General features: G+C 45.2%; 2 protein-coding genes across 5 annotated transcripts; both read left to right on the forward strand.

Annotated features, from left to right (window-relative positions):
- Positions 1-4,301: 4,301 nt before the first annotated feature.
- On the forward strand, positions 4,302-30,459 carry IFNAR2 (interferon alpha and beta receptor subunit 2). Of its 2 annotated transcripts, none has more exons than XM_060150848.1 (9): positions 4,302-4,507; positions 10,506-10,597; positions 12,078-12,119; positions 13,548-13,671; positions 15,021-15,193; positions 17,201-17,361; positions 18,975-19,143; positions 24,530-24,660; positions 29,021-30,459. In XM_060150848.1, the coding sequence occupies exons 2-9, from the start codon at positions 10,543-10,545 to the stop codon at positions 29,726-29,728; spliced, it is 1,563 nt and encodes a 520-aa protein (XP_060006831.1). In that variant the 5' UTR covers positions 4,302-4,507; positions 10,506-10,542; the 3' UTR covers positions 29,729-30,459. The 2 variants fall into 2 exon arrangements, with proteins under 2 accessions (XP_060006831.1, XP_060006832.1); XM_060150849.1 differs by lacking the exon at positions 29,021-30,459 and adding an exon at positions 27,056-27,097 and having other exon boundaries at positions 4,377-4,507.
- A 766-nt stretch (positions 30,460-31,225) lies between these two features.
- On the forward strand, positions 31,226-53,616 carry IL10RB (interleukin 10 receptor subunit beta). 3 transcript variants are annotated; one of them, XM_060150850.1, is made up of 7 exons: positions 31,236-31,410; positions 32,677-32,800; positions 35,945-36,102; positions 37,344-37,510; positions 41,324-41,471; positions 46,072-46,229; positions 52,758-53,616. In XM_060150850.1, exons 1-7 carry the CDS (start codon positions 31,362-31,364, stop codon positions 53,037-53,039), a joined length of 1,086 nt encoding a protein of 361 aa, XP_060006833.1. In that variant the 5' UTR covers positions 31,236-31,361; the 3' UTR covers positions 53,040-53,616. The 3 variants fall into 3 exon arrangements, with proteins under 3 accessions (XP_060006835.1, XP_060006833.1, XP_060006834.1); XM_060150851.1 differs by having other exon boundaries at positions 31,237-31,410; positions 37,410-37,510; XM_060150852.1 differs by lacking the exons at positions 46,072-46,229; positions 52,758-53,616 and adding an exon at positions 42,343-42,637 and having other exon boundaries at positions 31,226-31,410.
- Positions 53,617-71,206: the final 17,590 nt, after the last annotated feature.

Here is a 71,206-nt window from a genome sequence, read left to right on the forward strand (position 1 = left end):
TGTCATGCTAGAAAAAGCAGAAGTATGGAAATAGTAAAAAGATCAGTGGTTGCCAGGGGCTAAGGAGGAGAAAATGAGGAACAAACAGATGCAGCACAGGGCATTTTTAGAAACTAACTCTGTGTGATACTGTAATGGTGAGTACATGACATTATACATTTGTTAAAACGCATAGAATGTACAGCATGAAGAGTGAACCCTAATGTAAACCAGGCACTTTAGTTAATAACAATATATCCACTCAGCAATTGGACCAGTGATGAGCGAATGGCTCAGCAATTGTAACAAATGTACCACACTATTACAAGATATTAATAGAGGAAACTGGAGGGAGGGGTAAGATGGGAACTCTCTGTACTTTCCACGCAATTTTTCTATAAATCTAAAACTGCCTTTAAAAATTAAGTCTATTAGGGCTTCCCTGGTGGCGCGGTGGTTGAGAGTTCGCCTGCCGATGCAGGGGACACGGGTTCGTGTCCCAGTCCGGGAAGATCCCACATGCCGCAGAGTGGCTGGGCCCGTGAGCCATGACCACTGAGCCTGCGCGTCCGGAGCCTGTGCTCCGCAACGGGAGAGGCCACAATGGTGAGAGGCCCGCGTACCACAAAAAAAGAAAAAGAAAATTAAGTCTATTAATTAAAAATTAAAAATACTCAATGACCCATGAATACCCATGGCCCACCCTGGCTCCCACCCCTTTCCTCTGCTCACTGTCACAACAAAACTTCTTCAAAGTTGTTTCCTCTCCTTTCTCACCTCCCATCTTTGTTCCTAACCCTCTCTCCTTGTGTTGGTTTCCAACTGCTGCTATAAGAAATTAGTACAATCTCAGCCACTTAAAACAAATTTATTATCTTACAGTTTTTGAGGTCAGCCCTAAAATCAAGATGACAGCAGGGCTGTGTCTTCTGGAGACTGTAGGGGAAGGTCCATGTCCTTGCCTTTTCTAGCTTCTGCAGGCCACCAGCACCCACTGGCTCACGGCTCCTATCCTCCGTCTTCAAGGACAGCATCTTCCAATGTCTGGCCTCTCCTTCTGTTCTCACATCTTTCTCTGACTCTGATCCTCCTGCCTCCCTTCTAAATAGGCCTCATTATTACCCTGAGCCCACCCAAATAATCCAAGATAATCTGCGCTTCTCAAGGTCTTTAATCACATCTGCAAAGTCCCTTTTACCACATAAGTAAACATAGTCACAGATTCTGGGGGTCATGATGTAGACATCTTTGGGAGCCATTATTCAGCCTCTTCTCTAACTGGGCTCCACTGAGACAGCTCTTATCAAGAGATTACCGATAGGGCTTCCCTGGTGGTGCAGAGTTTGAGAGTCCGCCTGCCGATGCAGGGGACACGGGTTCATGCCCCTGTCCAGGAAGATCCCACATGCCGCGGAGCAGCTGGGCCCGTGAGCCATGGCCGCTGAGCCTGCGCGTCCGGAGCCTGTGCTCCGCAACGGGAGAGGCCACAACAGTGAGAGGCCCGCGTACAGCAAAAAAAAAAAAAAAAAGATTACCGGCAGCCTCTGAGTGGCAAAGCCCTGGTCACCAGTTAGTCTTACTTAATCCCTCAACACATTCAACAGAAGTGATCAAGAAATTCTCTTCTCTCAGCTTCCATGACATCTAGTCTCTTGGTTTCCTCCCAACCACACTGACCATGTATGACTTTTTTTGCTTGTTTTTTTTTTTGCCTTGCTTCCCTCCTGGCCATCTAAACATTGGTGAGACCCAGGGGCCCAGTGCTCATCTGTCTTCTCCATCTGTTCTTTAGGTGACCCCACACAATTGATTATTTAACATTTTAGCTCTATGCTGATGATGCGCAAATGTATAATTCCAGCTCATACCTTTCCACAAAGACCCAAAATTGTATTACCTCGCTGCTTCCTTCTTGGTACATCGTCAATAAAACTTTACTCTTAAACAATCACAAACTTACAGAAAAGTTGAACTACAGTACAGAGCCCTTTATCTCTGAACCATTTTCTGGTGCCTCCGTCACCCCTAAATACTTTTGTGTTTATTTCCTACAAACAAGAACACACTTCTATATAAACTACAATACAGCCTCACAATCAGGAACTCAACTTTGATACATGAATACCATCTAATCCTCTGACCCTCTTCAAGTGTCACTGGTCATGCCCTCTCTGATTAAAAGGATCCGTCTCTCTAGAAGGTCTGTGTCTTTATTCCTGTCTTATATATAAGCATGGACTAGCTAGTGAATGCTAGTCCATGCTCAGCCTCCAGGAGTAAGTCAAGCACGGTTTGTTTTCCTGTTTTCTGAGGCTTCTGCTCCTTGTCTACTGCTTCTCTGCATTTGCCCGTCTCTCCAGTTTTGGGGGCTGCAGTTTGCCCTGTGACCTCCATTCACTAATGAATCTAAGAAGAGTTGATTTTACCATTGGTTCAGCTTTTCTCTTGTGAAGAGTGGAGTGACAAATACTAAACTCTTTACATCTTGGGGTGGACAGCATTTTGTTTTTGTTTTTGTTTTTTAACTTTCGGCTATGTTGGGTCTTTGTTGCTGCACGTGGGTTTTCTCTAGTTGCAGAGAGCGGGCACTACTCTTTGTTGAGGTGCACAGGCTTCTCATTGCGGTGGTTTCTCTTGCTGCGGAGCATGGGCTCTAGGCGCGTGGGCTTCAGTAGTTGTGGCATGTGGGCTCAGTAGTCGTGGCACACAGGCTCTAGAGCACAGGCTCAGTAGTTGTGGCACACGGGCTTAGTTGCTCCACGGCATGTGGGATCTTCCTGGACCAGGGCTGGAACCCATGTCCCCTGCATTGGCAGGTGGATTCTTAACCTCTGTGCCACCAGGGAAGTCCAGCATTTGTTTTTAAGCGAATCTTTTCCCTGATTGTATAAGTAAAAAATTTTACCTAGAAAATTTAGAAAGTAAAAAGAAAAAAATAATCATATATAATCACCCAATCTTCAATTAGTCATAGTTAACATTTTGATATATTTTTAGTTGTAATATATGCATATGTCTTTATAAAAAGGTACATGCAATTTTGAATTGGCTTTCCTCCACTTTCAGAGACTATTTCTGCATCTTCTCTTAAACTGCTGCTGAAAATATTTTCAATGTTGAATGTCTTTTGTGAGGACCAAGGCCCCGTGATGAGTTCCCGTCGGGTTTTATGGGGCTGGTGGGAACTCTGTTCCTCTTGAATGAAGAGTAAGGGTAACATGTGAAGCAGTCTGACATCCTCTTATGATCGTCTCTGTGCCTTTCGTACAGAGGGGCAACAGCCAATGTTAGTTAATTTGATGGATGAAAATGTTCTTTTTTAACATCTACAAAAAGTGTGAAATATCCTACTCCTTCCTTGTCAGAAAACTGAAAGTGAAACTGAATTCTCAATTAGAATTACCTAGATGGTTAGTTGTTTTTTCTTTTTCTTCTCCTCCTTCAAAAGGATTTTAACATGTACATTTCAGTAGCTTTAATGTTTAAAATATACATACATTTGGGCCTTCCCTGGTGGTCCAGTGGTTACGAATCCGCCCTTCCATTTCTGGGGGCACGGTTCCAACCATGGTTGGGGAACTAGCATCCTGCATCTGGCATGCCCCTGGGCACGGCCAAAACATAAATAGAAATAATTTTTTTTAATTTACATACATTTTACTGAAAGCTACCTCATGTTCTATTTTGGAAATTGATGGGATATAAATGATAAGTAAACAAAATAATGAGGGACTGTCTTTCCTCTCTACCTACCCCCAAAGACGTTGATCGGTGGAGGACTGGGCAACCAGGAGCACAGAGGAAAGACCCACAGAGAAGGGGGAGGGAGCCAATATTTACCATGTTTACAAAGTTCTGCTTGAGCCTGGAACTATACCAAGCTTTTACGACTCAATGATAGCTATTTTTATCCCTGTTTTATTGATTGGAGAATTATGATCTGAGCAATTTGTGGAACTAGTAAAGAGGGGGTGGTGCAGGAGAGAGACCGTTCGGTCTTTCGTTCATTCATTCATTCAACACATTTTTATTGAGTAGATTAAATGTGCTAGGTATTGTTCTAAGTGACAGGCACTGTTCCAGCCCTGCTGTAAACACAACAGCCAAAATCCTTTCTCTCTTCCCCAGTGGAGCTTACATGGAAGAGGGGTGGCGGCGGAAGGCGCCGTCTTAATAAATCTGGGTAAATTACCAAGATCTGGTGTCCCCGCCCCGCCCGGGCCCGAGCTCTCCGCTGGGGGCCGGCGCTCGGCGCGCGCACCCGCACTAAAGACTTGCTCCACCTCTCGGGGAGGAGACCCCGAGGACCTATCCGGGGCATCCTCGGAGCGGAGGTTGAGGGCCACCACTCCGCCACTTCTCTCGCCTTTGCCCTACGACAGCCGTCACTGCCGAAGGGGCCGCCAGCCGCGCGCATCCTGGTCGCGAGCGCCGACCAGGGGTGCGGAGGGGTGGCGGCGGAACCCGGCTGCGGAGGGTGCGCCCGAGGCTGGCACCCCGAGGTCAACGGCGAGGCCAAACAGCCGAGGTAACGTGGGGCTACTGGGGTGGCGGGGACAGGGGGCGGGGACCGGGCGAACGCCGCCTCCCCGCAGCCGCTTCCCGGAATCCCTCTCCAGATTCCTGTCTCTCCCGCGACCCGGACTCCACGGGCTCCCGCGGACGCTCCGGGCCGGGGTGGGGGGGGGTTTGCCTCCGCCCTTCTCCCGGGGGCCGCCCCCTGCCCACGCCCCCCGCGACCCGGCGGGTCGTTGGAGTGGGTCCACTGACGGGCCCCCGCGGCCGCGCTGCCCTCGGCCCTGGCCGGCCGTCCCGCGCTCATCGCCCCTCCTGGGAGCCGTCTTCACGCGCCCAGCCCTGCGGCTCCACCACCTGCCACACCGAGGGTGCGGGCCGCTGCGAGATGAGAGCCACTGTCAAGTTCAAAAGTAAAACGCCTCTCGATCCACAGCGCCTTGCAAAACTGGGTTACCGGCTCGGGTCTCCGGTCCGGGGTTTTCCGCCCGCCCTCCAAGAGAGCAAACTGACTTTAGCCATCCCTTGTTCCCGGGCGAAAGAGGGTCACGGAGGGGCCACCGGAGCTGGAGTGTCCTATGTCCTTTCAGACCCATCGCTTGGAAGCTGGAGGGAGGACGGGGCGATGGGACAGCGTCGCGGGGACAGGAGTGGGTCCCCCTCCAGGGTCGGGAAGGAATGAGGAACCGGGTGCGAGTCGACGCTCGCGTTTCAACCCTGACCAAAGAAACCAGTTAAACCCAGTTAATTGGATCCATCAACCCACTTGTGTGGCTAGCGATGGCTTTGAGAAACTCTAGATGTCCCGTCTGTCTGTCTGTCTCTCTCTTTTAATGTTTGTTTGATTTCCTTGCTTTTGTTTGGCAAAAAGTCTTAGAAACTGAGCAGAACGAGGTGGGAGGTGCAGAGGCAGGTGCAGCCAGCGAGAGGGCTGGAGTCCCCCCCTCCCCCACGTGTCACACTAACTGACCCCGGCAGCTGAGACCAACAGGCCTTCCGTCGCTTGTCCCGCATCTTGGACAGGTTTCAAAGTATCCTCCACCCTACCGTTCTGGCTTGGAGACGAAAGGGGTGGAAGCGAGGCCATAGCAAAATTTGCTCTAAAGAAAATGTTTCCTAGTAATATGCGCATCTGTGATAAGGTTTGACCAGTTTGTCGCAGGAAATGACTTGATTCCCAACCACTGCACCACCAAGGAAGTCCTAGTTCTCTTGTTTGAAAGCATGGATCGGTAAACAGGGTCGAACAGTTAGAATGCTGTGAACAGATCATATTCCAACTTCCTGATGTCTTGTAATTTTCTTTAACTTTAGAGGGATATTTTAGGGAGCTATTCTTTCTTATGGAAATCATTTAAATGTCAACAATTTCTTCAGCCTTTGCTTCAGTTTTTTTTCCAAGTAAAATTAAATTTAGACAGAAACATCTGTGTGAGTGTGTGTGTTGTGTGTGTCTATGCACAGAAAGATCTCTGGGATTCTGTTCACCTAATGTTAATGACGGAAATATCAGGATGCTGGGATTTTACTTTTATACATTATTTTTAATTTTTTTAATGAGCGTGTAGAAGTATTTTTACCAAAACAAGACATAAACTAGAAACAAATATGCCAAGATGTAAACAATGGTTGGTGCTTGGTGGTAAAAATAAAGATGATTGTTACTTTCTTCTTTGTGCTTTTTTTTGTATATATTTTTTTAATATCCAGGAGAAAAAGTATGTAGTTTTATTTGTAGAGTCTTTCTGAATCCATTCATTCGTTGATTAGCAAAGATGCGCAAGGTGTCAGGCTGTGCTGGGTAGGAGAAAAGACAGCATTCTGCTCTCTACCAGGAGAATAGGGGGCAGCAAGTTCCGTGAGGATTGTCTGTCTGTCTGTTTAGGAGGAGTTGAAATTCAGAGAAGAATCACTTTGCCCAGGTTGCATCTCTTTGAGCTGGGCCTTAAAAATGGATAGTTTTTTGTTTGGGTAGCAATGGCAAGGATTGCTGGGTGGGGAGTTGGGGAGGGGGCAGGGTGGGTGGTGATGGGAGTGTCAGAGCAGGATGTGATGTGTTGCCCAGAGCTCCGCACTTGTGTGGGACAGTAGTGGGAACACTGGAAAGGCTGGTGGCAGCCTTGAATTCAACCTAAGCCTTTGGTTTCTTGTCAGGCAGCAGTGAACTACAGGCTGGGCTGGTGGCAGAATTTGCAAGGCCCAGAGCAAAATTAAAATGCAGGGCCCCATTGGATTAAAAAGTAGGAAAAAGTACCACCAAAGGTACTAAAATATAAAGCTTTTTCTTTTCTTCAATGGTGTCTCTCAACTTGCCCTTTTTTTTTTTCTATTGAAGATCATTCTAAGTAAAAAAACATAAATGTAATTACTAGCATGAATCTTACCATTCTCCTTTATATTGTGCAAAAGCCAGATCTAAGTGCGAACGTGAGCATTTAATCCAAGTGAAGAATCACCGAATTACAACTGGCATTTCATAGCACACAAAACAGCAGACTTGAATTCAAGCTAGAAACACATTAAAAAGTCCTCCTGACTATCACGCTATCAGGTCTCACCCAGGGTTTTCTAGAGAAATCCAAAAGATTCCAAGTCAAAATTGCCACCTACCACCCATGAGCTATCCAGGCACCTCAACTTATCCCATAATATTGTATCCATTCAGAACATCCACAGAGATATCTTTGTGAGATGTGATGTCATCTCCCATCATTACTCCTCAGCAGAGGGCCTGCACGGTTGTGGACGTTCCCTAGGTGATGGGCGCACCAGGGTTGTAGAATGCCACTTTGCGTGTGACTCCCTTGTTATCTGGTCATCTGTCTTGTGGCCTCTGGTTCCTCTGTTTTGTTCTGATGGTATCACATCTTTGCCTTTGTTCTGCATCTGCAAAACCTTCCCTGTCTTCAGCAGCTGAGAAACACACACTACTACACAATTAGAAGTCCCGCTCTCCTGCGCTGGGCCAGGGGACGCCTCTTCCCTCTCTTTGTTCCTGGTGACTCATACTCCACTTCCAGTTAGGCTTCTGGTACTAGATTCTTGCTTGCTTGGAAAATCTAATTTCCCATCTTGGCATCCTGCCTGGATTTGTTCATGAAGCTCCTTAAAACTCTCCTGGACTCCAACCAGATCAGGCTTCCTGAAGCTCTCGTTACTCTCATCACTGTAGCCGGGGCCGGCTTCAGTCCCCAGGGACCCTGCATGTAGAAGAGTCCCACACTTGGTTGATTGCTCTCCTGTGGTTGTCTTGAAATTCTTAATCATTTTATCTTTGAACTTGTCTTTTGTTAGTGAAATCTGGTGGGACAATGGAACACACGGCAGGCTTGGAGTCTCAGTTCACACTTGGGTCTTACTCGCCCCTTCTCTGCAGGATGGGGACCCTGCCTGGCCTCTCTCTCTACACCCCTTGACTGTTGACACTCTTCATGGGGGCAGCAGCTGGGTTGCATCCAGTGGGAGACTCCCATGTTGCACTGATGCCCACCTGGCATGTGTACAGGGAGGGTAGGCCAGGCAGACTGGAAGCTGCCCCCGGCCTGCCTCACCCAGGGCGTGGCTAGCTGGTCCATCGCGGGTGAAGTTTCTAGGTCAGCCTTGATTCAGGTACATAGCGTGGCAAGGAGCAGAGGTTTAAAGACACTTCAGCGTCACCAGCACGCCGTGGATTGGGATAGCAGATCCTTGGAAAGGGGAGACTCAGGGTTTGATTTTCCCAAGCCCATCCCAGGCTGGTGTGCTGGGTGGCAACAGGAGAGGGTTCCCAGCATCCTTCAGGTGCAAGTGCATGTGTGCACCTGTGGGGAGTGGCACTGGCCCTGAGTATCCTGTGCATGAGAGAGTGCTTCTTGAGCTGGCTGTGTGCCTGGGGGGACCCTCTCTTCCTCCTTGCTACCTTCCTGAGTCTGGTTTGCTTCTTGAGTTTCCTACTTCAAGGCATGCTCCCATTTTCATTTTGACTCGGGGCTTGATGCTGCCTCCGTGTTTTGGGGGACTGAAGAATACCCAGTTGTTTGGATGGAGGGAGACAAAAGCTCCGAGGGAGAGAAGGAATGAGACCGATTGGGGGTTCCTTAAAATGTTTGAAGAATTCCTTTCTCACCTTGGAGGGAGGAAGACTTTCTAGCTGTAACTCAAAATGCAGGCGCTAAGAAAGAAACTACCTTTAAATCTGAAAGCATAGAACCCAGAAGTTTCTGCATGGTTTAAAAAACACAGATAAAAATAAAAAATAAAAAAAATAATTAAAAAAACACAGATAGCACAGGCAAATCAAAGGACAAGTGACAGAGAAAAGTGACAACGGCAGAGAAAAATTAAAAAAGACATGATTCATATCACAAAGGGCCAGTTTCCCTCATACTTTAAAAGCTCCTTCGAACCAATAAGAAACAAAAGCAACAGCTCAATAGAAAAATGGGCAAAGATACAGACAGATAACAAGAAAGGAAATAGCTCTTCCGTATATGAAAACATGCTCAATCTTACCCAGAATAAGAAATACAAAATGAATATTAGTCCGAAGACAACTCTGCATTTATGAATTTAATTTTTAGAAATCCAAGAGCTTGATGGTTATCACGATCATAATCACTACCCGTCCCCACAAGCACTTCCTTTGTGGGGAAGCAGAAATTCTCACACGTCACAGGCAGTTGTGTACATTGTTACAGCCACAAGTGGCGAGAGTGTGACTGTTTCGATCAAAATTACAAATGCAGGGACTTCCCTGGTGGTCCAGTGGTTAGGACTCTGCGCTTTCATTGCAGAGGGCACGGGTTCGATTCCTGGTCGGGGAACTAAGATCCCACAAGCCACACGCCGTGCGGCCAAAAACAAGCAGGAAAAATTACAGACGGCCCCTTTGTGCCAGGTCTCTTCTGTCTGCCCCTGCAAACCCAGCCTCCACCTTGCCCACCCTTTTCTGTGCCCTGGGATCCTGTCTTGTATGGGTACAGCTGCCCGCAGCCTTGTCCTGTGACTTCTGATTGGGTTCAGCCAATGGGGAGCCCCAGGTAAGAGAAGACAGTGAGGAGCGTTTATCCCTCAGCCCCCTCGCTGCACAGTCACCTAGGGTCGGCTTACATCCTAGCTCCTCACACAGGATTCTCTCCTTCCAAATTCCAGTGTTGATATCTTCCCCCTGCGCCTCAAGCCCAGGATGATAAGAACCCCTGCTGTTGTTAGTTTCAGATACTACACTCCTCCTTATGGTTGGCCTGCATCTGGCTCACACATTTGTAAATAGTCCCTTGATTAAAATCTTCCTCAAATTATCCTAACTTAAATGTGCTGTTTCCTGCTGGGACCCTGACTGATACACCCTCTGGCCTAGCAATCCTACTTCTGGAATCTTTCTCACACTTAGACTTGACATGTGCAGAATAAGGCATTTCCAAGATTATCCATTGCAGAAACAGTTGGCAGCCACTCAGATGTTCGTCGTGGGGACTGATTATATAAATCATGGTATGTCCATAGAGGAGACTATGCAACTATTTAAAAACACAAGGAAATTCTCTTCGGTGCTGATGTAGAAAGATCTCCCCAATATATTTTTAAGTAGAAAAAGCAGGAATTGGACAGGGAATGTATATGCTATCTCTGTGTAAAAAAAAAAGGGCTCGGGGGGATAAGAGTACATGTTTGTTTTTGCTTATGCATGAAGATATTCTGAAGAACTCACCAAAAAAACAAATAAAAATATTTTTCTGAAGGAAGCAAGACTTTTCACTATTTACTTTTTTGTATGTTTAAAATTTTGGAACCAAATGACTATGTTATCTGTTCAAAAGTTAAATTTAAAATTTCTACCTGCCTAGGTAGGGAATTGGTCCCAGAAGCTGAGGTAAAGCTGCTCCTGTAATGGGGTAAACGGTCCAGCTCCCAGAAGGGCCTGGAATCAGGAATCTCCTGCTGATCTTTCATTGTCTTGTCTTTGCCCGTTATCTTTGCAGTTTAATGAGACACTTCAGAATTTTGATCACCTAATATTGATTGCTTTTCAGATGTGAAAGTAAAGAAAGGACATATAAAATAACAAAGATGGTTTTGAGCCAGAATGTCTCAGCGGTTGGACCACTTAATTTGTATCCCATGGGTAAGTGTTACTTTTCTCATAGCTCCATTGCCAGGGACCCTGTTAGGGAGTAGCCAATTGATTTCCCTGCCTTGAGGATCCAGTATCAGCTGCGCAGCCGCAGCCGCATAGCACAGGGATATCAGCTCGGTGCTTTGTGACCGCCTGGAGGGGTGGGATAGGGAGGGTGGGAGGGAGGGAGACGCAAGAGGGAAGAGATATGGGAACATATGTATATGTATAACTGATTCACTTTGTTATAAAGCAGAAACTAACACACCATTGTAAAGCAATTATACCCCAATAAAGATGTTAAAAAAAAAAAGAGCCAATTGGAACGTAGATAGGAAACAAACGTTAATGGTTTGATTCACAATGGGTTTCTGCCCTACTGTTGTTTTAGGAAAACAAACAAATAATAATTAACTTAAGGCTCAATAATGAACGGGGTTAGCCTCACTGTCATTTGAAGAGTAATTTCCCTTAATACCCTCATTCTAATCCAGGGTGGAGTTTATCACTCTATTCCTACTTTGGAAAGAGACCAGATGCCTTATCTCCCTCCTCAACACAAAACCAAAAAGTCATCCCTGAACTTTGGTTTCCACACTTCATTTATTATTGATTTCTTTTTCCATAGCCCTATTCATGTGTGCCTTTTCTTTACCACTCTTTTGATTCTATTTCAGTATCACTGTGTCATCTGTTCCATAGTTTATCAGTAAGGTAGCCATGAGTTGGTCACTTCTCCCCAGACAAGTGCCATGCATTGGAGAGTATATGACAGCCTTGTTCCCCCACCTACTAAAAATGCCCCTAACCCGCCCCCCCCCCCCCGACTCGCCAAGTTGTGGTGACATCCAGGAAACACATGAGAATCCCCACTTCCCATCACCAAGACCTTTCTTCTTCCACCAACCCTGGTAAATATCTTTACCTTGGAAATCCTTTAATTAGCAACATGCTTATTCATATTCTGAGAATTGTTCCAGACAGACGACTGCTTCTCAGGACAGTCCCTCAACCAGCCAACCCTCATGACTGGGATCAGCTCCCAAACATCTTATTTTGGATCCGGTCAGGACGAAACATCCTTAGACAACGAGCTGCTGATACCAAAGTCAGCTCTCTAAGAACCGTTTACTTGGGCTTCCCTGGGGGCGCAGTGGTTGAGAGTCCGCCTGCCGATGTAGGGGACACGGGTTCGTGCCCCGGTCCGGGAAGATCCCACGTGCCGCGGAGCGGCTGGGCCCGTGAGCCATGGCCGCTGAGCCTGCGCGTCCGGAGCCTGTGCTCCGCAACGGGAGAGGCCACAACAGTGAGAGGCCCGCGTACCGCAAAAAAAGAACCGTTTACTTGAGCTTTTTTTCTTTAGCGCAAGAAAAGTCTCAATCCAATATAAATACATCTGTGAGGAAGAATCCCAGACTCAGAGTAGCAATCGTAAATTGAATCTGGTGAAAGTGTTGTTGCTTGTCTAACATGTTTTTCTTCTTCCCAGTGCACATCAGCCTCATGTTTGGTATTTCGTATGTTTTGCCTGGTAAGAGATTTTTCTTGGCTTGACAAAATTTTGTGTAAGGGTCAGAGTGTTGGAGTCACCATTTAGAAGTCAAAAGTGTGGGAAATATGATTCCTGATCCCAGATCTGTTGCCATTTTGTTTGAATCTTTTTCCTCAAATACTTTCCCCCTGGGCTTCCCTGGTGGTGCAGTGGTTGAGGGTCTGCCTGCCGATGCAGGGGACACGGGTTCGTGCCCCGGTCCGGGAAGATCCCGCATGCCGCGGAGCGGCTGGGCCCGTGAGCCATGGCCGCTGAGCCTGCGCGTCCGGAGCCTGTGCTCCGCAGCGGGAGAGGCCACGGCAGTGAGAGGCCCGCGTACCACAAAAGAAAAAAAAACTTTCCCTGTTAAAGGAGAATTTAGCCAATACTGGTTTTCACACTTGTCTCATAAAACTATTATAAGAAATTAACACTAGAGTTAATCTTTAAACCCCTTAAAAGAATATTCCCCTCTTAATATTCTCACTAATAGAAGAATGAGGAGACACAGACTGTACCAAACAAAAAATCATCCAGAAATAATTTCCCATTAATTTGCATTCTTCCACCTGTTACCTGGTACCAGATAAGGGAAAACACATTTTTTTAAACTAAATTTCTTACCTACATATAAACCTGTCCACAGAACATCACTATGCATTAAATATGTATCCAGCCTTGTGATGAGTCCTGGGGGATGAAGATTTAGAAACCACAAAGCCAAGGCCCAGGTCCTAACCACAGGAAACTTTAACCGTATAAGGCAGGGTTTGACAAGTGTAGCTGTGAAGTCTCCTTTGCTGCTTCCACTTCCCAGCTGCCTAACATTACATAACTCGACTTCTCAATTTCACAGTCTGTAAAATGGGTGTGTTCGTAGCACCTATCAATACTTCAGCATAGGCTTGGGGATGAAATGGAAGATTCAATCTGGACACACATTCTCCCTCTCCTCTCTGTGATGGGGAATTCAGAGGAGGGAGAGCTTGCCACGGGCCAAGCTACTTAGGGGGACTGGAGCAGGGGTTGAGGGTTGACTTGAGAGGATGGGGTGGCCCAGGATGACATAGGTTGTTTTGATCCAAACAGCCGCTGAGAGTCAGTGATAATTGGGTGAGCCCAAATTCTGTTCACAAGTGCTGAGTTCCTGTTTCCTAAGCTCTGTTTACAAGTGCTGAGTTCCTGTTTCCTAAGCTTGTCCACCCTGACAACGTGTTGCTTATCTATTAATCGTATTAATAGATGATCGTGTCCAGCCAAACCAGTTCCTTCTGTGTTTCCAAGATCCCAGGGCTCTTGGGAGGGCTTCTCTGCTAGAAGCGTCGGGCTCCAGATCCCAAGGGACAGTTTGAACAGTGGCCGAGGTACAACGCTGGGCTCCAAATTTCAATCTGTTTCTTTTTTTTTTTCTCCTCTTGTTCCCTTTAGATTTTTCACATGAATCTTGCACTTTAAAGATGACATTACGAAATTTGCAGTCAGTCTTATCATGGGAATTAAAAAACCATTCACTTGTACCAACCCACTATACATTATGGTACACCATCATGAGGTTGGTTTGACATTTCATTTTTCTCTTGCTAAATATATTATCTTTCTATAATGTGGGGAGTGGGGAAGAGGTGATCTTACTTGTGATAGAGCTTTTCTCTCTCTCCCCCTCTTTTGCCCCTTCTCAATTTCGGTTTTTTAATCAGAGCTTTAAAAGTCTAAAGACAAAAGACCCATCCATTTTTAATTACACTGAATACTTGAACAACGCAAAGTTATTTTTGACAAAGCTTGCATTTAGAACCAAAGCTGATTTCTACATGTCAAAGCCTCAGAAGCAAAATAATTATTGTGTCTGTTTGTCACAATTATTTCTCTAACTCAGTAAGTCTGGGTGTTGAAAAGTGCCGCATTTTCTGAGGACAGAAGTCCAAAGATCTGGTGACCATATTGATGGGTTGTGTTTACTTTCCTTTACTCAGGGAGGCATGTGGCACGTCAGAAAGCTGCGTGGTCCAGACTAAGACAGGCCCAGGTCCAAAGTCTGGCTTGGTCACTAACCCACGCAGAGTGCAGCCTCTCTGTGCTAATCTTCCTACTTAGGGGTTGCTGAGGGACTCATGACCTAATGGATGGAGCCCTCTTTGGCTCTCTTCTTCCCACGTCTAACAATCACCCTCCTAAGCCATTACTTTGATCCAGTAGCCCTTCGGGGTGTCCTTTTGTTGGCTGTTTATTTGGCTTATAGCTCTTTGCTGCTGCTGACTGACCCACTGGAGGGCCTCTTGTGGGTTTCTCTTTGGTACCTGCTAAAGTCATTAAGTTTCTCCCTGCGTTAGGCAGTCACATGTATCACCCACCTACCTTTCTGAAGCTTAAGAGAGCAGATGTCTGTGTTGTCCCCATATAGCACAGGCTGACTTAGGACTGGACCATGTGGTCCTCAGCCAGAGAGAGAGGGGTTCTCAGCGAGGGGCATTCATGATTGTCTGTAGGGGCCGGGAGATCTGGGGCCTCTGCCATGAACGCCCAACATTTGCTCGTTCTTTCATACAGCAAATATTTACTGAGCACCTACTACATGCCAGGGGTCAAACCATGAACCAAAATCCCTGCTCTCTTGGAGCAGACATTCTGAAAGTAGGCAGAGATATCAGTAAACAAAGATATAATGGGGCAGGCGGTGGCAAATGGTATGAAGAAATGTAGAGACAGGAAAGAGGGATCAAGAGAGAGGGGTGGAGGGCACAGGGTAAGGTGTGCCATTTGGAATAAGGTTGTGAGGGCAGATGACAACACAGGGACATTTGAGCAGAGCTAGACGAGAATGTGGAAGTGGGGCTTGCAGTTAATGGTTTCTTGTCCCATAAATGCTAAAGTTTTCTTTTACCATTTCTTTGCCTTTCAAAGTAAACAAGAAGATATGAAGATCGTTGGGGACTGTACAAATATCACAAGATCATTCTGTGACCTAACAGATGTGTGGGTAAACATGACAGAGATGTACATCCCCAAAGTGGTTGGATTCAGAGGGAACGCAGAGCTGGTCAGTTGTATGGGCTCTTTCTTCCTGGCAATGGACAGTGAGTCAATCTTGTTTATTATCTTCATCATCATCACCAAGATCATCGTTATGTGCTTTGCCATGAAGTTGGAAGTTCTACAGAGGTGTTTTAGATGCAGGGCTAAGGTTCACCTCCTGGCCCTGCTACTTCCAACTCTGTAACCGTGGAGTGGTGACTTTTCTTCTCTGAGCCTCCGTTTTCTTCTCCAAAAAGTGGAATGCTAACCTGTCCTTTGCATCCATGCCTGTACGAGGCAGGCATTCAGGCAGTAGTAGCTGCAGTTTTTCTTTTGAATTTATTTTTTATTGAAGTAGAGTTGATTTACAATGTTGTGTTCATTTCTGGTGTATAGAAGCTGCTACGTTTTGCGTTGTTTCACAGCCCGACAGGAAGCGGGGAATGGAGTTCGGATGGCCTGTAAGAGCTGTCACAACTCCTTGGGCCAATGTTTTCCTAATACTTCAGCCCCTGCCCCAGATCAGAGCCCAGTAGCTCTTGCACGTGTGAACGCCCAGGTGTGTGCACACGCGGGGCCCAGACTCAGAGAAGACTGGATCCCAAGAGCGGGTCTGCCCTCTCTTTCTTTCCCTACAACTGGAGTCAGCTCCCATTGGCACTTGTGTTAACAGCTACAGAGCAGCTGGCAGTGGCTCTCAGCCAGACTCCATCACTTCTTCAGTGTCCTGATCTGCAGCCTGTTTCCAAGAGAAAGATTCGACTTCAGGGTCCTGTTAAAGGCTGTGTAGGTGTATACTCTCATATATGTGCTTAGCAAAGCACGTATTCAGATGACAACTGAATCCTGCTGTGGCAAACTTAGATACTTATGAGATTCTCTGGAATTGTGGACTTGCCTGTTTGTGTATGTGTCCACAGAGAAAAGAAATAGCCCAACTTATAGAACATGGTACTCAGACCATTAAAGAATGTATATTAAAAGAGTAATGAGATCTCATTTTTCAAGACTCAAAATGGTAAATATTAAAAGTATGTAAATACCCAGATTTAGAGGAAATGCAGGGAGCGTGCTTTGACAGCCTTTCTGAAGGTATTTGGCAGTACGTATTGAAAAGCTTAACATGTGCCTGCTCTAATCCAGAATTCCTCTAATAATTTGTCCTAAAGAAATGATTACAGCCAAATGCAAAGATTGAGCTCTAAGAATTAGAGCTATAATCTATACTCATTGATGTATAGATTCTATTCAGAAAACTTAGAGCCAATCTAAATGTTCAAAAGAGTGAATTAGTTAAATCATGGGACAGCCGCTTAGTGGAATAGAAATAGCTGTGAAAAATTATGATGAAGAAGCAGGGTCAGTGACTTTCTATAAAGGGCCAGAGAAGAAACACTTTGGGCTTTGTGGGCCATGTATGGTCTCTGTCACATATCCTTCATTTGTTCACAACCCTTTCAAAAATAACAACCATTCCAAACCTGCAGGCTGTGCAGAATCTAACCCACGGGCCCTAGTTTGCCAGGTAATGATGTAGATAAACATACATTAATATGTTTATGAAATAAATTAAGTGAAAACATATACCATGCAAAACAGTGTAAGAATGACTTAATTTTAGTTTAGATGTGTGTGTGTGTGTGTACACTCGTTCAGTTTTTATATGTGTAGATATATTTACACACGTACAGCATGGACAAAAGAGGATTAACCACATTCAGAGACAATCCTATCTGTATTTTCTGATATTTCTGCAATGTTTATGTGTTATTATTATATGAGAAGAAGTCATTTTCACTCTTGTGTTTAGAATACAACCTGAACATTGGGGAAATACTGACTTTCATCCCCAAATCTGTGTTCCATTTCTTGTGGTAATAGTAAACAAATTACTTCACTTTTATTGTTCTCAGTTTTTCACCAATAAAAAGAATATATAACCCACACCTCAACGAGGGCCACGGGGAATTAAAAGACAGTTGTAAAGAGGTATGGTTGTATCATGACAGTGGTATCATTACGGTTATGCTGTTTATTGACTGACCTTGGGGTTTGTTTTGTTTTCTAAGCACTGCCTTTGGACCCACCAGAGTTTGAGATTGTTGGTTTTACAGACCACATCAGTGTCAATGTGAAATTTCAGTCTGTCGCTCCCAAGATACTAAATGAGGAAGAATTACAGTTTTACTTAGCATTAATTGAAGAACAATCAGGGGGGACCGTTAAGAAGGTAAGTGGTCAAAACAGTACTGAGTTGGCAATGAATACATTGCCAAAAAAAAAATCTGTAATGATTTGAACAATTAAAACTGAAGGGTCTAGGCTTCCGTGTGGTCTGACTTTAGGAAAGAGGTCTCCGTAGTTTCTCTATAAAGGGAAGGAGAGAGATGCTGTGGTAGCTGGAGGAAAAAGTGAGGTCGAGGGAGGGACTCTTTAAGATGGAAGAAATGACAGCATGTTCGTGTGAAGAAGGCATGTTCCGGGGCGTGCATGGCAGGGAGCAATGTCTGGGGGAGGAGATGAGAGTGGACGGAATCTCATGAGCACGAGAGGAGCAGGGACTACGCCTACGCGTCACAGTGGGAGGGAGCTTCCGGTGAAACAGGCAGCAAACGTTGCCGACTTAAAATCACACGATGGCCGCAACGACTATGCCAGGTATGCAACCCAGAGGTTCTGACTCTCCACTGTCGGTTTGCAGTTTCCCTTCGAGGACAGCCCTCTCACCATGACACTTGTGGTTTCTGTCCTTTTTCTTCCTCATTGCTTGTCTTCCAGGCATGAGCTTTTAGTTTGCTACGGGGGCGGGGTGTTCAAAAATAATTCCTCCTCCTTTAAAATATAAACTTGCAGAAAAATATTATTATAGAAGGCTGTATTTGAGCTGGTGGAAATCCTCATTTATAAAACTACTGGTAAGGATGTACTTTGAAAACTATAAAACATTATACAAAAGTTATTCTTCAGGAAAGAACCTTCAGATCATCTCTTTAATTCCAAAATGGAACAGAAGTAGCTGGGGAAGAAGAGGCAAAGTGTTTTTAAGGAGAAGACAGGGAAACTAGACATCAGCCTCAGTTCTGCCACAGATAAGCTGTGTGGCCTTGAGGAGGTTACTTAACCACTCTGAGCTGCAGTTTCCTCACCTGGAGAATGGGAATAATGCCTGCTTTGCAGACTCTTTTTTTTTTTTTTTTTTTGCGGTACGCGGGCCTCTCACCGCTGTGGCCTCTCCCGTTGCGGAGCACAGGCCCCAGACGCGCAGGCTCAGCGGCCATGGCTCACGGGCCCAGGCGCTCCGCGGCACGCGGGATCCTCCCAGACTGGGACACAAACCCGCGTCCTGCATCGGCAGGCGGACTCTCAACCACTGCGCCACCAGGGAAGCCCTGCAGACTCTTTTGATAATCAAATGAGTTAATATGTATAAAAGCAGTTTCTGAATTATAGACACGTATCATTAATGAAATAGGATAATCTTATTTTCTTATTTTTGCAAGATTATCTTACTGCAAACATGACATCATGGAGACCTTTATTCCTCATTGGGACTTTTTCCTCCTCATTTGTAAAAGGAAGTTGCTAGACTAGATTTCATGGTTTAAAAATGTATGTGTGCCTGTGTGTGTGCGTGTGCATGTATGTGTGTGTATACACGTACATGTAGTTTTGTGATAAATTGCTTGCCCCAAGTAACTGATACAATACTTTTTCTTGCCAAGCCTATGATATTTCTATCCCTGTTTAAGATTTGAAGACAAATCTCTAAAGACTCTCTTAAGGCTTGCGTCTAAATGAAATTCTCACTTAAAGTCTTACTGATGTTTTTGTTTATTTTTATAGCATAAACCCCAAATAAATGGAAACGTCACTGAAAATTTCATTTATATCATCGACAAGTTAATTCCAAAAACAAACTACTGTGTATCTGTTTATTTCGAGCCTAGACATCCGAGAAAAATAAATAGATCTCCCTTAAAATGTACCCTCTTCCAACCTGGATGGGAATCAGGTACGACAGTTTTTGAAAATTCATGTTTTGCTTTTACTCTGAGGGAAAACCTGTTTCAAGAAAAGAATCTGAAAGTCGTGGAGCAGCACAGGCATTTCTTCCAACCAAGGCACATCACCGAGATGTTTTCTGTCAGTCAGTCTCTACCATGTGGTAAAGTCACTTTTATGTTACCATACCATGGGGACAATCAGGTATCTTCCTTTTTAACGTCAGAAATCCTCCTGAAGTGGAAATGCTTTTATTTCAGGGAGTCAGGATCAAGTTCAGTTCTGTGCGCCCTTAGCCCGGCCATTATTCAAGCCAAGTGCTGGAGGAGGCTGGGTTGCCGAAGCAACTGCCTGCAGAGGTATCAAAGGGTAGAATGATGGATGTGGTCAGGTTCATATATGTGGCCTGGCTCTCAGGAAGGTTGGCTGTAGCTCATAGATGAAAGAGAAACTTGCCAGTGTGAATGAGATAGTCACTGCTGAATGCTGAAAGCCCTTCTGTGACCAAAGCATCGGAACAGTAGACAGCATGCTCCCCGAACCTTCCTTCGAATGGAGGAATTTGCAGGGAGAACAGTCCTTCAGCCTTAGGAACATCCACTGCTGATTATTCTCTCGGGAAGTCACTAGGTCTCCAACAGTTTTGCCAAAAGGGAAAATCTCCCCCGCAAAGAAGCCTTTCTGAATTTCCCAAGCCCAGTGAGCATTTCTTTAATGCTCTGATCTACCAGAGTAAACATAAAATAAGACGAGATTTATAAGGAAGTGACTGTAAGTGCTATGGCTTGTGTCTGAAGTGAGCTTCACTAACCAGTGCCTGACACATCAGGGTGCCTGGTGTTTGCTGTAACTCCAGGCCGTGTGATTTTGTTCTCTAGTATTCCTCAGAATCAAGTGTTACACAGGCTAATTTTAAAGGAATGATACACAGGCCAATTTTATTTCATGACTTTAGCTTCAATAATTTATATAATGTCAGTTACCTATGGGCACACCTAAAACTGCATATAGATTCTTCATGCCTACAAAAATGTAAACCCCAAACAAATGAACATATCTGTGTTCTAATACCAATTCTCAACATCAGCCGAGTGTCCAGAGATTCGATTCATTTCTGATACTACAGGGAGTTAGCGCATGCCCCACAGGTTAAGGGGCTCAGTCCCACAAGGCTGCCTTCGCTACAGATGCCAGCAAGTCCTACAAGTCCTACAACTTGCCATACAAGTCCTAGGTCCCCAGGCTACCCACACTTCTGTCCAACCTGGCGACAGATTCAGAGTTTCCCAGATTTAATAGTTCGCTAGAATGACTCATAGAACTCAGGAAAACACTATGCTTACTCTTACCATTTTATTATAGAAAATACAAATGAGCAGCCAGATGAAGAGGTACATAGTCTGGAAGGCTGCAAGGGCAGGAGCTTCTGTTCTTGCAGAGACGGGATACACCACCCTCCCTATACTTTGATATGTTCACCAACCAGAATTTCCCCAAGCCTCACTGTCCAGAGTTTTTATTGGGTTCATTATGTAGGCATGGTTAATTAAATCATCGGCCATTTGTGATTAACTCAATCTCCAGCCCCTCTCCCCTCCCTAGAGGTCGGGGGGGGGGGGGACCAGAATTTCCAGAAGTTCAGCTCATTAACATAAACTCAGATATGGTCCCTAAAAGGCACTCTATCACTGAGGAAATTCCAGGGGTTTTTGAAATTCTGTGCCAAGAACCAGGGACAAAGGCCAGGTATTATTATTATTATTATTATTATTATTATTATTATTACTATACCATGATCTTATAAACAAACAGAACTGTGAAACCAATTGAATGAAGAAATTATTTCTCCTCTGCTCAACAGAATACTTCTGTACTACAAATCTGTGGGGGGCTTTTTCCCACACCAAACACTTCTTCCACATCAGCTCATCGTCATACAATTTAACTCAATTCTAACACCACCTGCTTGGAGAAAGCGTCAGATCCCACAAGTTAAGGGCTCAGTCCCACAAGACTGCCCCTCCCCCACTTAAACGCCAGTCGCATGTTCACGTTGTCACTTGGACTCTGACCAACAAGCTATAAATCGGAGATTCCCACAATCCTCTTCTTGGCTTTGATAATTTGCTAGAATGGCTCACAGAAGTCAGGAAAACAGTTTACTTACTAGATTCCTGTTTATTATAAAAGGTTGCAACTCAGGAAGAGCCAGAAGGAAGAGATGCATAGGGCAAGGTTTGGAAGTTCTCCAAACCCCATCATTTAGGGTTTTGAAGGAGGCTTATGTAGACATGACAGATTAAATCCTTGGCCATTGGCAATTACTTCAACCTCCCACTTCTCCCCTCCCTAGAGGTCAAGGGGTGGGGCTGAAAGTTCCAACTCTCTAAATCACAGGGTCGGTTCCCCTGGCAACCAGTGCCCATCCTCTGGGGCTTTCCAAAAATCATCTCCTTAATGTAAACCAAGTGAGGTTGAGAGGGGCTTGTTATGAATAACAAAAAATGCTCCTTTCACTTTCTTTGCTGTAATCACTTAGGAAATTCTAAGGGTTTCAGAACTGGGGACAAAGACTAAATATGTACTTCTTATTATAAATCACAATATCACAGCAATAAAAAAACCCAGTAATATGGCATGACAGACAGTGGTTTGCTGAAACTCAGTCTGCACTTAGGTGAATCCAAGCCTGACTAAAGGCACTGCTTCTCTGGAAGTTGATATCCTTGTTCTGTGATGGTTCAGTTTCTCCCCTGACTTTTCTCTGTTGCACCCACTAAGAAATGGTCATGCAGCAGCATGCTGTCCCAACACTTCATGTTTCCTTGGTGTGAACACATCATCTTGCATATTGTCAACCTCCATTATTTTTATCATTACGTGAGACAGTTAACGTACAGGTATGCCTCACTATCCAAATATTTCATGTCCCAATTCTTGTCTGAAACTTCAGGAACCAAGTAGGTTCATATAACGTGGCCCCTCTCACTATCCAAACTGGCCGTGTGAGCCACCCTCAACTAGCCAAACTCAGGGACCAGGTGGGGAATTCTTGAAGGATGACCTGGGATCAGAGTTAACTTACTGGGACTCAGTGGTGAACACTGGTCTCTCAAGGCAGTATTGATATGGGGGAATTTAGTCCAGAGAGCTGGAGGAATGTCTCCCCTTTGTCAAACATTAAACTAATCGGTTGGGTTTTTTCAGTAAGGTCCTGAGGGAAAGCTGTGCTTATCCATTTGACAAAAAAAAATTTTTTTGGCCGTGCCACATGCATGCACAGCTTGCGGGATCTCTGTTCCCCGACCAGAGATAGAACCCGTGCCCCCTGCATTACAAGCGCGGAGTTCCAACCACTGGACCACCAGGAATTCCCCATTTGGCAAATATTTATCAGGGGTCTACTACGTGCCAGGTTCTTTTCTAGATACTGGGGATACAGCAGTGAACAAAACAGACAAAAATTCCTGAGCTTATAGATCTTATATTGGGAGACAGAGAAACAAGATTAAAAAATAAAATATAGTGTGTGTCAAGTGATGGTAAGTACTACGGAGAAAAATTAAGCAGAAAGGGTGCAGAGAGGGGGGCAATTTCAGGTAGAGGGTGGAGGCAGGAGGAGGGGTGGACCCATGGGTCAGAATTCCATGACATCATTGCTTCTCCAAAGAAATCACTTTGGTTCACAGAATCCTCTTCAGCAATGTAAGCTCTATACGTGTAAGAATTTTGTATTATAAAGGTGTGCCTTTATGGCTAGATCTGATTGTAGAACTGCCATTGATATGACATGCCTTCATTCATTCTTCTTTTTTTTTGGAATATAGTTGATTTACAATGTTGTGTTAGTTTCGGGTGTACAGCAAGGTGAATCAGTTATACATATCCACATATCCACCCTTTTTTAGATTCTTTTCCAATATAGGTCATTACAGAGTATTGAGTAGAGTTCACTGTGCTATACAGTAGGTCCTCACTAGTTATCTGTTTTATATACAGTAGTGTGTATATGTCAATCCCAATCTCCCAGTTTATTCCCCCCCTTTCCCTCCAGTAACCATGAGTTTCTTTCTTACATCTGTGACTCTGTTTCGTAAATAAGTTCATTTGTACCATTTTTTTTAGATTCTACATAAAGGCATATGGTATTTGTCTTCCTCTCCCTGACTTACTTCACTCAGTATGACAAGCTCTAGATCCATCCATGTTGCTGCAAATGGCATTATTTTGTTCTTTTTTTTTGGTTGAGTAATATCCCATTGTATATATGTACCACATCTTCTTTATCCATTTGTCTGTTGATGGACATTTAGGTTACTTCCATGTCCTGGCTATTGTACATAGTGCTGCAACGGACATTGGGTGCATGTGTCTTTTCTAATCATGGTTTTCTCTGGATAAATGCCCAGGAGTGGGATTGCTGGATCATATGGTAACTCTGTTTTTAGTTTTGTAAGGAACCACCATAGTGTTCTCCATAATGGTCTTACCAATTTACATTCCCATCAACAGTAAATGAGGGTTCCCTTTTCTCCACACCCTCTCCAGCATGTACTGTTTGTAGATTTTTTGAAGATGACCCATTCATTCTTGATGGGAATGAAAGGGGTTTGTGAATCTTCTGCCATCTGAGGGAGCAGACCTTCCCCGAGTTTCTTTCTGTTCATTCTTTAACCTTTTGAAAGACTTTAAAAATATCTGAGCCATCTTTACTTTTTCCTCTCCTGTATTTGTTTTGCCTGAAGCTGTGGCTCTAGGATTAATATTAAGAAAAGTCTTTCTGGAAATTTAAGAGAGCCTTAGTTATGTAACTATTGATTTCTTCTCAGTCCAGTTGGACTTATGGAAGAAAGGTATTTTCATTCAGAAAATTGAGATTTTCCAAAAGTAATGTTGACAGGAAACTAAAGGAGAACTCCTAACAGGACAAAGCAAGTTCTAGGCTCCTGGCGTGGCCAAAGTCCAGCTTCAGGGCGACGCAGTTGTTCTCTTCAGAAAAACTCCCCTTTTCCACTCCTCCCCGCCTGCCGTGCCTTCTAACTGTGCCTGTTGAGCATTGGAGACCTGACTAGTATGACTCAGAAAGCTTTTTTTTTTTAATTTTGATAATTTACACTTGAATGGTCACATGTGGCTAGTGGCTGCCATATTGGACAGTGCAGTTATAGAGCATAATTATCTACTGGAAGAAATTTTACTTTTAGAAACTGAATTTTTATCAATTTTTAAAAATGTATACTTGGATTACTTTCCATTCTTTGGTATTTAACAATAGTTTTTCCAACTTTTGCCCCCTTGATAAGCCCCTCCACCGCCAGATCAATGTACATTTATTCCCAACTGCAATTGTTCATTGGATTTATTTTGAAATAAAGCCATTTAATTTTCATCAACAGAGTCATCAGAATCTGCCACAATAGGAGGAATAATTACTCTGTTTTTAGTGGCTGCTGTCGTCATAAGCACTGTAATGATGCTGAAACGGATCGGTTACATATGCGTAAGAAATAATTTCCCCAAAGTTTTGGTAGGTATTTTTTTTTAATTCCTGTCTTTATTTTTCATTTTAACTTAAGAATTTTCATTATACGCTTAAATATTTACACAGAAGAAAACCCCGTTGTCTCAAAACATCAAGGTGTTTTATCACTCTGGATTCCTTTCCATCCCTATAAACCTCTAGTTTGAATTTTCTGCTTTCTTTTTATACTTTGTCCACATATGATTTTCAATAATCAACATAGTTTTCCATTGTTATTAATGTCTCCCTTTTCCCTTAATCATTTCTCAACTGTAGGGCATTTGGATTGATTTCTTTTCCTTTCAATGTCTGTCTTTGGCCATTATGAACAATGCAATGAACATTTTTATACAGGTTGTCTTTTTAGTTTGGATTACTTCCATGGAATAGATACACAAAGTGAATTTATCTTATATAAAAATATAAAGGATTAATTTATAATGCTAGTGTCAACATAGAGATGGACACCTTTCTCCAAAGCTCTGCTGGCATTAATCATTTTTTCTACTTTTGTTCATTTATCGCAGTATAACTGTCCCCCAGAGTTGCTCTCATTTGTGTTCATTGTTAGTGAAACCAGCCATTCTGTCTTCGTATTTTCTCTCTGCTTCCCGAGGCATATTCTTCCTGCTCAGAGCCTTTAGCACTCAGCCAAGTCTGGGTATTGATCTTACATATTTCTAAAGCCTCCTCATGTGCTTTGACTCAAGCGCTTTGCCCATCATTTTTCATTTTCCCTATCGTGTCACTTTCCTTCTACATTAGAAAATTATCAGAAATATCTTATTTTTCTACGTTTGAACTCATTCACCTTCTTCTTCTTCTTTTTTTTTTTTTTTTTTTTGCGGTACGCGGGCCTCTCACTGTTGCAGCCTCTCCCGTTGCGGAGCACAGGCTCAGTGGCCATGGCTCACGGGCCCAGCCACTCCGCAGCATGTGGGATCTTCCCGGACTGGGGCACGAACCCGTGTCCCCTGCGTCAGCAGGCGGACTCTCAACCACTGCGCCACCAAGGAAGCCCTCTTCTTCTAATTTTTTTAACAGCCACAGATAAATATCCCTCCACAGGTGATAAAAGTGTAGGCTTTTTATTTTCTAATTCTTTTGTTTCTTTAAAATTTTTTTAATTGAAGTATAGTTTATTTACAACGTTGTGTTAGTTTCAAGTATACAGAAAGTGATTCAAGTGTACAGGAAGAATATGTATATATTCTTTTTCAAATTCTTTTCCATTATAGGTTATTACAAGATATTGACTATAGTTCCCTGTGCTATACAGTAGGTCCTGGTTGTTTACCTACATTATACATAGTAGTATGTTTATGTTAATCCCAAATTCCTAATTTATCTCTTCCCACCCCTGTCCCTTTTCCCTTTTGGTAAACATAAGTTTGTTTTCTATGTCTATGAATCTATTTCTGTTTTGTAAATAAGTGCATTTGAATCATTTTTTTTAGATTCCACAAATAAGTGATAGCATATGATATTTGTCTTTCTCTCTTTCTTCACCTAATATGATAAACTCTAGGTCCATTCAAGTTTTTGCAAATGGCATTATTTCATTCTTTGTTATGGATGATGTACGCTTCTTTCTCTTGTTCTTATTCAGGTTGGGTTGGGGGAGGGATTGTTTGGGGGGAGGGGTGCTTTGGGAGGTTTTACTTACAATTAGTATTTGAACCTAGGTGGCATTTGGTTGTAGCTTATGAGAAGGAAATTGCTCTGTGTTGGATTTCATCCATACTGTGATCCCTGTATTGCAAGAATGGTTGGTTTTTATCTATCAGTGTAACTTTTATCTTTGTATCTTTAACAATGTATATTTTGAATCTTTTATGTTAGTGTTCAGTTGCAAGTTTACTCTCAGCCTTTACTCCAACTCTTCCGTTGGCCAAGTACTGCTTTGGCCTTGAGGTCTTAGGTAAATCCCACTCCCATTCATATTTCTCATGCAGCCTTGAGATTTAAAGGCCCCTAGCACCACACCCATCACCTCCTAGGTAATCTGCCTGAATTACCTAAACTCATTACTAACCCTCCTCCCAGGTCTCCCTGGGGCTCTTCCCATCCTTAAAATGCACCCAAATTATATGCCAATTATATTTATGCCTGTTATTGTGTTAACCCCAAGTAATGACAGGAGGTATTGTTATCTTGTGTCCGCCTGGTATTTCTCCATTAAAAATTGTTACTCTGTGTTTAAGTAAAAACTCTAGGAATAGTAAAACAGAACACCCTAGGTCTAGTATGTTTGTGTATGTATGTTTAATCAAGAACAGATATTAAAAATTTTAAACATGGTCTTTTCTCTCTCTTCCATCCCCCTCCCCTCCCCCTCCTTCTCCTCTTTTGCATTTAACAAATACGTGTTGTGTATTTACTGTGTGTCTACATGTTATAGGTGCTGGGGATTTAGATGTGAATAAAGCAAACAAAAAATGTGCCCTTATGGAGCTTAAAGTCTGAAAAATGGGGGAAGAGACAATGATAATTTATAGATGATATGACTGGCTAAGTAAGAAATTCAGAATCTAGAGACGTAGTATTAGGACTAATAAGTTTAGCAATGTGTTACACACAAAATAATCAATATAAAAATGCTTGCATTTTTATACATTAGCAACAATCACTTAGAAAACAAATATATTTTTATATAAGTTGCTTTTCAACATCCAAGAAATTAAGTACACAAACCATAGCAAAAAACTCTGTGAATTTTCACAAACTCAATGTACCCACATAACTCACACCCAGATCAAGAAAGAAAACATGACCAGCTTCCCCAGTAGTCTCTCCTACCTATTAGTCACTGCCCATTTCCAGGATAACCACTTTCCTGATTACTAACAGCATAGATTAGTTTTACCTGGTTTTGAACTTGGAATCACACAGTTAAATGGAATAATGCGATTTAAATGAAAACATACCGTTTTTATAATACCATTACAATGGTAATAAAAATATTTTAAAAACAAGGAAGATATCTAACAGAAGATGTCATAAGCCCATTGTGGAGAAAATTATCTAACCTTATTGAAAAGCATTATCAAAGATCTAGTCAAATGGAGATCCCAGAGACAGACCCACCTATGTGGAAACATGACTAATGACAAGTAGGAATTGCAATGGGGAAAGGATTGACAGGTCAGTAAATGTTACCTATATGGGGGGAAATGAAATTGGATCCCTACCTCACACCATACACAAACATCAATTTCAGGCTTATTAAAGACTGTAATGTGAAAGGCAAAACTGTTAAAAGTTTTAGAAGGCAGCAAAGGAGATTTTCACTTTGGGGCAAGGAAGATTCAGCAGAAACCATGAAGAAAGAAAAGTGATACATCTTCTTACATTAAAATTGAGAACTTCTTTCCATCAAATGTTATCATAAAGAGAGTAGAATGTTAAACCAGAGACTGGGGGAAATTACATATAGCATAGATAATCGACAAATAATTGGCATCTAGATTATAGATTATATATAGAACCCCCATAAATCAATAAGAAAAATGATGAGCAACCCAATGGAACAATTCATCCCAAGGCTAGGTCTGGAGAGAGTCAGGGAAGAGTAGGCTTGTCAAATTGGGCAGCCTGAGCAAGAGAATAGAGAGGAGGAGGATGTCATTGATGATTCCAGGTCTGTGAAAGGAATCTCGTGACCACCCTCCTCAGCATGACCCCACTGTAGCCAGTCTCCTTAGCCCACCTCACCTTCTGTGTCCTGGAGGTGCTGGTTCAGAGCAAGCTGCAGTCTCCCTGCTCTTCTCATCTCTGACCCTTTAGGGGTCACCTGCCTCTTTAAGGTCCTCCAGTGCAGAGGGCTTTGACCCCAGTGGAATCAGCTCCCTAGAATCTCTCCTTACTCACAGTTCCTTGATACCCTTAAGAATGTCAGCAATCCAGGGCTGAAATCTATCCAGACTAAATGGATAGATTCCCCTGATAAGCAAGAAGCAGCGAGGAAATGGCAGTAGGAAGTGGGCCAGTCTCTGCTGCAGGCAACCTCCTAGTTTGAAACCCAGCCTCCATCACTTAGTATTCCTGAAACTTGTGAAACTTGGGCAAGTTTCTTAACCTCTCTGCCTCATTTTCTCATCTGTAAAGTGGGGATAAGAATAGTAAGCCTACTTCATAGAGCGGTTGTGAGGGTAAAATGAATGATAACGTGTGTAGATTACTAAAAGCAGTGCCCTGCAAATAGTAAACACTATGTAACCATTAGCCATTGTTGTCGTTGCTTTTGTCATCGTCCTCATTACCACCTTCCCCATCACTGTGTAGTTAACCTCATTAAGTTTTATGATGTCAAAAAGTAAAGAACAAACACTCAGAATTGATCCCCTCTGTTGTTTTTTTTTTAAAGAATTTTAATAAATTGTCAGTCTGGGTATTTCCCGAGCTGCCTCCGTTGGAAAAAGTGGCTACCGTGGAGCTTATTCACATCAACAGAAAGAAGAAAGTGTGGAATTATAATTATGATGATGAAAGTGACAGCGAGGATGAAGCAGCCCCCCGAATAAGCGCAGGTGGTTACACCACGCACGGACTAACGGGCAGGCTGTGGCCCGCCTCTGTGTCCTCGGCCACCTTGGAGGACTGCAGTGACCCGGCTACTGAGGAGCGTGACCTGCTGGAGCCCGAGGCTGATGCTGAGGCCCTGATGGCACCAGGGCCCAGCCCCTGGCAGTCGGAATGCACAAGTAGGGGCTACCAGGGGAGAGGGAACCTGCTGCAGGACCCCTTTTCCGAGGAGGACAGCAGCCCCACGGAGGGGTCTGGGGACAGAATTGTCTTCAATGTGGATTTGAACTCTGTGTGCGTGAGGGCCCTTGAGGACAACGACGACTCAGAAGTCACTCCAATGTTACCATCTGGTCCAGAAGAGACAGTTGTGCTAGAGGACCCCGACGAGACAGAATCAAACCTTCTTCTGGTGGCCAGTGGAGAAGGGACACAGCTGCCCTTCCCCGGCCCCTCTGCGGAGTATCCGTGGCCTGAAGATTCTCCTTCTGATGAAAGTGACACTTCCGAATCGGATGTTGACATGGGGGATGGTTATGTAATGAGATGAATGAATCAAGAAATATTTAATTAACTTGGACACCTGCTACCTCCGGTGCTGTCCCTCCCAGCACCCGCACTTGCTCCTTTGGGGTCTCCAAGTGTTCTCCGACTGAAAGATTAGGAGACTGGTGACATCATCTGTGCAAATTCCCAGTCTGGGGGAAGGGGGGGTGGGAAACAGAGTATTCTGGTATCATTCAGTGTGTTGTTTACCAGTTCAAAGTGATTTGCTTTGAAGGGAAAAGGCCCTCCCCATTCCCTTTATTCTCATGGATGTCTAATGTTTCTGCATCATGTTTCCCAGAGTAAAGAGCAGGGTTTATAGCAGGGGCAGTCAGCATTGTTTACCAAAGTCTCCAGGGAAGAGCTGGAAAGCAGCAGAAAAAGAGGAGGGAGGCTGGGCTGCGGGAGAGAAAGGAGGGGCACACACCAGGAAACAGAAGCACAGGCTTCGGGTTGGGTTAGAAGTAGGGAAGGTCCAGCCAAGTCTTGGGCACCTCCCTGATGATATTCTGTCGCCTACACTCTTGAAAATTCAACTCTCAGCCCCTTGCACAACCCTCCTCAATCTGAGTGAGGAAGAGACACACCAAGTGCGGGCCGGGTGACTAATACAGAAACATTTGCATAAGGGAGAGGGACAGAATCTCTGTGTCATATTTTAAGATTTAATTTTGTACAATGGTTGGAGGTTGGTAAAAAAGAAAACACGCTTTTTAATATAAATTTGGGAATGTCTTCAGAGTTGTTTCTTATTAGACAGGATATATATGCAGCGGATGTGTGGTTCTGCTGGCATCTCTAGGTTGCACAAAACTCCCTCCAACTCTGTGCAGTGGCCTATGGGGGCCAAAGGCACATTCTCCCTCCCTGCGTTCAAGTTCATGTGAGGTGTTTTAGCGACAGACGTCAGGCAGTGTCTTACACCCCCTGGTACTTACCCTGCTCTGGGTTTTCCAACCTCACCACTGCAGAGCTGAAAAAGAGGAAATTAGGCCTTTCTCAGCAGTGTTGTGAGAGAAACGATTATTGACAAAGAAATGACTTGGCTTTGTGTTGTTGCTTATCCCTGGGGGGAGGGGGGAGTTACGGTAAAGAAGACCCTCTCAAACTGGATTTGCTAATGGAGTGCTTTAAAATCAGTTTATTTGCGGGGAGAGGGGTTACAGAGGCCGTGCCTGTTCTCTGGAGAAAACTTGGGGAATACTGCATGGTGTAAACCACCACCATCCAGATATCACCTCTGGGTTGGCGTTGGAGTGTATTTATTTAACTTGCGACTCCTTTCAAAGCATGCATTTAAGGTAATAGGGACATGGCACGCACAGTTTTGCAATCTGTTTTACAATCCGTTTTCCACTCACCTGGAGGAGGATAGTGCCCTTCCACCTCTGCACCTGCCCCTGCCAATCTGCCAATCGGGTGACAGCAGTCTCTAGAGACTGGCGCGCGGGGGCGGGGGTCCGAGGCAGGGGCGGGGCTTCATGTTGCCCCGCCCCGCCGGTTCCCGGAAGCAGCCTCGGGGCGGGGGCAGCGGAGCTCCTTACGCTGGCGCGGAAGCGGGCGTAGGAGCGCGTAACCCGGTGCCCGGTGGCTGCCCGAGGCCCCCCCGAGCGCCCTCCCGGGCTCCATGCGCGACCATGGCGCAGAGCCTCCGGAGCTGGCTGGGCGGCTGCCTCCTGGTGTCAGGTGAGGGGTCTGCGGGGAGGGGACGCCGGGCATTCTCCGGAGTGTCGGCTCAATCGCGCGCCCAGCGCGCTTCCCAAGCCGGGCTACCTGCGCGGAGACCCGGCCCCGCCTTGGCGCTGCGTCCCGACCCGAGGTGCGCTCGGGAACTAGGAGGCTCGGCTACGACGTCGGGCAGCGATGGCCCCAAAGACGACCCCTGAGCGGACCCCAGAGGCGCACTCAAAGTGACTAAGTGCCTGGGCGGGCCGTCAGGGCCTCCCACTAAGTCCCCAGCACCCCAAGATCTGAATTCTGCCCCTCAACTCTGCAGCTCTATTGTTTCTGAGTTCTAAATCCACTGAAACCCTTCCTGTCCCGCTCTAAATTGCTAGCCCAGGTTCAAACAGCACTATGGATCCCTCCTTCCTTTCTGATGAACTCATCCCTGGCCTTCCAGGGTACCTTGCTCTCCGGTTTCCCTCCTACCTACCAGCCTGTTTCTATTTGGGATCCTCCCCCTCTACCAGATCTCCATACAGCCAAGTTCATGCCCGAGCCCTCTTCTCTCCTTCCCCTACACTATCCCTTTTGGGGGGTATCAGCAGAACTCTAGCATTAAATACCAGCTATGGGCTCACGACTCTCAAATTTATATCTGTTGGTGTTAGTTGGGTGATGGGCCGGTGGCGGTTTAACATACTCTTCTCTGTACTTTTCTGTATGTTTGGCGTTTTCTATTAAAAAGTTTAACAACGATTTCTGTCTCTAGCCCAGGTCTATATTCTATGCCCCAGGCTCATTCATCCAGCTGCCTCTGATATACCGACTTACGTATCCTTCACATCTCAAACCTAATGCAAATTCTAAACTGGGACTCCTGATTTCCCTGTCCGCAGCTCCAGTCAGGCCATCAGGTACTTAAGCCAGGAGTGGATATTAACCTCTACTTCTTCACACCAAATGTATTAGGAAACCTAGATTTTATACCTCTGGAAATATACCTAAAATCCATCTACCCACCCCTTCACACCTTTCTACCACCACCCAAATCCAGGTCACCCTCAGCCATCCGCACTTCACTCTTACTATCCTCCTCCCCTTAGCAATTTCTTCTCTTCAGATACAATCTAGACTCCTCAGCACAGCTGAAGCATGTCTCTCCTTCACCCACATACGCATTTGAAGACTTGGCGCCATAGGGAAGACCTGAGTATGGGATATGGTTATTTTCTTGGGCAGCCTTTTAGTGGAAGAGAGTTGCCAACTTTTTCCCCTTTATTTTTACAGCATTAGGAATGGTGCCGCCTCCTGAAAATGTCAGAATGAATTCAGTTAATTTCAGGAACATTCTACAGTGGGAGTCGCCTGCTTTTCCCAAGGGGAACCTGACTTTCACAGCTCAGTACCAAAGGTAAGTCTGGGGTGCTCTTGTCAGAGGATGGTGGCTTTGGCTGGGCTGGTCACTGGGCCAGACCAAGGAGAGAGTCTGACTGCTGTCACCCCAGTGACCTTGACAGCCCAGGGGGAGCCTCTCTCCTGGCCTTCTTCTTTCTGTCCCAGAAATTCTTGTGAAAGCGCTGTTCTCTGAAAACAGACAAGTAAACTCCTTTTTCCTTTTTCTTGTGATGGTTCATGGTGTGACAGACATTTTATCATGTAGATGGTGAGTGTCATCGGCCACAGTGGCAGCCTACCGCAATGCGAACATATCGGGCTTGTCACTATGAATGTTTTCTAAGAGACAAATGCCAGTGGTGACCATCTTCCAGTTATTAGAGTAGTATTGCTAGAAGTCAACAGTGGAAGCCATCCAAGAAAACTGAGGTATTCAAAGCAGGCAGGAAGCCCCTTGCTCGCTTACTGCCGACCCCCTCCAGTAGGTTATAAACTGCACACCCCAGTACTGGGGGGGTGCAGGTCATTTGCATAGTGAGCACTCAGTTACTCTGAAATTGAATGTAAGACAGCTGCTGGGCAGACGCTTATGAAGGAAGGGTATCACCAACCACGGTTGCCTCAGTGGTGTTCTGACCTCCCAGGACCTGCCCAGCCTGTCGCCAGCCCTCCCTTGGCAGCCTGCCACTGTACACCACAGGCTGGAGTGCAGATGACGCACCTTTGTGCCAGGTGCAGACAGCAACAGGAAGCCAAAGGCCAGTGAGCCGCACACCTGCTTCCCGTGTGACTCAGAAACTTCGTCAAAGGCAGACAGCTCCTTCAGTGAGGAGGGAGGAATTGGGGGTCTCAGGTGCCGTGGATCCCACACTCCTCCCACCCGGCCTTTATTTTACAAACATATCCAAGGCCTGCTAAGTCAGAGAAGAAGGAGAAAGATGAATAAGATAATCGTCGTTTACATTTTTTTTAAACTTTTTAGTTCGAAATAATTCCCAGGTAACAAAACATTTCAAAATTTCAAGTATAATACAAAGAACTTCCAAAGAGCCTATATTCACCAATTTTTAAGGTTCGCCACATTTTCTTGCTTTTGCCCCTTAATATTTCATTGTGTACTTCATGAGAGCAAGGATAACCTTTCACATCGCTGTGGTACAGTTATCAAGATTTGGTAACTTCACCAATGATACAGTCCTTTAAGTCCATATTCCAGTTTTGTCAGTTTCCCCAAGGACTTAATTAATAATCATCATTCTGAGATTTATTTTTCTCCTGCGGTGTATTTTCTAGCACTGGCTGGTTTTATAATTTTGTCTGTGTTTTCTCCACTCTGTCTTGATAGCTCTAGGGATTTCACTGTGGAAAATGAGCTTCCCTCTCTGTCTGTCCCTCTCCCCTGTGGTTTATTTCTTGTTGTTCTGTTCTTTGCTTCTTTGCCATTGGAGTAGAGGCGTTTGGTTTTAGGTGTTTGTCTTCTAGATGAGAGCTCCCAATAACCAAGAATGGATACCTGGGTTCCAGGTCTCCTCAGCATAGACTTGCAGACCAAGCATGGCCTGTGCAGGGGAAAACAAAACACGTGCTGGGTGTGGAAGAAATTTGATCCTGAAAAATCTGATTACCCTTCTGTGGCTCTGGAAAAGATTTGATTAGAATTTAACCTGAGCAGTTGCACAGTACAAATTCTTGTTGTATGTGTACATTGAGTAGGGCTGGCCGGTGGTGGAGGGAACTTCAGAGGATGGCTTGGTGATTTGAATATGGAAACATCTAAAACAATTAGATGTAAATATGGGGAATAGATCCTATTAGCTACTTAATGGGAAGAAAAATATCTGTAGGTGCAATAAAAATGACCTAGTGAAACGGAAGTTATTGCAGAACAACTCTTGCAATACTCCTGTGTTCCACCCAATTCATGCATTAGTTTAAATGCATGGAAAGAAATGGCAGCATGTGAGAAAACCCCCTTCATGAAATGACCCTTGGATTTCCCCAACGATGGGATGTTAGGCAGCCACGGAGACTTGATTGATTAGAGAAATGTTTGTGGTCTATTAAGTGAAAAAAGCAGACAGTGAAATAGCATAAGCCCAATTATCTCTGCCTCCTAAGAGTGCCGTGGACTGTGGAGTGGTGCCTGAGGCAATGGGCTCTGAAGTCAAGCAGACCCAAGCCCCATGGGGGAGTGTCTTAGGCTCTCTACACCTGGGCCTCACCTATAAAATAGGAGTGATGTCACTTCCGCCCTCCTGGGGTTGTGAAAATTCAATGAGATAATACTGCAAAATCAGTGCCCCACCTGACACCTACGTGCTTGACAAGTGTTGGCTGTTATTATTGTTATCACCGTCATCTTCATTATTACCTCTTAGAGTAGCCAGATTGGTTTTGGCACAAAGACAGGAAGGTGCCAGTCAGACAAGATTCATACTTTTTGCAAGACCAGAGCCTGGATTTCCTTACCTCAGGCGGAGCTAATTATAGCTCCTTTGGCTGTTGTGAGGTTAAGTTACACGTACCTGGTAGGTATTCTCAAACATTCCTTTCCTTCCACTTCATGTTTCTGCCACCCTCCCTTCAGGGGTTGGTACCAGGGCTGGAGATCTGAGGTCAACGAATTTTATAATTTTTCCAGCGTAACTGAACAATAGTCACTTACAAGACATTATTTGAAATCATTATGGTACACTTATTTTGGCTAATCTGTGAATATCAACATTTCACAAACCATGCCCCACAAGTTTCAGAAATACATAGTTAAAGAAGGTAGCTTTCTTGGTCAAATATGTTGAATACTCAACCCCTTTTTGGAAAGACACATTTTACGAGGATATGAAAGTCTCTGAGCAGTTCTGTTGTGAAGACAGACACCTGTTCATGTCTCACCCAGTTTTTGCCCCAAATTGTTTGACTGTGGGATGGACTGTTTTTGAAATGTCTTATGATACCTCAAGGATCATTAAGGTTCCATGGAGCACAGTTTGGAAAATGCTCGTGTGAACGATACATAGTATTCTTTGAAATTGACAGTAAAGAATTTGCTTTATTCTCCTCACATTATCCTCCATTATCCTTTGGTAGCAGAAGAATAAAGCATCAGTCAGCCTCAGAGCGACTGAGGGTAGAACTCTCATGATTTCTTCTGATTTTGTAGTTACAGGAAATTCCAAGATATATGCACAAGTACTGTCTTGACGGAATGTGATTTCTCAAGTCTTTCCAAGTACGGTGACCACACCTTGAGGGTCAGGGCTCAATTTGAAGACGAGCATTCAGACTGGATAAACATCACCTTCTGTCCTGTGGATGACAGTAAGCCATCTTGGTTTTGATTTTGTTGTTATGTCATCATCTTGCCTTGATTTCATTTCCCCCTTGGTTGGCCCGTCAGCAAGAGTTCTTTGAGTGCCCACCAAGTGGATGGCCTTGCACAAGGAGCTTAGGGAATGTAATAAAGAGGGCTGTGGCCTTAAAGAAGTTTGTGGGAGAGATAGGACAGGATAGGCATAAAGCAATAAGATAATTAAATATAAATTTGATGACTTTAATGCCTCGAGGGTAAAAACGAGTTGGAGCCAGCGCTGTTAATGAGAAAAACTAGAAGGATTTGTGTGTTGAATTTTGGAGGAGGAAGTCAGTTTGGAATCATGACTTAAAGAAATGTGATGCAATCAGCAGAAAAATAAAGACTGATTTTAGGCGGGTGTAGAGACAGACCAGCTGGCCCGGGATGAAGGACAGAGGGACGGATACAGCTGATGGCAGATGGGTTGGGTCAGGCTGGCTGGTCAGCATTGAAAAAAATATTCCCAGGTTAGAGCCGGAAGGTCATGGGGACCCACCAGAGGTCATAAAATGAACATCATTAGAACATCAGGAATTGAAAACTAATTAAACCACCAGATAGCAATTGAGAGAATAAGGAGGAGAAGAATCTCATGAACAGAACTCAAGTGCAGCCCTCCAAAGAGCAGATCGAGAGGTGCATTAGAAGGATTGCCCAGGACTTCCCTGGTGGCGCAGTGGTTAAGAATCCGCCTGCCAATGCAGGGGACATGGGTTCAAGCCCTGGTCTGGGAAGATCTAGTTTCAGACTTTGTTGGAAAATGTATTTGCTGGAAAGTGGTTTAATTATATAGGTTCAACACTAAAAATAGAAATACCATCTGTTGCTTCCAACCCAACAATGGAAATAAAGAAGATTCAACCCAACAGAAAGAAAAAAAGAGGAGAGGAATTAAAAAATAAAAAATGGGACTCTTTACAGAAAACACAAAGTAATGTAGTTGGAATAATTCCAAATATATCAAATCACAGTAAACATAAATGGACTAAACCTGATTAATGAAGGCAAAGATTAATAGATTTTTTTTTTTTTTAAGAAACAAAATCCAAGAATCCTCCTTAGCCACGTCTGTCAGCATCACCTCAGCAGTGTATCACAGGGCAGAGTACTTCAGTAGCCCAGTTGGTCTGCCCAGTTACGAAAAGTAAATGTTGATGTTTTTAACATGTGAATTTTGATTGTCATTTTGCTTTGTTCTCATACTTAGCCATTATCGGACCTCCCAGAATCCAAGTAGAAGCACTTGCTAATTCTTTACATATGCGTTTCTTAGCCCCGAAAATTAAGAATGAACCTGAAACATGGAGCATGAGGAATATTTATAACTCATGGACTTATCATGTGCAATATTGGAAAAATGGCTCAGACGAAAAGGTAAGCACGGTGAATCACATGCATTGCAGATGTAAGCTCCCTCTCCTTTGCTCAGTGTTGGTCGGAGGGAGGCTTTGCCAGGTGGCAGCACCTTATGGTCCAGAGCAGGGGTCTGTTGGGGACCAGCCCCAGGATCTAATGCCTGATGATCTGAGGTGGAGCTGATGTAATAATAATAGAAATAAACTGCACAATAATAGAAATGAACTGCACAATAAATAAATCATCCCGAAACCACCCCCCTGCCCCTGGTCCTTGGAAAAATTGTCTTCCACGAAACCGGTGCCTGGTACCAAAAAGGTTGGGGACCACTGGTCCAGAGGATCTCAGGCCTGGTCCTTTGAGCTCCAGAAGCTTCCCATTGTGGGGGATGGCCGGTATGTCAGGTCATGCTTCCCATTCCACAAGGGCAATGCACAGAGCAGACTTCTGGGTGCTGGTGCAGGAGCTCAGGCCTTTCTCTCCCCAAAGGGAAGTTGCCTAAGAAGGCAGAGCTGACTCAGCTGTTGGCTGGTGGAACTTGGAGTCAGCGGAGTCAGGTGATCAGTGAATGTCTACTGTTGCATGGCATGAGGCCCCAGTACACCACAGAATAGTCAAGTCCGTGTCCAGGGCAGTCCCAGCCCTGGATGAATGGTGGGTGTCACATTTTACTGGACTGACCCCACTTTTCCCCATTGCTTTCCTCCTCTTCCAGGGACAGTGCCTTTCACAACATGGGCTGGGAGTGGAAAGATCCTGTTGGAACGTTGCCCCTGCCATTGTGTGACTCTAGTCACATTCTTGACCTCAGCTTCTCAGGTCTGCAAAATGAGCATATAATCCACTTCATTAATAAAGTGGGGATAATAACCTACTTTATAGGATTGTTGAGGAATTTAATGACATAATGAAAAAAGTAAGCTTGTCCCATTACCTGAACAATGGGTATGGTCAATACGTGAGGTTCCCGTGCCCTTGTGTAGACGTGTCAAGACTATTTTCATTCATCTTTGTTCAACTCTTACACTTAGTGCTTCTGAGTTGAATGCCATCTGTGGTCCTAAACTAACTTATGTATATTTTATGTAAGTTAAGTTATGCGTATGTTATCTCCTCTGCATTAAATGTTGATTTTATCACTGATTCTCAAGCGTTTGGGAAGAAAGGGTCACCCATGCATATTGTCTGAAGAATGATGTAATTAAATTTATATCTACATACTATGTAGGCCCCCAAAAATCTCAAGTTAATCTCCCTCCCCCAAAAATGCTCTGTTGTGATCAATTCGCAACGTATATAAATGTCAGATCACTATGTTGCACACCTGAAACCAATAAGATATTGTATATCAACTATACTTCAGTTTTTAAAAATGCTTCGTTAACTGACGCAGGGTATCTGCCTTCTTCACAGAATAGATGATTTTGCTTATAGTCAAGGCCCCAGGATTTGTGTGCCTAGGAAGCAACACAGAAAGTTTTATGGTCACTTATCAAATGCAAGTGTCCCTGCCAAAGTCCGGGGTAGGAAGGTAACTCCTGGAGGTTGCAGCCTACTGTGATTAAGGATCAGATTCCACAGTTACCAGGCCTGAGTGCCTCCTGCCCCAGGCATGAAATTCAAAACCCAGTTTATCTCTTTAGCTTCTTACCTAGAATATGCCCTCAGGACAGGCATATGGTTACATATTTGTGCCTTCACTCTGCCTGCAGTGTGGAAGACTTTGGTGTGACACACGGAGTGTTGGAAAGGCTGCCCGCTCCCCAGTCCTCCCTCACTGTGCCTGCAGGTTCACCGTTACCAGTTTATACGTGCTGTAGACTCAGCGTTTGTGTTCCCTTCCCCCTCTCCCCACCCCACCCACACTCCCCTGCAAATTCATACTTTGAAACCTAATCCCCAATATGATGGTAGTAGGAGTGGAGCCTTTGAGAGGTGATTAGGTCATAAAGGTGGAGCCCTCGTGAATGGGATTAGTGCCCTTATAAAGGAGGCCCCAGAGAGCTCCCTTGCCCCTTCCACCATGTGAGGACTCCTGAGAAGACCCAGCTATGGACCAGGAAGCAGGCCTTCCTCAGACACCAGATCTGCCAGTGCCTTGACCTTGGACTTCCCAGCCTCCAAAACTGTGGGAAGTAAATGTTGATAAACCACCCAGTCATTGGTATTGTTACAGCAGCCCGAAAGAAATAAGATTAAATGGTTCCCTTTTAGAATGCAGGTGTCTCTGAGAGAGTGCCATATTAGGTCGCTGAGCTAAGAGCATTAAAAGCTTTTAGAAATTCTTTCTTCCTGATGGGAGAAAGTGAGAAAAAATCAGAAGTTGTCCAGAAGCGAAAAAAGGCTAGAAAAGCCCTCACATCCGTGCCACCCTCTTCCATGTATGCTTCTGACATGTCAACCTCTGAGTTTAGCCTTGAAAAAAATGCACTGTAAGGTTTTAGAAATATTGGGTTCCTGGAAATGAAAGCCAGGGGTTTTTTGTTTTTATTTCTGCTTTTAATGATTAGAAGTTATACTGTACTCTTCATGTTTTCAACTGGTAAAATCCAATTCTCACCTTCAGTGAGCTTAGCTTCTTATACAATAAAGGAATCAAGCTGTCAGCAGGCCCAGCCCCCAAAGAAAAGTAACCAATTACTAAAGTAAAAACAGAGTCTGTGCTCACTTTCTATTGCAGCTCCTATTCACGTAACAGATTTTTCATAAGGCCCTTCTGTGAGGAAATTGTAACCATGCTGGAAATACAGGCAGTATGTACTCTTTGAATTCCCTTGATTTTGCTGTAAACTGTTTTGGTTTCTCAAATTCAGAAATACATCATCAATTATGATATATTTAAATTAAACTAAGATGAGTCTGGGACGCCCCCACCAGAGTTAGGCTGAGGGGTGTGCCCTCGAGGGGAGTCGAGCCGCTTGGGGGCGGGCAGCTCAGGTTCGTGAATGGAGAAGTGATTCAGAGGAGACCCCCAGGCAGCCTTGTCAGGAACATGCTCTGGACTTAGAAAATCACACTGAGTCTTACTGTAGATGACTGGTGTGTTCACACACCAGAAAATCACACTGAGTCTTACTGTAGATGACTGGTGTGTTCATTTGCCAGGGCTGCTTTAACAAAGTACTGTAAACTGGGTGGATGAAACAACAGAAATGTATTGTCTCAAGGTTCTAGAGGCTGAAGTCCAAGATCAAAGTGTCAGCAGGATTGGTTCCTTCTAAGGACCATGAGGAAGGATCTGTTCCAGGCCTCTCGCCCAGCTTCTGGTGGGTGCTGGCGATCTTTGGGTCCTTAGTATATAGAGGCATCACCCCAATCCCTGCCTCATCCTTACGTGGCATTCTGTGTGCACGTCTGTGTCTAAATTTTCTCCTTATAAGGACACCAGTCGTATTGGATTGGGGCCCACGCTAATGACCTCATTTATGTTGATTACATCCACAAAGACCCTCTATCCAACCAAGTCACTTTTGAAGGTACTAGGGGTTAGGACTTCAACATCGAATTTGGGAGGGGCGAAATTCAACCCATACAACTGGTTTATTTTTTTTAAAAAAGGAAGTGGGATGGCTTGTTTGTCATTTAAACTGGAGAATTCAGGGCATGAGGTGGTTTGGCAGGACCGTGGTCAGTCCTTGCCCTGCCCACCCCGACCTCAGAATGGTCTCCGGGGCCCCTGAGACGACCCAGGAGGAGCGCCTGCTTCCTTCATCCTCCTATTTTGAGCCTGAAGGAAAGATTATAACGAGTAAGTGGGGCGGGGAGGCGGGGGAGAATAGATGACGTCCCTTCACTGCTGAGGCATGTTCTTATTTTTGTCTCTGTTACTAGTTTCCAGTTACTGGTCAGTATGACTTCGAGGTCCTCCGAAATCTTGAGTCACAGACAACTTACTGTGTTCAAGTTCGAGGGTTTCTTCCTGATCGGAACAAAACCGGGGAGTGGAGTGAGCCTGTCTGTGAGCAAACAACCGCTGACGGTGAGTCTCGAGATGCACCGTCTACAGTTCTGTCTCCTCTGAGCATCTTTTTCCTGAAGGGAGGGCATCATGCAGCTTGTGGGATATTAGCCCCCCGACCAGGGATCAAACCCACGCCCCCTAATGTGGAAGCACGGAGTCCTAACCCCTGGACCTCCAGGGAAGTCCCTCCTCTGAGCATCTTAAGTAGCTTTAGAGACTCCCCGGGAGTGTGAGGGCCAGAAGGCTCCTTAGAGATCGTCATCCAGCTCAAACTCCCACCCAGTTCAGCCGCGACTGACCGCCTCATGCTGGGAAGGAGACCCCACCTTCTGAGGCAGCTCGTTCACTCCTAGACCAAAGGGATGGATGGGAGATCCTTCCGTCCGGGGAGCTGAGGTCTCCCTCCACGCGTCCGCCTCCAGTGTGCTCGTTCTGTCCTCTTGGGCCCCCTGAAGCAAGTCTCAGTCCTCCCAAGCCCACCCAGCCAAGGTCGAGCCCTGACACCCCCGCCAGAAGCCTTTCCTTCCGAGGCTGCGCATCTCCAGTTCCTTCAGGCACGTGATGGGAAGAGTTTGGAAACCCCTTCACTGTCCTCAGCAAGCTGGTTTTAGGGTTCCTCGTGAATTCAGGACCTCAACACAGTCCCCCACATATGATGTGTACCACAGTGTCTAGCAGAGTGCCTCCACGCTTGGTGTTTCTTAAAAAAAAAAACATGGGGAAGGAGGAAGGGAAGGAGGAAAAGAGGGAGGGGGAGGGTACCAGTTGGCCTAGACACTGAGTAATTTTGTACGGATGCATTGCATTGGCGTACAGAATGATAAAAACTTGTGGCCTAGATGTCTGTGTACAAACGTCAGGACCTTTGGGGCCTTTTTGTCACTTAAAGATGTCCAGAGGTTCCGCCAGCTCAGACCACAAAAGGATGCATACACGCAGGTCTGCTCCTGACCATTTTCATTTATGGAGGCCCTCCTGGAAGCAAGGTGCTGATCTGGGGGCTACAGAAATACAAAGGAGCGTAATGAAGAATTCCCTCCAGAGAGAGAGTAAAACTTTTCATCTTCTGTGTCACTGCCATTCTGAGGCAACTGCAGTGCTGCCGTCACAGTGATTCATCATTTCAGCTTATCAAGTTCTTCGTGAATGTTGGGTTTTGTCATTGAACATATTTCTCTCCCTGTTTTGCTTCGTCTCATCAACTGATTTGCTGGTAGGAGGTTCAGGATCCTTACCAGTTCGTTGTTTAAACTGTTGGTGTGGCTAGGATATACCTCCCTCTAGACTGCCTAGCTAGTTGCTTACTGGTCACCAATCCATCTGAATCTAGTGGACTATTATGTGAGCTATTTGGTTTTACTGTCCACAAAGTCACCATGTAAAACTTTGGCAAATATGACCTGAAATTGACACCCAGTGCCAAGTGCAGCACTGTCACAACTGTGTCCCATGAGTGGTTATGGGATATTTCTCAAAACAAGAGCCCGGTAGTCGGATGTGCTTGGAAATGATGGTACGCCGCATTTCTCTCTCAGAAAAGTCACCCTATATATTAGCATTTTTAGCATATTTGATCTTTCAACATCTTTTTTGAGGATGAGCATTCCAAGGAAAACAGCTTGGGAAAAACCAGCCCGTAATGTGCCATAATTTACCAACAAGTAACCCTATCCAAAACAGGAAAGGCAGCCGCTTTGAGCCAATTTCTTCTCGGTGGCCTCATGTTATTATTTTTTGCGATTCTCCTTATCTTTCTTAAGTATTTGTAATTAGCCACTTAACCATCCATTCCAGAATGTCTGTATTTTTTTCTGGATATCACATCCAGCTTTCCAGCCTGGAGTTTCCTGAATCTTGTTGTTGGGTTTTTTTCCTTCGTTTCGTAAATGCACAAATTACTTGCCTGAACCTAGGAATCTTTCACCTCACCCAGGCACGTGATCTTTTCAGTGCCATCCGAAGCTATTCTCCAATCATATTAAGCAGATTTTCACAGGAATGCAGAGCCATGTAGAAGATGGAAAGTCTTGCTGTCTCTCTGGAGGGAATTCTCTGTCAGTCTCCTTTCTTTTTCTGTAGTTCCCTGTCCAGTGCCACACCTCTATCTGAGGCTGAGTCGACCTGCCTGTGTTCCTCCTGCCATGGCTAAGCCTCTCAACAGCACCGTTAAATAACAAGAGCTTATCTTTTTATTCCTTTCATGAATCATTTGTGCTTGAATCAGAATTCTGTGCTTTGGGGATCCTCACCCAGCTTGAATCCCTAGAATCCCTGACCTTGGAATCACCCCTCTTTCCTCTAAACACCTGCCAACTGCTTTCCCCAGGCCTGAGTACATGCCCGGTTGTCCTGTGTCCCGTCCTTCCCTGCTGTGAACTCCAACGTAATGAGTGGTGTGGGGCGCATCCTGAACTGCCTGGTGCCTTGGCCGCCTCATCTGCAAAATGAGGGGAATCAAAGGGTGTCACCCAGGACAGCGCCAGGCACAGAGTGAGCCCGCAATGTGGGTTCGATGTCATTGCCATTATTAATAAGGACATTATTAAAATCATGCATTTAAATATTCCTTAAGGTTTATGGCATGGAACATGGCATGAGGCACACACTTTGACCGAAAAGAGAACTATTTCAAATATTTCGTGACTCTTAAGTGATCACCTATTAACTGACAAAATCCAAACTTTTTTTTTTTTTTTTTCTTTTCGGTACGCGGGCCTCTCACTGTTGTGGCCTCTCCCGTTGCGGAGCACAGGCTCCGGACGCACAGGCCCAGTGGCCATGGCTCACAGGCCCAGCCACTCTGCGGTATGTGGGATCCTCCCGGACCAGGGCACGAACCTGTGTCCCCCGCATCGGCAGGCAGACTCTCAACCACTACGCCACCAGGGAAGCCCCCAAACATTTTTTAAAAGAAAAGGAAAAGTAGGGCTTCCCTGGTGGCTCAGTGGTTAAGAATCCGCCTGCCAATGCAGGGGACATGGGTTCGGTCCCTGGTCCGGGAAGATCTCACATGCCACGGAGCAACTAAGCCCATGTGCCACAACTACTGAGCCTGTGCTCTAGAGCCCGCGTGCCACAACTACTGAACCCACGTGCCACAACTACTGAAGCCCGAGTGCCTAGAGCCCGTGCTCCGCAGCAAGAGAAACCACCGCAATGAGAAGCCTGCACACCGCAAGGAAGAGTAGCCCCCGCTCATCGCAACTAGAGAAAACCCGCGTGCAGCAACGAAGACCCAACGCAGCCAAAAATAAATAAATAAATAATTTTTTTAAAAAAAGGAAAGGAAAAGTATAGCCCACTGAAAATCTGCTTTTGTCAAACATCATTTTAGGTTTTTTTAAACATAGTTCTCTCATTTAAACCTCACAAGTTTTCAATGAGAGCATTGAAAGGCTCTTCTCCCCTTTCAGAGACAGAAGATGAAGGTCCAGAGAGGTGAAGTAACTTGCCAAAAGTTGCTCAGCTAGTAAATGACAGGAAGGAAGTAATATCTAAGCCCACTGCCTACAGATTAATCCCATAGGTAAGCAAAGGCACGATTTCCCTGTGAAACAGAAAGGGAGTCCACCTGACAGCATGATCAGACAGACTGAAACAAGTTAGAGAGCCTTATATAGAGGGTGTTGATCACTAGATTCTCCCACAATTCACAGCCTGTGTAAAACAGTGTCTGCTCTCCTTCCCCATTTCCCCCTCTTGGTGAGTCACAAAAGCATCCTTTGAATTTTGTCACCATCAACCAGGTGTGCCTGTGGAATGTCCTTGTCTAAGATGCTCAAATGTCTGGGTTGGAGACCCAAGGAGACCCAGGCACTGTCCCCCAGGGGTTCATCATAGTGTCACCAGCCATGCCAGGGTAGGTCCCACTGGAACTCTTAGACGGGGGCTCGCTCCTTCCCGATGATGACATTTCAAAGAAATGGCTTTCAGGTCCTTGAGAAAGACGCTCCTTGGTTGTAGGAGATACATGTAGGTCCCAAAGGGACAGAGGAAAGATTTACAGTCCCGAGCTTTTTGTGAAAATGCACTAAGAAAGGAAGGTCAAGAGTTGGCAGAACAAAGGTGAATTCCTTTGGTAGCCTTGAGTTTTTCCAGAGAGGCGCTCAAGGGGGTGCTGGGTGGTCCCAGAGCTCAGCCTTGGGCTGCTGGCGACCACACTGTTGGGGGAGGTCTCTGAGTGCAGGGGATCAGGTGGGGTCACCTGTGCAGTTCTCAGTTCAGAACGCTGTAGCTCGTGTGTTTCACCGGGGCTCTGGGGCCCAGGGAGTCGTGTTTTCTGCTTCAAGGCAGAAGAGCTTTATCCCCACCAGGGAGCTGATTGCTACCCTGTGAGTAGGTAAAGTGGGTCAGAGTTCTTGCGGCCGCTGCTTTTGTGTGTGTACCAGCAATCATGCCAGAAACCCAGCTTGGAGGAAGACAGGAAAGGGTGAGACTTGAAAACCTCTGGGTCCTCGAACAGCTGCTGGGTTTCCTCCTCACGCCTTCCGAGACAAACGTGTGGGTCCCCCCAACGGTCAGGGGTTACCATTGGATTGTGATGGTGAAAATAGTGTTTCGGTCACTGTCAGCCAATCTGTGCCTGACAAGAACATGACCCAGCCCCTTGTCCCTGCAGAAATCGCCCCCACCTGGATCGTGGCCGGGGTCCTGGGAGCCTCGGTGTGCACCGCCCTCCTGACGCTCACTGGCTGCTTCATCTTGCTGCGGTGCGTTTACAAGAAAGCCAAGCATGCCATCCCCCCGAGGAATTCTCTTCCACAGCACCTGAAAGAGGTAGGTAGCAGGATGGAGCCAGGTGTGGATTCGGAAACGCTGACCAGAAGTTGTCCTTCTAAGTCAGGGCCGCCTAACTCAGCACAGCGTGGTTTCCTGGAGAATGACATGCACCTTGCACGCTGGTCCCATCCCTGGTGCCACTCCAGGGAAGTCTGAGCTCATGGAACAGCCCTACGGGAGGGGGTAAAGGTTTGTTTTCCGAATCCCGTCCTCCAACCTGGATGTTGTTCCTTCTCCGACCTTCCCTTCCCCGAGCCCCAAGTCATCAGGGAGCAAAGGTGATGGTCCTGGGACAGGAAGAGATAAAGCAGAGCTCGGAGCAGAAAAGATGAGAGAGGGAAAACTGTAGGCTGAGTGCCAGCGAACAGCCATGGGCAGAGGATGCGAGGAGGGGCAAGTGCGGTTTCAGCTGTGGGACATCTGAGAGCGACTGAAATTACGGGATGTGTGTCCGAGACTTTAGGAAAGCAATTTTTTTTTTTTTCAAGAAAGCTATTTTCAAAAGGTTTGGGAAGAAGAAAGGATGTACCTGGATAGAGACTGTAGGACGGAAGTGACCTAAAGAAATGAAATCATCCTGCCTATACTCTCACACTTAGAAATGAAAATGTGCCAGGCTCAGCCCCAAATGATCCTGTCTTTGGTCTCATTCCCCAGGAAACAGACTCTAAAATGGAGATTTGCATTCAGAAGTCTTAGTGGAGCTAGCCTTGCGCGTAACACCTCTGCGGGAGAGAGGGCAGCAGGATGGGATGAGGGATACGATGCCAGTCCTGAAGGGGCTGTGGTAGAGATGTCCAGGGCTGAGGCTAGAGGGCCCGGGGCCCCCATTACCCTTGGGCTGGGTGTGGGTGCCCCCAGGAAGGAGGTGTAACTAGATGTGGCAGCTCCTTCAGCCCCGGGAACCTTGGGGGAGACGCTCAGTGGGGAGGCAGCCCCACTCCCAGCAGCCAGGGGAGCAAGTTCCTCCTTCCTGAAGGACATCTGGGTGGCGCATTGCAGCGTCCACTCCAGCCCACCCCATAAACCACCGGGACCCACGGGCGCAGCTTCTCGAGGAGCTAAGTCGATCTCTTAGATTACAAGGTTACAAGAGGAAGGTTAACGGAACAGGGTCCAGCCCCATCACTGCAGCTGGTCCCACGGGCACAAGTAACACCCGCTGCTCAGCTCTCCTTCTAGAGGCCCCTCTCCCCTGACCAGCCGCTGCTGACATAGGCTACTGACCTGACGGGGTGACTCAGACCCTCCGCTCTGCGAGGACTGAGCCCCTGGTCACAGGACCCCAGGAATCTGGGCACTTGTGCTTATCCACTTGCCATCAGAATTGGGCAGGGGAAGTCCCAATACCATGAGGTGCCCCATCACCCAGCTGGGTGCTCCCATCGCGTAGCAGCAGCCTTTTCTCCTCCTGATGACCCGTGTGGCGACTCCTTTCCTTGCTGGCTAGTTTCTCGGCACAAGGATCCTGGCATGACGAGGTGGCAGCTATCACTTAAAGTTCGATGGGATCCCTACTGTGTCTCCTGGTGGAAATGTCCCCCACTGGGATGGTAACTGTTTTAGGCTTTGAGACCAAGATTGAGATATTATGTAGATACTTACGTAACCACTTAAATGGCGTCACTTACAACTCTAAAATCGTGCCTAACTCCTGAGCTGTACAAAGAAACCTGGTTTCGGCCCCTGGGCCGTAGCTTGCTGACCCCTGCTCTGAGCTCACAGAGCCTAAGATTGCGTGGATACCAGTTCCCCAAGTGGGTCAGCGGGAGTGATGGCAGGCAGGGCCACTCCTACTTCTACCCCTCGGTCCCTGAGCCCCTGTACTCTACTTCTTGGGGACACACTATCACACACTGTCATTGATTCTCAGTGCGTGCCCAGTGCTGGAGGACGATGGCCGGTCCTCACAGGGCACCGTCTCCAAGCTGGTACCACTCCCAGTCCCCCCCTCCCCCCGTACCTTCAGCGGGCCAGCCGTCGTCCTTCCAGGCTGGCAGACGCTGGGTGGGTGGCCCCGCATGCGATACCATCAGGGTATTGCACTCCTGGCCTCCTCTGCTGTCATGGGGTCCCATGGCCTGACATGATGTAATGTGAGGTCTGTGTCAGTCAGCACGGGCCACCATAACAGAATTACCACACGCTAGGCGGCTTAAACCGCAGACACGTATTGTCTCAAGTTCCTGGAAGCTGGAAGCCCAAGATGCAGGTGTCAGCAGGGTCAGTTCCTTTCAAGGGCTGTGAGGGAAAAGCCGTTCCCGGTCGTTCCCCAGGCTGCTGGTGGCTGCTGGCAACCTTTGGTTCCTTAGTTTGTAGAAGCGTCCCCCCATCTCACCTTCATCGTCACATGGCGTTCTCCCATCTGTGTCCAAATCTCCTCAGATCAGATCAGGGCCCACCCTAATGAGCTCCTTTAACTTGAGTACCTCTGTAAAGACCTATCTCCAAATAAAGTCACATTCTGAGGCATGGACTCTGGAAGGGGCACCAGTGTACTCTGACTGGAGTTGACACCTGTTTCGGGAATGATCGGCTGTCCCTATCCTGCAGGGCCGTGGCTGGCACTGCTGAGGCCTGACAGAGCTCCACTGGCAGAGGGCCCCGCTCTGGGTCTCGGAGTTCATATGTGGTCCAGAGACCTCCCCACCTGGAGCTGCTCCCACAGTCCATCCACGCGCCTCTTTCCGGACTCCCTTGTGCTGGCCTTCCAGTCTCCCTTCCTCTGGCCCCTGACCACCAGCCTCGCCGTCGGCCCCTGCCTCGGATTCCATGAGTACCTGATCTTGGACCACTTTTCTTTCCACACAAAGGGGATGACCAGATGCACGGCCCGGAGCTCTGCCTGCTGGGAGCTTCCCCCCCCACTGCCATCAGGGCCCCCAGTTGGTGCTCCAGTGCAGCTGTGGGCCATCTTTGGTTTGTACCCGTGTGCCACGCTGACCTCCCTGTGAGCCACGTTTGACCTCTTCCCGCTTCTCCTGGTCATGAGGACCCATCCCCCAGCGCGGTCATGGTGTGAACAGAGGCAGATGTGCTGGTGCAGCAGGGGTAGATGCAGGGGAGGCCGGGCCGCCTGCACGTGTGCCCTGTGACCCCACCTCAGGACCTGGTGGGTCTGACAGGCCTCGTGAGGGTCACTTCTAGGTGGCACGGTCACCTGGTGTCCTGTGGCCCAAGGCTCTGTCTCTCCCAAGTCCCCATGGCCAATACTCCCAGAGCTGTTTTCAAACAGCGTATAATTCTCGGCTGCAGGTGGCCAGCCTGGCCTCAGAACTGTAGTGGCCACACAGTGACGCTCCTCTTGGGATTTGCCATAAACTCCACTCAGCCTCTTTTCCCACCGCAGACCCTCCAAGGATCTGCCGGGTCTCACGGCCTCTTCATGTTCACTGGGTTCAGCTGAGATGTCACTGGGAGGTGAGGCCGGGCCTCCGTACCCCAGCATCAGCCGGCGTGAGGTGTGGCTAGGACGGCTTGCTCCAAAGCCCGTACCCTCTTTGGGGCCCTTTCCTGCTCCAGGCCCCCCTCAGAGCCGGCAGCCTTCTGTATCACTCACACCAGGAGCCATATTCCTGGTGTGGAATGTGCTGCCCCCCCAGAACCCAGAGGCCCACCTCGCATCGTGCTTCCCTGGCAGGGGTGGTGGGTAAGACACAATAACGGTCCCTTCCTTTGGAGAGGATGTCCTGGCATTCCCTATTCTGTGGGATCCCTAAAACTGATGTGACAGGTCCCTGACTCTTCACAGGGTGACTCCCCCACCCTCTGAAGTGCGTCTCTTAGGGAGGCCTTGCCACTTCTTGCTTTCCTGGGCCTGTTAATGTGTTGTCATGGTAGCTGACGTCGGGCCTTTGTTCCCACACCAGCCAGTCCATTGTCCGGGCTGCCCCTGGGAAGGACTCGTACAAGGCAGCTCCCTTCTGCGGAGGGCAGTTCCTGGACAGGGACTTGGCTGGGAGCTGTTTCAGCTCCAGTGAACAAGTGTGGGCAGCACAGCTCCTGACATGGACAGAACGTGGACCGCGTGACTGTAGGCAAGAGACTCAGAGCGGCCAGAACCTTCTAACGAGAGTGCCAGTGAGACTGCAGCAGCAGGATGAGACGCGCGTCTTCTAGAGGTGCACTTCTGAGAAGCCTGTTCGCAGCAGGAAGGACACACGGGCGGGCCCTTCGCTCAGCGTAGGAGGTGTTCTGTACGTGGGGAGCCGAGAGGAAGCCAAACTGTGTACCTGCTTTTTGCTTCTGGCTTCACCATCAGAGGGGCTCATCAGACAGGAAAGGACAGATGGGACAGTGTGGGACCAGGCGAACCGAAGCCAGAGGCGAGTTTAATTAAGGGGTCAGATGGCAGGAGCTCTGGCCTCCCAGGCTAGAGGACTTGGCAGGCTTGACTGTGGGCCAGTGAGAAATATGGGTGGGCGGGGGAGGCTGGAGAGGGACCAGCGGAGTGAGGGCGAAGGAAGCAGCAGGAACCCATGAGCAGATCAGGGTCCTCAGATCATGAAATTCTCCAGTTTGACTCAAAATGCAGAGAATTCATTAACCCTGGCCCAGAGGCTAATTTTGAGTTGAGGGAGATTTGCTGGGGATGGAGACGTTTCGCTGAAAAAGCCATAGGGAGGTTTACCCACCACGGACACTCTGAGCCTGCCACCAGCCCGCTCTTCGCTTTCTTGACATTTAGCGCGTCTTGCTTTGTCCTCTCCTCTCCTGTCTCCCAGGAGAGTCAAGGTAGCTTCCAGTGTGTTCCCGTGGCTCCACTGGACCCGAGCCTTTGGGGAGGTCCCTCCTCTCCGCAGCTGCCGCCTTTGCACAACGGACCTGGGCGAAATCCCTGACCCCTGCCTTTCCCTTCGGTTGGCTGGTGGGGGTGGGGGAGGGTCGAATTTAGGTTAAGTCATCTCCCAGGGCTGAGCTATGGAAGTTACTTTCAGAAGGCTTAACTGATCCCTTAAAGGTGGAACCAACTGAGGGGAAGAAGTTAAAAATGAATGCCACGCTTTAAGGAACGTTTCTGCACCTCGTCCTGAAGATTTAAGAGCCTCGGTGAACCTACAAGGATGAAAAGTGGAGAATGTGCGCTCAGCAGATATTTCAGGAAACGTACATGGGCATCTTCATGGTTGAAGTGTTGGAGTGACAAGGACGATTAGACTCTGGTTCCTGTCTGTAACTAGCCCGTCTGCTGGAAGGGACACACCATGAGTCATCGTTCGTAAAACGGGCTAGATGGAAACAAAGCACATAGATTTTAAATTTGCTAGTAGCCACAGTTATGTTTAAAGTAAAAAGGAACAGAGGAAATTAATATTAATAATACATTTTATGCAACCCAGTATATCCCAAATATCATTTCAGCATGCACTCAATTATTTTTTTCAATTGTTGAAATATTTACATTCTCTTTTTCATACGAAGTCTTCAAAATCAGGTATGTGTTTTACACCTCCAGCACACGTAGGTCCAGACCGGCCAGGTTTCAAGTGGCTGGTGGCTGCCACACTGGACGCCACGGAGCTGGCTGAAACAGAGGGACACACAGGCTGCTGGGGAGCACCAAAGAGGGCCCCCAACTCAGCCTGAGGACGCACAGGAGACTAGCTGTTATTCCAAGACACATCTACCCCGTGCTCACAGCATCCCAGCTTCCTAGAGGCAAGGATGCCCAGGCGGCATCAGCCCCACAGCTTTGGGACCATCCTGTCTCCCTCTGGGTTTACAAGAGGAACTCTCAGAGGGGGACCTGTGATCACTCAGCAAATGAGATGCGGGTTTATTGTCGCATTTTTTAAATTGTGGTAAAATACACATAACATACAATTTACCACCTTACCCACTTTTAAGCGTCCAGTTCAGTGGTATTAAGTACATTAACATTGTTGTGCAACCATCACCACCTTCCAGTCACAGGACTCCGTTCATCTTGCAAGGCAGAAACTGTATCCGATAAACAAACCCCCCCATCTCCCTTCTGCCCCTGGCCCCGGCCACCACCATCACCTTCTGTCTGTGAATTTGCCTAGTCTAGGTACCGCGTGTAAGTGGAATCACGCACCATTTGTCCTTTTCTGTCTGGCATATTTCACTTAGCGTAAGGTTCACCCATGTTGTAACATGTATCAGCTTCATTACATTTTGAGGCAGAAAATATTCTGTTGTATGGCTAGACCACGTTCTGTTTATCCAGTCCTCCATGGATGGGCCCTTGGACCGCTTCCATCTTTGTCTATTGTGAATAATGTTGCTCTGAAGACGGGTATATATATATATATATACATATATATATAGAGAGAGAGAGAGAGAGAGAGCTGAGGCCCTGCTTTCAGTTCTTATGGGTGTATACCCAGAAGTGGAATTGCTGGATCATATGGTAATTCTATTTTTAGTTTTTTGAGGAAGTGTCATACTGTTATTGTCCCATTTTTTTTAAACAGCGTTTTCCAGCCAGGAGTTCTGTATAGAACTGTGAGCCCAGAAAAAGAAATGGGGAAATTTGATGTAACTCTTTTTTTTCTCTTGCAGTTTCTGAACCACCCTCATCACAGCACACTTCTCTTATTCTCCTTCCCACTGTCTGACGAGAATGAAGTTTTTGACAAACTGAGCGTCATCACAGAAGTGTGTGAAAGCCACAAGCCGAACCTTGGGGCGGGCTGCAGCCTTAGGACCTTGTCTGGGCAGGGGTCCTCTGAGCGGGCCTCCAAGGAGGAAACACACTCAGCCGGGCACAGCGACCCCCTCCTTCTCACGCCTGCCTCTGAGGGTGATCAGAGCAACCGACAAACAAGGGCTGAGACCAGCTGAGTAACCCCCAGATTGAGAACCTCAGACGCTGGGACAACGTCCACACCACCAAGGAGCTGGACTTTAAAGGCTCGCTTGGCACAAATACTCCATCTTGGGAACTAGCCACCTTATAAAGGCCTTAATGATTTGAAAAAATAGCCGCTGAAGGTGTGATTTTCAGCCTCATGTGCTCACTCAACATAAAAAAGTTCCAGGGAATTCCCTGGTGGTCCAGTAGTTAGGATTCGATACTCTCACTGCTGGGGCCTGGGTTCAATCCCTGGTCGGGGAACTAAGATTCCCACAAGCCACACGGCCCAAAAAACAAAACGAAAAACAAGTTTTAAATGGTGAGAAACAAAAATATTTAAAATGAGGAATAAAAACCAAGATGCCGTAAAACCTGACCAGAGTGCCGATAGACTGATGTGAAAAATGGCCTCGACCCAAAAGTAACCGTCAGCAAACACTGTACACGTACAGAGCACAGACTTTGTGGATTCTCAGGGACACTTCGACTGGATTTATTTTTCTATGCGGACACATTTTATGTATATAATGCTGGTGCTCAATTAAAGTCTTATTCTCCGTTTAATCCGTGTGCGTTCGTTTAATGACACTACATCTGTGTGATTGTCAGAGTCAACCAGGCTCTCGTGTGCCATCTTTAATGTTCATTGATTCAGCGGATGTTCCTCAGTCCCTGCCTGCTGTCAGCCAGGGACTGTGCCAGGCGCAGGGGCCCGACAGCATCTGGGAAGCTTCAGAGAATAGAAGGCCCTGGGCTTTGAATTCTACCTCGGACACTTATTAGCCTGTAACCTCCCAGTTTCCTCATCTGTACCTGGGGATGTAAGGATTAGTGACACTTGGTGAAAAATGCCCACCCCAGTGCCAGCACATAGTAGTCACTCAATAAACGGTAGCTGGCCTTACCAGCTACATAATCTCATAGGTGTGGCTGACTTCACAAACTTCGGTCAGCAACAAATGTCCTAGCAGACAAATAAAGGAGATTCATCAAAAGTCCCCAGAATAGAAAAACCACTATTTGAAATAATTTGACATTTTTTAAAAGAGACAACATGGGGGAAAAGGTCAGAAGTTTGTTGACCCGTTCAGTATTTTTAAATTTCTTTCAATAATGTGAAGGAGAGATCACCATGTTTTGGGTTCTTAGCGCCCCTGATTGTAATCTGGGGCTAGTCTTATGACAAGGGAGAAAGTAATTCTCTTCCGCAGTTCAGCTCTGCCTCCCTGAAGGAGGTGTGACGGGAGGGCTGTCAAGTTGTATACGTGTAGATGCATCTGACTTGGGAGAGAAGGAAAGGAGAGACCCCATTATCATCCAGTCCCTGCCTAAACCCCTCTTCATATGTTTGAGGACTCTCCATCTTGGCAAGTGTGAAGGGACTCAAAATGCCACCTGCTCATTTCCAGCCTTTTTTTTTTTTTTTTTGTGGTACGCAGGCCTCTCACTGCTGCGGCCTCTCCCGTTGCAGAGCACAGGCTCCGGATGCGCAGGCTCAGCGGCCATGGCTCACGGGCCCAGCCGCTCCATGGCATGTGGGATCCTCCCAGACCGGGGCACGAACCCGCGTCCCCTGCATCGGCAGGCGGACTCCCAACCACTGCGCCACCAGGGAAGCCCCTCCAGCCCTTTTTAAGGGCTCAAAATGCCACCTGCTCTTTTCCAGCCCCCTTGCTGCTGGACTATAGGCACACAACCGGGGCTCCAGCCCAGCTTTCAGTTGGAAGATGGGGAGGTGGGTGCAGGGCAGCAGTAGAGGCAGGGGTTCTGGTAGAAGCATCCAGTAGCCAGGGGGAACTAGCATCAGCAACAGACTAGGTCTGATTTGGACATTGTTCCTGCCTGCGTCCTCCCGAGGCTCTTCCTCCAACCCTTCCTGAGATTCTGTGAGCTCCCCAGGATCAGGTTGAGACACTCGCTTCCTGCTTCTATCAGCCAGAGTCAGTTTCCAGTGGTTGCAAACTCAAACCCCGAGCAGGCCTCCAAAAGCAAAACAGAGTGGATGTGGATCTCCCAGTCCTAAAAGCCCACCCAGGTGGGCACAGGAGAAAGACAGGAGTGAGTCATCACATCTCTGCATGATTCCCCAGCAGAGGGATTTTTAGCAACACCTGTCCCCCAGGGCTGGGAGATCCTGGAGGCCTTCGGGGGACCAGCTGAAGCCTGAGAATGACTAGCTGGAGACTGCAGGTGTAACAACCTCCTACCAAGAGCGGGAGACACGGTGCGGCTAGGACGGGGGCGAGGAAAGGCACAGGCCCTCCAGGGCCGGGAGCTGACCTGAGGTGCTGCCCTGGCCCGCCCCATATTTTGTGTTGTGGGAGTGGAATCAGAGGCATCTCAGCCACCAAGGGTCTCTAGCCACACTGAGAGATGCACTGTCCCCTGTCTGAGTGCCTCCCCCACTCCCGCGGCATACATCCCCAACTCCCACCACTGATGGATGTTTGCTGAGGTCTCCCTCGTATTCTATCCTCCTCATGACTCCGTGTGTCTCTTGATCGCCTCTTTAATGATGAAATCTGCTCATGTCCCTGCACGATGAATAAGAAGGAGACATGTCTCCCATTTGGCCCCCACGATGTCAGCAATCTTAGGGAACTACATCTAGACTTCCCTGTCCCGCAGGATGGCAATTTCCCTGACCCTCAGATGAAGTCAACTAAAATGCTGGATGTTATGTTTAAAAAAGCAACACTTCAGATGTTTCCTAGCAAGGAAGGAAGGAATATTCAGAGGCCGAAACCTAGAGAAGTTTGTCAAGTACCACCTTTCACCTTGAGGGCATTTGACAAACCCTGTAGATGTCAGCCCCTCACAAGGACTCAGGAGACGGAAGACAAAGCTCTGGGCTCACTCGAGGTGGGGCGTAAAGGAGGCCTCCCCATAAATCTGAAACCCCAACGAGCGTCTGCTACCCTGTAGAAGGTGAACCAGGAATAAGTGAATCCCATCCCACCCTTATATCAGTTTCCTGTGGCTGCCATAATAACGTGTCACAAAATTTGTGACTTAAAGCAACAGAAACTTATTCTCTCACAGTTCTGGACTTCAGAAGTCCAAAATCAGTATCACTAGGCTGAAGTTAATGTGTCGAAAAAGTCTTCAGAGTTTCTAGGGGACAAGCTGTTTCCGCCTCATCCAAAGGCCGGCATTCCTTGGCTTGTGGCAGCCTCACTCCGATCTCTGCCCCATAATCATATCACCTGCTCTTCCTCTGTATGTGTGTCTCCCTCTGCCTCTCTCTGATAGAGACACTTGTGATTGCATTTAAGGCCCCCACAGATAATTATCCGGGATCACTTACCCAACTCAAGATCCTTAATTTAATCGCATCTGCAAAGACCCTTTTCCCAAATAAGGTCACATTCACAGATGTCAGAGACTAGGACCTGGTACTTTTGAGGGTCATTATTCAGCCTACTACACACGCTCGCCAGGGACTACAAGCAAACCTTTTTGGTTTCGGTTTTATTTCTGAGTGGAGAGGCAAGATAGTATCTTTCCTGAGAAGTTACAATCTCAAAACTAGGTCTGTAGCCCCAAATCACACTTTCTGGGTGGTCAAATAAAACTTCAGCATTGGGCTTCCCTGGTGGTGCAGTGGTTGAGAGTCCGCCTGCCGATGCAGGGGACATGGGTTCGTGCCCCAGTCCGGGAAGATCCTACATGCCGCGGAGTGGCTGGGCCCGTGAGCCATGGCCGCTGGGCCTGTGTGTCCGGAGCCTGTGCTCTGCAACGGGAGAGGCCGCAGCAGTGAGAGGCCTGCGTACTGCCAAAAAAAAAAAATCTATAAACAATAAATGCTGGAGAGGGTGTGGAGAAAAGGGAACCCTCCTATACTGTTGGTGGGAATGTAAATTGATACAGCCTCTATGGAGAACAGTATGGAGGTTCCTCAAGAAACTAAAAATAGAACTACCATATGACCCAGCAATCCCACTCCTGGGCATATACCCTGAGAAAACCATAATTCAAAAAGATACATGCACCCGATGTTCATTGCAGCACTAGTTACAATATTCAACAATAGCCAGGACATGGAAGCAACTTAAATGTACATCAACAAAGGAATGGATAAAGAAGATGTGGTACATATATACAATGGAATATTACTCTGCCATACAAAGGAATGAAATTGTGCCATTTGCAGAGACATGGATGGACCTAGAGAATGTCATACAGAGTGAAGTTAAGTCAGAAAGAGAAAAACAAATATATATTAACGCATATATGTGGGATCTAGAAAAATGGTATAGATGAACTTATTTGCAAAGCAGAAATAGAGACACAGACATAGAGAACAAATGTATGGATACCAAGCGGGAGAAGGGGGGGAATGGAGGGTGGGATGGATTGGGAGATTGAGATTAACATATATACACTACTATGTATAAAATAGATAACTAATGAGAACCAACTGTATAGCACAGGGAACTCTACTTGGTGCTCCGTGGTGACTTAAATGGGAAGGAAATCCAAAAAAGAAGGGCTATATGTATATGTATAGCTGATTCACTTTGCTATACAGCAGAAACTAACACAACATTGTAAAGCAACTATACTCCAATAAAAAATATTAAAAATTTAAAAATTAAAAATTAAATTAAAAATAAATAAAATTTTTAAAAATTAAAAAAAAGGGGGCTTCCCTGATGGTGCAGTGGTTGAAAATCTGCCTGCCAATGCAGGGGACACGGGTTCGAGCCCTGGTCTGGGAAGATATCACATGCCGCGGAGCAACTAGGCCCGTTAGCCACAACTACTGAGCCTGTGCGTCTGGAGCCTGTGCTCTGCAACAAGAGAGGCCACTATAGTGAAAGGCCCTGCACACTGCAATGAAGAGTGGCCCCTGCTCTCCGCAACTAGAGAAAGCCCTCGCACAGAAACAAAGACCCAACACAGCTAAAAATAAATAAATAAATTTATTTAAAAAAAAAAACAACCTAGAAGAATAAATAAGCAAAGTGGAAATAAGCAATCCCAATAAAGATTTCAAGGTAATGATCATAAAGATGATCAACAAACTCTGGAGGACTTCCCTGGTGATCCAGCAGTTAAGACTCTTCATTCCCAGTGCAGGGGGCCCGGGTTCGATCCCTGGTTGAGGAACTAGATCCTGCATGCTGCAACTAAGAGTCTGCATGCCACAACTAAAAGATCCCACATGCTGCAACTAAAGATTCCCCATTTGGCAACAAAGATCCCACATGCTGTAACTAAGTCCTGGCACAGCCAAATAAATAAATATTTAAAAAAAATAATAATCTGGAGAAGAATGAGTGAACACAGTGAGAATTTTAACAAAGAGTTAGAAAATATAAAGAAGAACCAAACAGAGCTGAGGAACACAGTAACTGAAATAAAAAATACACTAGAAGAAATCAACAGTAGATTAGATTATACAGAGGAATGGATCAGCAAACTGGAAGTAAGAGTAGTGGGAATAACCCAAGCTGAACAGAACAAAAAAGAAGAAAAAGAATTTTTTAATTAGAATAGTTTAAGATACCTCTGGGACAACATCAAGCATATTAACATTTGCATATTAAAGGTCCCAGAAGGAAAAGATAAGAAGAAAGGGGAAGAGGACTTATTTGAAGAAATAGTAGCTGAAAAATTCCCTAACCTGGGAAAGGAAACAGACATCCAGGTCTAAGAAGCATACAGAGTCCCAAACAAGATGAACTCAAAGAGGTCCACACCAAGACACACTGTTAGTAAAATGGCAAAATAAAGAGAGAATCTTAAAAGTAGCAGGGGAAAAGCAACTAGTTACATATAAAGCAACTCTGATACGGCTATCAGCTGACTTTCAGCAGAAACTTTGCTGGCCAGAAGGAAATAGCATGGTATATTTAAAGTGATGAAAGGAAAAAACCTACAGCCAAGAATACTGTACTTGGCAAGGATATTATTCAGATTTGAAGGAAAGATAATGAGTTTTATAGACAAGTAAAACTAAAAGAGTTCAGCACCACTAAACTGGCTTTATAAGAAATGTTAAAGGGACTTCTCTAAGCAGAAAAGAAAAGGCCACAGCTAGAAATATAAAAATTATAAAAAGAAAAATCTCATTGGTAAAGGCAAATATACAGTAAAGATAGTAGATCAACCACTTATAAAGCTAGTAGGAGGTTAAAAGTAAAAAAGTATTAAAACCATCTATATCCACAATAAATAGTTAAGGGATACACAAAACAAAAAGATGCAATTTGAGATCAAATACATTAAATGGGGGAGGAGGGAGTGAAAATGCAGGGTTTGGTGTGTATTCTAATTTAACAGAGCATCAAATTAAAATAATTTTATATATATCCTTATGGTAACCACAAACCAAAAATCTTTAATAGATACCCACAGAAAAAAAGAGAATGAAATGTAAACACAACACTAAAGATAGTCATCAAATCACAAGGGAAGAGAGCAAAAGAAGAAAGGAACAAAAAAGAACTACAAAAACAACCAGAAAACAATTAACAAAATGGCACTAAGTACATAGCTGTCAATAATTACTTTAAATGTAAATGGACTTACTGCTCCAATCAAAAGACATAGAGTGGCTGAACAGATACAAAAATAAGATCCATCTATACGCTGCCTGCAAGAAACTCACTTCAGATCTAAAGACACACACAGACTGAAAGTAAGGGATGAAAAAAGGTATTCCATGCAAATGGAAATGGAAAGAAAGCCAGGGTAGCAGTACTCATGTCAGAAAAAACAGACTTTAAAATAAAGATTGTAACAAGAGATAAGGACATTACATAATGATCAAGGGATCAATCCAACAAGAAGATATAACAACTGTAAATATATATACACCCAACATAGGAGCACCTAAATACATAAAGCAAATATTAAAAGACATAAAGGGAGAAATCGACGGTAACACAATAATAGTAGGGGACTTCAATACCACATTTACATCAATGGACATATCATTCGGGCAGAAAATCACTATGTAAACACTGGCCTTAAATGACACATTAAACCAAATGAGCTTAATATATAGAACATTCCATCCAAAAGCAGAATACACATTCTCTTCAAGTGCACATGAAACATTCTCCAGAATAGATCATGTGCTAGGCCATAAAACAAGTCTCAGTAAATTTAAGAAGACTGAAATCATATCAAGAATCTTTTTTGACCACAGTTCTATGAGACTAGAAATAAACTACAAGGAAAAAAATGCAAAAACCACAAGCACATAGAGGCTAAATAATATGCTATTAAACAACCAATTGGTCACTGAAGAAATCAAAGAGGAAATCAAAAATACCTGCAGACAAATGAAAATGGAAATACAATGATCCAAAATCTATGGAACATTGCAAAAGCCATTCTAAGAGGGAAGTTTATAGTGCTAAAGCCTGCCTCAAGAAACAAGAAAAATCTCAAATAAACAACCTAAACTTACACCTAAAGGAACTAGAAAAAGAACAAACAAAACCCCAAAGTTAGTAGGAGGAAAGAAATCATAAAGATCATAGCAGAAATAAATTAAAGAGAGGCTAAAAATAAACAGAAAAGATCAATGAAACTAAGAGCTGGTTATTTGAGAAAATAAACAAAATTCATAAAACATTAGTCAGACTCATCAAGAAAAAAAAGAGGGCACAAAACAATAAACTCAGAAATGAAGTTACAACAAAGACCACAGAAATAGAAAGTGTCATAAGAGATTACTACAAACAATTTTACACCAATAAAATGGACAACCTAGAAAGAATACATAAATTTCTAGAAATGTATAGTCTCCCAAAACTGAATCAGGAAGAAATAGAAAATATGAACAGATTGATTACCAGTAATGAAACTGAGTCACTAATCAATAAACTCCCAACAGACAAAAGTCCAGGACCAGGTGGCTTCACAGGTGAATTCTATCAAATATTTAAAGAAGAGTTGATGCCTATCCTTCTCAAACTATTCCATAAAATTGAAGAGGAAGGAATGCTTCCAAACTCATTCTCCAAAGCCAGGATCACCCTGATACCAAAACCAGACAAAGACACCACATGCAAAAAAAATTGCAGGCCAATATCCCTGATGAACATAGATGCAAAAATCCACAAAAAATATTAGAAAATTGAATTCAACAATACATTAAAAGGATCACACACCATGATCAAGTGGGATTTATGCCAGGGATGCAGGGATGGTTCAATATCTGCAAATCAATCTATATGATACACTACATTAACAAATTGAAGAATAATAATCATATGATCATTTCCATAGCTGCACAAAAAGCTTTGGCAAACTTCAACATCCATTCATGATAAAAATTGTCAACATAGTGGGTATAGAGGGAATATACCTCAACATAATAAAGGTCATATATGATAAGCCCACAGCTAACATCATACTTAATGGTGAAAAGCTGAAAGCATTTCCTCTAACATCAGGAGCAAGACAAGGATGCCTACTCTCACCACTTTTATTCAATATATTATTGGAAGTCCTAACCACAGCAATCAGACAGGAAAAATTAAAAAGAATCCAATTGGAGAGGAAGTAGTGAAACTGTGACTGTTTGCAGACGACATGATACCATACGTAGAAAATCCTCAAGTTGCCACCAAAGAACTACTAGAGCTTATCAATGAATTCAGTACAGTACGAGGGTGCAAAATTAATACACAAAAATCTGTTGCATTTCTATACACTAACAACAAACTTTCAGAAAGAGAAATTAAGAAAACAAACCCATTTACAATCACAGCAAAAAGAATAAAATACCTAGGAATAAATTGAACTAAGGAGGTAAAAGACCTATACTCAAAAATCTATAAGACAGTGATGAACGAAATTGAAGACAACACAAACAGATGGAGAGGTATACCATGTTTATGGATTGGGAGAATCAGTATTGTTAAAATGACCATACTACCCAAGGCAATCTATAGATTCAATGCAATCCCCATCAAAATACCAATGGCATTTTTCACAGAAGTAGAACAAACAATTTTAAAGTTTGTATGAAAATACAAAAAACCCTGATTAGCCAAAACAATTTTGAGAAAGAAGAACAAAGCTGGAGATATCATGCTCCCTGATTTCAAAAGGCACTACAGTCATCAAAACAGTATGGTTAAAAAAAACAAAAACAGGGCTTCCCTGGTGGCGCAGTGGTTGAGAGTCCGCCTGCCGATGCAGGGGACGCGGGTTTGTGCCCCGGTCTGGGAAGATCCCACGTGCCGCGGAGCAACTGGGCCCGTGAGCCATGGCCTCTGAGCCTGCGCGTCCGGAGCCTGTGCTCCGCAACGGGAGAGGCCGCAGCGGTGAGAGGCCCGCGTACCGCAAAAAACACACAAACAAACAAACAAAAAAAACCAGTATGGTACTGGCACAAAAACAGACACACAGATCAATGGAACAGAATAGAGAGCCCAGAAATGAACCCACACTTACATGGGCGATTAACCTATGACAAAGGAGGCAAGAACATACAATGGGGAAAAGACACCCTCTTCAATGAATTGTGTTGGGAAAATTGAACAGCTACATGCAAAAGAATCAAACTAGACTACTTTCTCACACCATGCACAAAAAAAATTCAAAATGGATTAAAGACTTAAATGCAAGGCCTGAAACCATAAAACTCCTAGAAGAAAACATCGCAGAATGTCCTTTGACATCAGTCTTAGCAATATTTTTTGGATCTGTCTCCACAGGCAAGGGAAACAAAAGCAAAAATAAACAACTGGGGTTACTTCAAACTAAAAAGCATTTTCACACTGAAGGAAAGTATCAACAAAACAAAAAGGTAGCCTACTGAATGGAAGAAGTTGTTTACAAATGTTATATCTGATAAGGAGTTAATATCCAAAATAAGCAAATAATTCATACAGTGAAACATCAAAAACAAATAACCCAATTAAAACATAAGCAGAGGACCTGAATAGACATTTTTCCAAAGAAGACATACAGATGGCCAATAGAAACATGAAAAGATACTCGACATCACTTATCAGCAGGGAAGTGCAAATCAAAACCGTGAGGTATCACCTCACACCTGTCGGAATGACTATTATCAAAAAGACAAGAAAAAACACTGTTGGTGAGGATGTGGAGAGAAGGGAACCCTCATGCACTGTTGGTGAGAATGTAAGTTGGTACAGACACTATGGAAAACAGCATGGAGTTTCTTCAAAAACTTAAAAATAGATCTACCATACAATACAGGAATTCCACTCCTGGATATTTTCCCAAAGAAAACAAAAACACTAATTTGAAAAGATATATGCACCCCTATGTTCGTCACAGCATTATTTACAATAGCCAAGATATGGAAAAAACCTAAGGGTCCATTGATAGATGAATGGATAAAGATGATGTGGCATATATACAATGGAATATTACTCATCCATACAAGGAATTAAATCTTATCATTTTTGACAACATGGGTGGAACTAGAGGGTATTATGTTGAGTGAAATGAGTCAGACAAAGACAGACCAATACCATATGATTTCACTTTGATGTGGAATCTAAAAAACAAAGGAACAAATATAACAAAACAGGAACAGACTCATAAATACAGAGAACAAACAGGTGGTTGCCAGAGGGAGCCATGGGGGTGAATAAAATAGGTAGGGGAAATTGAGAGGTACCAACTCCCAGTTACAAAATACATGAGTCTTGGGGATGAAACGCATAGTATGGGAAATATAGTCAGGAATATTATAATAACTTTACATGGTCATGGTAACTAGCTCTATCATGGTGATCACTTTGTAATCTATATTTGTAGAGAAATATAGAATCATTATGTTGTACACCTGGAACTAACATAGCATTGTAGGTCAATTATACTTCAATTTTTTTTTAATTAATATTTTCCCGTTCTTTTTCTAGCCTACCAGAGATTCTATGTAGAACTCACGGCTAGAAAATATGGTCTTAAAGAATGACAACAGATTGCATTTGCCAAATAAAACAAGAGAACGACACACAGATGGTTTCTATTTTAAACCAGAGGAAGACTTTGTGGCTAATCACAATGCCGGCGGACTCCAGGAAGCTGTACAGAGAAGCGACGCTAGCGGTATTGGTGCAAAGAACACAGGAAGTTCCCAGCCAACCCCTAAATCACATTAGTGGCCCTCCTCAGTCCTGCCCTAGCATCCTGTGTGTACTGCAACTTCAGCATTTAACAAAAACTAAATAACAGCTTTACTGAGATATAATTCAGGTACCATGCAATTCACCCATCTAAAGTGTAGGGTCCGAAATTTTTTAGTATATTCACAAGGTTGTATGGCCATCATCCCTATCAATGCAGAACATTTTTATCACCCCCCAAAGAGGCCTCCTATCCGTTAGCAATCACTCCCCATTCCTCCCGTCACCTCCCAGCCCTAGGCAACCACTAATCTACTTTCTGTGTCAATGGACACAGAATGTGCCTATTCTGAACAAGTCATATAAGTGGAATGATATCGTATGCGACCCTTTATGGCTGGCTTCTTTCACTTAGCATGTTTTCAAGGTTCATCCATGCTGTAGCATGTAGCGATACTTCATTTCTTCTTATTGCTGTGTACTATTCCATTGTATGGACTTACCACATTTTGTTTATCCATTCATCAGTTAATGGACAACTGGGTTGTTTCCACTTTTTGACTAGTATGAATAATACTGCTGTGAACATTTGTGTAGAGCAGGCTTTTGTGTAAACATGTGTTTTCAGTTCCCTTGAGTGTATAACCAGGACTGGAATTGCTAGGTCGTTGGACAATTTTATGTTTAGCTCTTTGTTGAACTGCCAGACTGTTTCCCCAAGCAGTTTAGCACCTTTTAACATTGTCTTTTCACAGCGTTGGTTTCACACTGTTAGCTATTAAAGTGGTGGGACCACATCCTTGTCTTCCCCAGCACTTAGAACAACAAAGGGGCTACTAGTTGGTTGCTGAGTTTAAAGTTCTCCATTCTTCAGGTCCCATCAATCCACTAATGACCTTTACACTCACGATGAGACAGAGAAATATTTCTTGGTAAAGCTTTGCATGCTTTTATTCCCCCTCCACAAGCTAACTCGGCGTTACCTCTTCCTTAATTAGTCTCTTTCCTCCTATAATTTCTGCTGCCAGCCCTTGGCTGGTCCAGAGCTGTCAGGATTTCTTTTCATGGGTCCCATGTCTTCACCTGCCTCATTCATACTCAGTGGGAAAAGTGATGGGGTGAGGGGAGTGTAGGCAACAGGATCTGTGTCTAGGCTGGGTTAGGGAATTAAGGGAGGGGGAAGGGAGGAGGGAACGCCCAAGAATTGAATCCAGTGGATTCGAGAGATATACACTATTGATTCTCCTTGAAAAGGACAGAGAATAAACATGCAAAGAGAGGATTGCCTGGTTAGCTGGCTCTATAGATCAGTATTGGATAAATTTCATTAGTACTTTTTCAACTAAATATCTCCAACCCCCCAAAATCTCCCTCAACTCAAATTATCCTCTGGGCCATGGTTAACGGATTCTCTACATTATGAGTCAAACTGGAGAATTTCATGATCTGAGGACCCTGATCTGCTCATGGGTTCCTGGTGCTTCCTTCGCCCTCATTCCACAGGTGCCTCTCCAGCCTCCCCACCTGTATTTCTCACTGGTCCACAGTGAAGTCTGCCAAGTCTTCTAGCCTTGGAGGCCAGAGCTCCTTCCAAAGGGCCCTTAACTATGCTCATCGCCGGCTTTGATTTGCCCAGCAGCACGTTGTCACCCCATCTGTGCTTTCCTGTCTGAGTCGCTTTGATGGTGAAGCCAGAAGCAAAAATAGCAGGTAAATAGTTTTGCTTCCTCCTGGTTCTCCATTTCAAAAACCCCTTCTACCCAAAGCAGAGGGCCTGCCCCTGCTTGTTCTTCCTGCTGCAAACGTGGCTTCTCAGAAACTCTCCTCTAGGAGATACTGGGCTCATTCTGGTGCTCTAGTCTCCCTGGCACTCTCGTTAGCAGGTTCTGTGTGCCCACCTTGAACTTTTAGAATGGATCCTCTTTGAGTCTGAGCTCCAAAAACATTAATGGGTGAATATTATTTAGTTACACTCCTCTTCACTTTCATGCATTGCCTCTTCCTCTACTGGGCCTTGGTGACAGCCTTAATTTGTTCTAAAACATTTGGAAATGACCTTCATACGGTCTACGATTTCAGCATCTCTCAGCTTTTCCATGACTGGACCATCATCTCCACTTTGTCCACATGGGCATCATTCAATCATTCAATTGTGGAATTATTCAGGCAGCAGGACGGGATAGGGTAGGGATGGGATAGACTGAAAAATAGCCCCCTAAAAAGATATCTAGGTCCTTACCCCTGGAACCTGTGAATGTGACTTTACTTGGAAAAAGGGTCTTTGCAGATGGGATTAAGGTCAAGGTCTTGAGATAAAGACATTATCTTGGATTATCTGGGTGGACCTTAAATGCCCCTACAAGTGTCCTTATATGGGGGGGGCATATTCCTTGGATAGGAGAGGAAGAGGTGATGTGAACACAGAGGCAGAGATTGGAGTGACGTGGCCACAAGTCAAGAAATGTCTGGAACCACCAGAACTGGAAAGAACAGATTCTCTTTTAGAGCCTCTGGAAGAGCGCAGCCTCGCCGACACCTGGATTTCAGGCTTCTGGTCTCCAGAACTGTGGGAGACTGATTTCTGTTGTTTTAAACCACTCAGCTTATGGTAATTTGTCAAGGCAGCCACAGGAAACTAACAGAGTAGTGAATGGCTCCCTTGTTTTAACCTGACCAGTTATAACCTCTTTTTTGGTTTTTTTTTTTTGTTGTTGTTGTTTTTAACATCTTTATTGGATTTTAATTGCTCTACAATGGTGTGTTAGTTTCTGCTTTATAACAAAGTGAATCAGTTATACATATATCCCCATATCTCTTCCCTCTTGCGTCTCCCTCCCTCCCACCCTCCCTATTCCACCCCTCTGGTGGTCACAAAGCACCGAGCTGATCTCCCTGTGCTATGCAGCTGTTTCCCACTAGCTATCTATTTTACCTTTGGTAGTGTATATATGTCCATGCCACTCTCTCACCTTGTCCCAGCTTACCCTTCCCCCTCCCCGTGTCCTCAAGTCCATTCTCTAGTAAGTCTGCGTCTTTAATCAAGACAGTATGGTCCTGGCACAAAAACAGAAGTATAGATCAATGGAACAGGATAGAAAGCCCAGAGATAAACCCACGCACCTATGGTCAACTAATCTATGACAAAGGAGGCAAGGATATACAATGGAGAAAGGACAGCCTCTTCAATAAGTGGTGCTGGGAAAACTGGACAGCTACATGTAAAAGAATGAAATTAGAACACACCCTAACACCATACACAAAAATAAACTCAAAATGGATTAAAGACCGAAATGTAAGGCCAGAAACTATAAAACTCTTAGAGGAAAACATAGGTAGGACACTCTTTGACATAAATCACAGCAAGGTCCTTTTTGACCCACCTCTTAGAGAAATGGAAATAAAACCAAAAATAAACAAATGGGACCTAATGAAACTTAAAAGCTTTTGCGCAGCAAAGGAAACCATAAACAGGATGAAAAGACAACCCTCAGAATGGGAGAAAATATTTGTAAATGAAGCAACTGACAAAGGATTAATCTCCAAAATTTACAAGCAGCTCATGCAGCTCAATCTCAAAAAAACAAACAACCCAATCCAAAAATGCGCAGAAGACCTAAATAGACATTTCTCCAAAGAAGACATACAGATTGCCAACAAACACATGAAAGGATGCTCAATGTCACTAATCATTAGAGAAATACAAATCAAAACTACAATGAGATATCATCTCACACCGGTCAGAACGGCCATCATCAAAAAATCTACAAACAATAAATGCTGGAGAGGGTGTGGAGAAAAGGGAACCCTCCTGCACTGTTGGTGGGAATGTAAATTGATACACCCACTATGGAGAACAGTATGGAGGTTCCTTCAGAAACTAAAAATAGAACTACCATATGACCCAGCAATCCCACTACTGGGCATATACCCTGAAAAGACCATAATTCAAAAAGAGTCATGTACCACAATGTTCATTGCAGCTCTATTTACAATAGCCAGGACATGGAAGCAACCTAAGTGTCCATCATCGGATGAATGGATCAAGAAGATGTGGCACATATATACAATGGAATATTACTCAGCCATAAGAAGAAGGGAATAAAGATGCAGACTTATAACCTCTTTTTAATGTTTAAAATGGGAAGGAGGGCGAGCAGCTGATTGTATGGGAACCTGATACCACCCTCTCCTCAGCAAGGTGCTAACCTGAGGACTGACTGCCTGCTGTCTCGTATCCTGAACTCTAGTTCAGACAATGCTCAAGCCAATCCACTCCCTCGGGGGGGGGGGGTGGGGAATGGGAAAAAAAAAAGCCTGTTTCATGCAACAAAGACTCAATGTGATTTTTCTCCCTGAGTCAAGTTCACGTTCTGTCTCCTGGCTACCTCACCACTCGTGTCTGGGCCAAGAAGACATCCAACACGGCCTTAGTTTCCACGCCGATCAGAACTCTTCATTCAACAGCCACTAACGTACAGGCTGGCACTCTATGAGCTGGATTATTGCCCTGGGTTTGTGACTAAAAATATGCCCAGAAGGTTAAAACTAGGGGGATAAAGTCTCTGAGCAGGAGAAATCTGGGCAAGGACAGACTCTAGATTGGATTGAACAGGTCTACAAAAAACAGGAAACCCAAGGCAGCTGAGACTTCCTTTCCTTTGAGGGTGACAGTGTGTACTTGCCTTGATGGAGCAGGAAGGAGTAAGAGCCAATCCTGTGTGCAGGCCCTGTTCTAAGCCCTTCTGCATTTTTATTTAATTCCCACAACAACCCTATGAAGCAGATACTATTATTTGCCTCATTTTTCAAATGTTGAAACCAGAACACAGAGAGGTTAAGTAATTTACCTGAGATCACACAGGGAAGAAGTGACAGAGCAGGGATTTGAAGCTAGGTGGTCTGGCTCCAGAGTCTGTGGTCTTAATCACCTATGCCAGGCAGACTCTGAGATGGTCACCCCTGTTCCCCATCTCTTGGTAGTCACACCTTTGAGTAATCCCCTCCTCTTGAATATGGATGGTACCTATGAGTTAATAGAATGCGGCAAAGGGGACAGGATGCTGCTTCTGTATTTAGGTTACAGGTGATTGTGGTTCCCATCTTTCTGGCAGACTCTCTGTAGTGCCTTCTCAGCTTGCACCCTTTGAGGGTAGAAGAGCCCACATGGGGACTTCCCTAGTGATCCAGTGGTAAAGAATCCACCTTCCAATGCAGGGGACAAGGGTTCGATCCCTGGTCAGGGAACTAAGATCAAACACGCCATGGGGCAACTAAGCCCACACGCCATAACTACTGAGCTCGCGTGCCTCGATGAGAGAGCCCACGTGCCGCAAACTACAGAGCCCACGTGCTCTGGAACCCGCAGGCCACAACTAGAGAGAAGTCCCCGCACCACAACAAAAGCCCGCATACCTCAATGAAGATCCCGCGTGCTGCAACTAAGACCCAACGCAGCCCCCCAAAATTAAAATAAATAAATAAAATAAATATTAAAAAAAAAAAGAAAAGCCCACATGACAAGGACCTGAGGCGGCCTCCAGTCACTAGCCAGCAAGGACTTGAGATTCTCAGTCTAACGAAGGTAGGAGGTAGATGGACCCCTGGGCTGGACAGCTGGTGTTTGTCAAACGGAGTAAAATTGAAGCTTTGTTCTCCCTAGACACTCCAAGGACAGTTAGTGGTGAGAGCTGAGCTCTGCTGAAGTAAACAGATAAGATGACCACTACGGAGGTCAAGGAAAACTTCCCTGGCTGCACATGCTCAGGCAGGCTCCTTGGGGGTCAAAAAGGGAGGGGTGCCACCCCATAATAGGTGATGTCAAGCCTCCCACAGGCCCCCATGCTGGAATCCATCTTGGCGGAAAGATGCACAGGCAGATGGGGGAGGATCCTAGGACGGGACAGCTGTGGGAAAAGAAACAAGATAATTGGCCAAAGGTAAACAAAGACCCGGAAGAACCGCCCTATATAAATGATTTAACTGCCTCTTTACTGCACCCCTCATTCAGGATGCCCACACCCCTTCTCTCCATGTGTGTATTTCTGCCTTGCTTCTGAGTTAAATATGTAAACAGTTTCTCTGTGTGCTCTCCCATATGTTGTGCTGTGTCTCTAATAATAAACTGTTTACCTGTTTTTACAGTTTTTGCCTCCTTGAAACATTCTTGCTTTCAAACAGGGGCAAGAGCCAGGGCCACTTTTCTTCTAGCCTCTAGCCCCTGGTGGTCTAGCGGCTAAGATTCCTACTTTTTCATCCAAGCTACCCAGTTTCAGTTCCTAGACAGGGAACTAAGATCTCTCTTCAGGACCGCTCACTGCTCTCTCTCCAAGATCATAACAGCCCTAAAGAAACTAAATTCTGCCAACAACCCTGTGAACTTAAAAGTGGATTCTTCCCTTACAACACGGGGAATACAGCCAATATTTTAAAACAACTATAAGTGGAGTCTAACCTGTAAAAATTGTGAATCATGATAGTACACCTGAAACTTATATAATATTGTACATCAACTGTACTTCAATAAAAAAATAAAGAAAAAGTGGATTCTTCTCCAGTGGACCCTCATCCTGGCTGACACCTTGAGAGACCCTAAACAGAGGAGCAGCCAAGCTCTGCCTGGATTCCTGACCCATAGAAACAGAGATAATAATGTTGTTTTAAGCTATTACATTTGGGGTTATTTGTTATGCAGCCATAGATAACTGATACAGCCCCCTGGGGTTGAGTCCTACCTCAGCCAGCCACAAGCCCACTGACCATGCACCATCCTGGGCCTCAAGTTCCTCATACTCTCAGTGAGAGATGGGTTCGTTTCATTCATTCACTCAACAGATATTTACTGAGCAACTATCTGGTGCAGAACCAGAACCAGAACCAGATGCAGTTCTAGGTGCTGGAGATACAACAGAGAAGGAAACAGAGTCCCCTCCTTCTTGGGGCTGATATTTTAGTGACGGGAGATAGATGTGATAGTTAATTTTAGGTGTCAACTTAACTGAGTCACAGGGTGCCCAGATATTTGGCTAAACATTGTTCTGAGTGTGCCTGTGAGGATTCTGGATGAGATTTAACACTTGATTAGG

This window comes from Lagenorhynchus albirostris, chromosome 5 (assembly GCF_949774975.1).
Source record: "Lagenorhynchus albirostris chromosome 5, mLagAlb1.1, whole genome shotgun sequence".
In the NCBI taxonomy this organism is placed as follows: domain Eukaryota; kingdom Metazoa; phylum Chordata; class Mammalia; order Artiodactyla; family Delphinidae; genus Lagenorhynchus; species Lagenorhynchus albirostris.

Coding starts and splice junctions, on each gene's coding strand:
- IL10RB (XM_060150850.1), top strand. CDS start 31,362: ATGGCGCAGAGCCTCCGGAGCTGGCTGGGCGGCTGCCTCCTGGTGTCA. Junction 31,411..32,676: donor CGGCTGCCTCCTGGTGTCAG/GTGAGGGGTCTG, acceptor TTATTTTTACAG/CATTAGGAATGGTGCCGCCT. Junction 36,103..37,343: donor CTTCTGTCCTGTGGATGACA/GTAAGCCATCTT, acceptor TCTCATACTTAG/CCATTATCGGACCTCCCAGA.
- IFNAR2 (XM_060150848.1), top strand. CDS start 10,543: ATGGTTTTGAGCCAGAATGTCTCAGCGGTTGGACCACTTAATTTGTAT. Junction 19,144..24,529: donor CCAACCTGGATGGGAATCAG/GTACGACAGTTT, acceptor TTTCATCAACAG/AGTCATCAGAATCTGCCACA. Junction 24,661..29,020: donor ATAATTTCCCCAAAGTTTTG/GTAGGTATTTTT, acceptor TTTTTTTTAAAG/AATTTTAATAAATTGTCAGT.